Source organism: Hakea prostrata, chromosome 1, assembly GCF_041222555.1.
Source record: "Hakea prostrata isolate BN-2017 chromosome 1, UWA_Hpros_2, whole genome shotgun sequence".
Taxonomy (NCBI): domain Eukaryota; kingdom Viridiplantae; phylum Streptophyta; class Magnoliopsida; order Proteales; family Proteaceae; genus Hakea; species Hakea prostrata.
The window spans coordinates 51027978-51100066 of NC_142600.1; the positions used below are offsets into that span (position 1 = coordinate 51027978).

Below are 72089 nucleotides of genomic sequence, written 5' to 3' on the forward strand. Positions count from 1 at the left end.
TAGTATAACATTATAAGAATCTAATTAAAGAAATAAATTAACAAGATTCAAATATAGAAACTAAGATATGCGATTTATGTTGTTAAAGAAGTAACCATCCTTACCTTTTATAACTTGCAAAGGAATCCTAAGAAATCAAGTAAGATCTTGACAAACTTGAGAAGAAGGTCCTAAACAAGTGTATACAACATATTAGGAAAGATCCCTAACGAGAAAAGATATCAAAACATCCAAAACAGACCAAATCTGGAGTTGCTTTGTACTCATTGGTCGATTGGATTGGTCTATCGCCCCATCGACCAATCGGTCGACCAATGAAGACGATGGCCTATAAAATCAGAGTTTTAAGAAATAAGATCCGAATTTGGTGGTTCAAAAGGGTACTAAACAAGGGGTAAACTACATTAGTAGTATCCTAACATATAGAGGACCTCAAAACACTAATCGAATCAAGTCTTCAAGTTACAAATTAGGAAACAAAAAGTTACCATAATTAGATCAATCATGGTTCTTGAAGAATTCAAGATAGAAATCATAGACAAGAACAATAGGAGAATGAATCATTGATTCAGATAAAGATATCATGGTAGGCATACTTAGATCTTCAAGAAAATAGACCTAAGAGCATAAATCTAAATAAGGAAACAAAACCTACCATAGATGTAACTGTCATGATTCATGAAGAAAGCATGGTATGGTAGAAGAGAAACAACTAGAGATTGATAGATCATGGATCATGTAAAGAAAACACAGCAATTGACTACTAATATGATCAATATAGTAGATCTAAGAAGATCAGAATTTAAATCAAAAGATGAACAAAGACAAGATCATGATTTGATCATGATTCCTTCAAAAGCTTACAATGATCATGGTTAAGATCATTGCATTAGCCATTAATCCTTAGGAAGATCATGAGAGACAAGTCCAGAGATGTTTGTAACAGAGAATGCAGCATCTCCTCTACTATCTCAACTCAAAAAGGAAAGAAAAACAGAGATGGAGGAGAAGAAGAGAGTGTAGACATACCTTTGATGCAAGAGGAAGAGTTTTTGACGAAGATCCGTCAAGATAAACACCAAGGATGCAAGGGAGATGACTTGCAGAGGTCTTTGGTTCGTTCCAAAGAGTTTGGAGGCAGAAAATACGAAGTAGACTCGAGATTGGACTTAAATAGAGCAAGCAAGACCTAATTACCAATGACAGAACCCATTGGTCGAGTGGATTGGTCGACTGGTCCAGTCGACCAATCAGTCGACCAATCAGTTCAGCAACTCCTAAACAGGGAATTGAAGGCCCAAATCAAATCCAATCCTAAAGGGGTTTTGCACACATATCAAGTGACTTACCTAATAGGTAGAAATGCCTTCAAACCATGATAGAGAGCACTCCAAGTCCATCAACTAATCCTATCTTCATCAAGATTCAGTTTCCATAAATAGAACCTCATCATCAACTCTCATGGATTCAAAGCCAGACACCAAGTCCTCCACTGGGATGGCCCAAAGCTGACTTCTTACTTTACTTCGGGTCACTGGACCTACAAATAACAAAGTTTTCGGGTCAAGGTTAGGGCTGGGTTTCACATTCTCCCCCCCTTAAAGAAATTTCGTCCTCGAAATTGAAAGCGTACCTGTGCTTCAAAAGAGGTGAGGAAACTTCTCCTTCATATCTTTTTCCTTCTCCCAAGAAGCTTCTTCAGGGGTATGGTTCTTCCACCGAATCTTCACCAAAGGGATGGTGTGATTCCGCAGCTGCTTGTCCTTCTTATCCAAGATTTCGGCCGGCTCTTCATCGTAGGTCAAATCAGCACTAAGTCCTTCAGGTGCTTGCTGCAAAATGTGTTCCGGATTCTCTATGTATTTCCGGAGCATCGAAATAGGAAACACATTGTGAACACCAGCAAGAGGCGGAGGTAATGCTAATCGATACGCAACAGGCCCAACCTTTTCAAAAATCTCGAAAGGTCCAATGAAACGAGGGCTAAGCTTTCCCTTAACATTGAATCTCATCACACCCTTCATTGGTGAAACCTTCAAGAAAACTTTCTCTCCAACTTGAAATTCCAAATCGGTCCTCCTCTTATCAGCATAAGATTTCTGTCTTGACTGAGCAGACTTAATCCTTTCTCTTATCATATCTACCATAGCACTCGTAGCTTCAATCATCTCAGGACCTAAGACTTTTCTTTCACCTGTCTCAGTCCAGTACAAAGGTGTCCTACAAGTACTTCCATACAAAGCCTTGAATGGAGCCATGCCTATTGTTGCTTGATAACTGTTGTTATAGACAAACTCAACCAAAGCTAGGTGTTCATCCCAATTACCACCCATATCCACCACACAAGATCTCGAGCATGTCTTCCAATGTCCGAATTGTCCGCTCGGATTGTCCATCGATCGTGGATGATGAGCTGTACTCAAGTTCAATTGGGTTCCCAAGGCCTTCTGCAAACTATTCCAAAACCTTGAGGTGAACCTAGGATCACGATCAGAAACAATACTCAATGGCACGCCATGCAGGCGAACCACATTATCCACGTAAAGCCTTGCTAGCTTATCCAGAGTATGAGTGATCTTCATAGGAATGAAGTGGGCTGATTTGGTCAACCTATCAACAATCACCCACACGGTGTCATTGCCTTTACTTGTCCGAGGCAAGCTAGTCACAAAGTCCATAGAGATATCCTCCCACTTCCAACTAGGAATAGGAAGGGGTTGAAGTAATCCAGATGGGGGTTGTCAAACGGCTTTCACACGTTGGCAAGTCTCACACTTGGCAACAAAATTATCGACATCAGCCTTCAAACCAATCCACCAAAAATGTTCCTTCAAGTCCTTGTACATCTTGGTGCTTCCCGGGTGTATAGTAAAGACTGACTGGTGTGCTTCCTTCAATATTTTCTTTTTAATTTCTTCGTTTGCAGGCACGCACAGTCTTCCTCTAAACAATAAAGCACCATCCATGGATATACCAAAGTCGGGATCCGACTCAGGATTCTAAGAAATCTTCTCAACTTTGATCAGAAGTTCTTGATCAAAACTCTGCAGAGCAACAATCTTATCTCTAAGGCCAGATCTTGCCTTCATGGCAGAAAGAATAAAATCAGAATTCTCAGGGACAATTTCCAAATCAAAGCTCCCAATAGAAGACCACAATGGTAGACTCAAAGCATTCAAATCCAAAGTCTTCTTCTGGTTCTTCCTACTAAGAGCATCAGCAACAACGTTTGCCTTCCCAGGGTGATACTGAATATCACAATCATAATCAGAGACTAGTTCCAACCATCTCCTTTGTCTCATGTTCAACTCCTTTTGGGTAAAGAAGTATTTCAAACTCTTATGATCCGTGAAAATGGCAACCTTCTCACCGTAGAGGTAATGTCTCCAAATCTTCAAAGCAAAGACAACAGCGGCAAGTTCTAGATCGTGAGTGGGGTAATTCCGCTCATAATCTTTCAATTGCCGAGAAGCATAGGCTACGACCTTGCCATGTTGCATCAGTACGCAACCCAATCCAATCTTTGACGCATCGGTAAAAACTGTTATACCACCGGAACTATCAGGTATAGTCAAAACCGGGGCACTTGTCAATCTATCTTTCAACTCTTGGAAATTTTTCTCACAGGCGTCAGACCAAACAAACTTCTCTTCTTTCCTGGTCAACTTAGTCATAGGAGCAGCCAACCGAGAAAAGTTCTCAATAAACCTTCTGTAGTAACCCGCCAATCCAAGAAAACTTCTTATTTCATTTACCGACTTCGGTCTTTCCCAATCAGCCACAGCTTGGACTTTTTCAGGATCGACACGAATACCTTCGGCTGAAACCACATGGCCAAGGAATACTACTCTCTTAAGTCAAAAATCACACTTGCTAAACTTGGCGTACAACTTCTTTTCTCGCAATCTTTGCAAAGTGAAACTTAGATGGCTCGCATGCTCTTCTTCGCTCTTCGAATAGATCAAGATGTCGTCGATGAACACAATCACAAACTTATCAAGCACATCGTGAAATACTCGGTTCATGAGGTCCATGAACACCGCAGGAGCATTGGTCAATCCGAAAGGCATGACCCTAAACTCGTAGTGGCCATACCGTGTTCGGAAAGCTGTCTTGAAGATATCACTAGACTTCACTTTCAATTGGTGATATCCGGATCTTAAGTCAATCTTTGAGAACACAACTGCACCTTTTAACTGATCTAAGAGATCATCAATTCTGGGCAGCGGGTATCTATTCTTGATAGTCAACTTATTCAACTCACGGTAGTCGATGCACAAGCGCATACTACCGTCTTTCTTCTTGACAAACAAGACCGGAGCTCCCCAAGGTGATACACTAGGTTGTACGAAACCTCTATCAATGAGCTCATTCAACTGGTTTTGCAACTCTTTCAACTCAGTAGGAGCCATCCTATACGGAGCTTTAGATACCGAGGCGGCACTAGGGACGAGATCAATAGAAAACTCGACATCCCCATCCTGGAGGCACTCCCGATAGATCATCGGGGAAGACATCAACAAAGTCACGGACACAACCCCGACTTCATCGACTCTTTTCTCCACTTTACCCTTGCCTTCAGATGAAGCATCATCCACTAGGGCATAGACTTGCATCAGTGCAGACAGCACCTTCTTACAAACCCTTCTCTTCTCACCAATCAACACAGGACATTTAGATAACCCCTTATCTAGTTTCACAACAGGATCAGTAGGTGTACTAATCAATAAACAACTAGACAACTTCTCAGGGATTAGGTCAGTCTTCTTGATGAATGCAGATGACATGAACGAATGAGATGCACCCGTATCAAATAAGACAAATGCAGAAATAGAAGCAACTAACAATGTACCTGTAATCACTTCATGGCTTGGATCCTGCTTAGCACTGGAAATACTGAACACTCTACCAGAGGGAGAGTAGGAGCACTCTTCACCACTGGAGCAGGCTGCTGGACAGGCCGCTTCGGACAAGCACGAGCGAAATGACCAGCTTGCTTGCAGTAAAAGCAAACAGGATTGCTGGGTCCAACTGGGGTAGCTGCAACAGGGGGCTTCTGAACAAAAGGCCTAGGATTCGCATTCACAGGCCTAGCACTTGCACTCAATGGTGGTCGGTTTCCGCCATACTGTCTAAACTGGCCGGGCTGCTGAAAACCCGAGTTCTGACCTACACTCCTAGGCTGAAAAGTAGGAGTGGGGTAGGGTGTAGGTCTCACAAAACGCTGATCATTACGATCCACCAACCCAGGGTTCCTTGGCTGCCAGGGTCTTTGCATACGTGCACTTTCCTTCTCTATTTCTTCCAACTTCTTCGAGTTCTGCACCACTTGAGCATAGCTCACTATAGGCTGGACTATGAGGTAAGCTTTAATGGCAGGACGCAGTCCTTTGAAGAACTTCTTCGCTTTGGGGAGATTGACCTTCAGAGAATCTGGAGCAAAGAAATGAAGCTCCTCAAACTTCTGTTGGTACTCCAACACAGACAAAGATCCTTGTGTGAGAACCATAAACTCAGCTTCCTTCGCATCTTTCACCGCCTCGGGGTAATAATTCAAGCAAAAAGCTTCTTTGAACAACTCCCAAGTTACAACTCTTGCATGCAAACCTTCCAAAACAGGCCGAGTGGAGGTCCACCATGCATCAGCTTCTTGTTGCAACTTATGTTCAGCAAACAGAATCTTCTGAGCTTCCGAGCATTGCAGATGTCGGAAAGCCTTCTCCAACTCACGAAGCCACTTGTTAGGAAACAAGGGATCCTTGGTAACTCCGGTGAAAGTGGGTACTTGCATCTTCAGTAAAACTCTCCATCAAAGTAGTATGAGGAGTTCCAGCTAAACCTCCCGCATTCGGGATCTGCGGCATGAGGATTCACATTGGCACCAGTTCGAGTCTCATTATGCGAGTCATGAAACCCACCAACATCTCGGTTGAACCGAGCCGCTTGTCTGCTGCATCATATTGCCCATAATATTGGCAATATCACGAAAGCTTCCAACATTCGGGGCACCTGGTATCTCATGGGTACCCTGATCAACATTAGGTATCTCACCACCTCCATGAGGTATTTCACCACCCCCATGAGGTATTTCACCATCTCCCTGAGGTATTTCACCACCTCCCTGACCACTGGATTCACCACGCCCACTTCTCAGAGTAACCATTCTGCAAAAACTGAGAACATCAAAATACCGAATTTTGAAGTTTCAACATAAACCACAAGTCCAAATGATTTGAAAACTTAAATCATGCTTAAATATATCCATATAGTCATCAAACAATAATCCATAAGGCAAAAATCACATTTCCCAAAAATTCAGCAGAAAATGAGGTCTCCGTGTCCATTGGTCGAGTGATTGGTCGATCGACCCGATCGACCAATGAGTCGACCAATCAAGATGTAATGCGAAAATTCGCATTATAAGCCTCATTTCCACATTCCAACTTCATTTTATCCTCTTTCAAAGGTGAGAGAGCTCTAGGGAAAGTCTCCAAAGGTTCTTCCAAGTGCTCTTGAGGTGTTTTGGTGCTTCAACAACAACACTTCAACACACAACCATCACAAACAAGGTAAATCTTTCATTCTTTCTTCCATTTTCATCTTCTCATGCTTGCATTTCAACAAAACCATGTTTTGCTTGTATCCAATGCTAGAAATCATGCTTAGGAATACTTAGAAACCTATTCCTTAGGTTTCAAACACAATGCCATGCATAGACAACAAGTTCTAACATATTGGTGTTCATCTCACAACGTTTTCGTACCGAAATTGTTAACTTTAGAAAATTTTCGTTTTCTCACAAACCACTTGAAATTTCCGCACGAAATCAAATGCTACATGCTCAAGATGATATTGTAGATAGATCCATAAAATTTGATTTAACCAATTTCAACTTTTCAAAAATCCAATTTTGACCTAAATTGCAAAATCCCCAAATTTTCCTTCTTGCTGAATTTTTCGCTTTAATTCAAGTTTTCGATCGATTTTCTTCAAACAAACTTCATAGACATGAAATTCCAAGTATTGCGCACATGCTAGTATGTTCAAATCAAATTTTCCCCAAATTTGAAATTTTTCGAAAAATTACGAAAATACCCTTTTGGCTCAAATCTTAAAGTAGCACTAACTGGAAATGTCTCTTGTCTCTTCCACAGATACACACTATGCAGAGGGGAGGGCGAGGACGAGGTAGAGGTCGTGGTCGTATTGTAGGGGCACTTAGGGGCAAAGGTCAGTTTCCTTCAGAGCCTAGACAGGAGGTTCGGAGACCGGACATGTTCGACACACCTCAAGCTGAGTTTTTGTACGAGGCCTACTTCAGTTACTGCAACATCGAGCTGGGACGTCTACTTCACCTACTCCAGCTCAGAGTCTTTAGGATTCGGCAGAGATTCGACACGTTGCAGTGGACACATCTCTTCACTGAGGATCTGCCGGTATACCCGGAGCTAGTGAGGTTGTTCTTCAGCAACCTTACTTACACAGAGGAGGCTCGAGGTCAAGGACATCCACTTAGACTTGTCCTCAGGAGCAGGGTCTTCCAGACTCAGATTCGCTTTTCCACCCGAGCACTGGCTGAGATCTTGCAGGTTCCCTACTATCCACAGCAGTGTGTGTGGATACCTGCGGGAGCAGATTTGGACAGCTATCTGATGCCATATGAGCTACGCGAGATATGCTCTACACTATGGGATAGTCGTCGATGCTTCACTCCGTGGACCAGCGGACGGATGACAGATTCTGCATGGATTATCGGTCGCATAGTCGGCCGAAACATTATGCCGAAAGCCGGACATCACCATCGGGTCACAGTGATGGAGGCCTTAGTCATTTACCGCATCTACATGGGCTTCGAGATTGATATCTCCTACATCATTCAGCAGGTCATGCTGGACTTGGTTCTGCGGCCTAGCATGCGGAACCTTTGCTATGGGAGGCTACTAACCTTGATCTTTAGGCATTTCGGGGTGAGTTTCGAGGATATACCAGTGGACACTGGTTCACAGGGATATGTCATCGGGACTCGGACCATTTGTCAGATGAGACTGCAGCAGTTCGAGAGATCTCCTGGTCCGGAGGGTGAGGATGATGAGGAGACAGAGGATGAGGATCAGGAGTCAGAGGATGGAGGAGAGGATATCGGTCCTGATAGTGATGATCAGGCCGGAGACGATACAGAGATGCACGAGGCTGGGCCAGTGCATCACGAGTTTCCTTCATCACACTTCGAGGCGGGTGGCCCTTCTCATGCGGTTCCGGAGAGACTTCAGATCCGGGGGCGCACGGATGAGATCGATGACTTCCATGCTAGAGAGGATGGAGGTCGGGACAGGAGCAGATATATGAGAGGATGGAGTCACGACAGGATAGGATAGAGCATCAGGTGACTCAGCTAGCGGAGGAGTTCAGAGCATACAGAGATCAGAGGAGATCACCTAGATAGACTGTACCCTAGGATTTTCATTTATGCATTTCATATGTAATTCTTGTAAAAGCTTTTGAAATTAATGAAGTTCATTTTGTTTCACTTAATTATTGTATATTATGCACCTTTCTTTTATTTGCATTAGTGACATTTGTTTAAGTATAATTATGGTATGTTATTCGGAAATGTTCTGTTATGCTTCATAGGTTAAGTTTCTATTCCAAGTGTTCTATTATTCACTTCTAAGAGTAGAGGAGTCATTTCAGATCTATGACTCAGGAATGTTCGGTTATTGTCTTTTGTGGTTAGGATTTCCTCGAACCTCGGGCTCTGATACCAATCTGTCACATCCTCCCAGCCGGTACCCAATCTAGCATACCAGAGAGTGTGATCCACAGCCCGAAGATCAGGTATCGAGTAATCAACCTCCCACATAAACAATAACATAATCATGAACAATAATAATCGATGTGCGAAAGATAAACCATAGATCCAAATAAGGAAAGAATGAATCATATATAAATCAGAGTACTAAATATAATCAGAGTGTCTAAATCAGATAAGTAAAGTGAGATGAAATCCCACTCTACAACCAGCGGAAAAGTAGTTCTAAAAGAGAAGAAACAGGATAGAATCTAATCCCAATAGCAGGTACAAAAGGTAACTAAATTGTTCTCAATCTTATAGACAATATCCCTATAAGTATGAATCTCATAAATGGCACAAGGGCGCTTCCACTCTATGGTCGGACTAAGCATCGTACGGAGCATAACCACTCGCGGGATCTTCAGTGTAATTGTCGTAACCGCAATCACCTTCCTGGAGATATGCCTCTTCTCCTTGCGCTTCTTCATACGAGCAGTCATGATATTCAGAACCTGTAGAATAGTCTAACAAACATTGTACAAAAAGGAATGAGTTTCAAAGAAACTCAGTAAGGCAGTTAAATCCATAATAACATAAATGGCAGGATTACAAAACAAACATAAATGCAATATGGTATGAGACAAACAATGAATGTATGAATCTGACTCTATATATGCTAGTCTCTATTGGCAGACATGCTTTAAGTCATAGCACCGTACTTCTTTAGGAAAGTCTCATTCACTCATCATCAGTTGGTAATGGGTCCGGCATCCCTCGGGACATTCCATGGCTGGGGGTATAGGTCACCACTCTCTCACATCACCATTGGTCTAAGTACCGGCGCATGTCAGGGTTAAGCCTAGCCAAATGCAAGTCTTCTACTTAGTTACATCAAGTCAGATCCAGATACGTCCATTCCTCGTCCCTGACAATCCTTTCCGGTATCCTTCACACTAGAGTCCTCATAGTCCCTGACAACGGACTCATCAACCCTATTGGTCATCCACATATGGTAAACGGGAAGCTCTCACGTCCTCTCACGGGTTGGTTACCGGTCTTGAGCGCCCGTGAGCCCAAGTCTATCCATATGCAACCCACCAATAAATGGCCCCCACAATGTGATTCTTGTCCTCTCACGGGTTGGTTACCGGTCTTGAGCGCCAATGAATCCCCATTGCTACCACGGGTCGTTCGGTCTCAATACCCCTCCGATTAGGGTCTGACATAACGGGACATCCTAGCCAAACACTACTAGACAGTCCTAAATATGTCATCCAACAGTTTAGGAAGGTGTCCAGAGGGCATCTCCGAAAACATCCCATAATATTCCCGTAGTAGTCCAAGGACAGGAGCGTCAAAAGGACACCTCTCCTTTCCAAACCATACTTAAGCATACACAAGCATCAATTCATAACATCACATATATGGTAACTTCATATATGGAAAGAAATCAATAATTACAATCAACTTGTATATAACTGGTAAGTAAATCATACATGAGTCAATTCAATATAAATAAGTAATGCTACTGATATCAAGACAGTACCACAGTAGTATAACATTATAAGAATCTAATTAAAGAAATAAATTAACAAGATTCAAATATAGAAACTAAGATATGCGATTTATGTTGTTAAAGAAGTAACCATCCTTACCTTTTATAACTTGCAAAGGAATCCTAAGAAATCAAGTAAGATCTTGACAAACTTGAGAAGAAGGTCCTAAACAAGTGTATACAACATATTAGGAAAGATCCCTAACAGAAAAGATATCAAAACATCCAAAACAGACCAAATCTGGAGTTGCTGTACTCATTGGTCGATTGGATTGGTCTACTGCCCCAGTCGACCAATCAGTCGACCAATGAAGACAGTGGCCTATAAAATCAGAGTTTTAAGAAATAAGATCCGAATTTGGTGGTTCAAAAGGGTACTAAACAAGGGGTAAACTACATTAGTAGTATCCTAACATATAGAGGACCTCAAAACACTAATCGAATCAAGTCTTCAAGTTACAAATTAGGAAACAAAAAGTTACCATAATTAGATCAATCATGGTTCTTGAAGAATTCAAGATAGAAATCATAGACAAGAACAATAGGAGAATGAATCATTGATTCAGATAAAGATATCATGGAAGGCATACTTAGATCTTCAAGAAAATAGACCTAAGAGCATAAATCTAAATAAGGAAACAAAACCTACCATAGATGTAACTGTCATGATTCATGAAGAAAGCATGGTATGGTAGAAGAGAAACAACTAGAGATTGATAGATCATGGATCATGTAAAGAAAACACAGCAATTGACTACTAATATGATCAATATAGTAGATCTAAGCAGATCAGAAGTTAAATCAAAAGATGAACAAAGACAAGGAAGAGTTTTGACGAAGATCCGTCAAGATAAACACCAAGGATGCAAGGGAGATGACTTGCAGAGGTCTTTGGTTCGTTCCAAAGAGTTTGGAGGCAGAAAATACGAAGTAGACTCGAGATTGGACTTAAATAGAGCAAGCAAGACCTAATTACCAAAGACAGAACCCATTGGTCGAGTGGATTGGTCGATTGGTCCAGTCGACCAATTAGTCGACCAATCAGTTCAGCAACTCCTAAACAGGGAATTGAAGGCCCAGATCAAATCCAATCCTAAAGGGGTTTTGCACACATATCAAGTGACTTACCTAATAGGTAGAAATGCCTTCAAACCATAATAGAGAGCACTCCAAGTCCATCAACTAATCCGATCTTCATCAAGATTCAGTTTCCATAAATAGAACCTCATCATCAACTCTCATGGATTCAAAGCCAGACACCAAGTCCTCCACTGGGATGGCCCAAAGCTGACTTCTTACTTTACTTCGGGTCACTGGACCTACAAATAACAAAGTTTCCGGGTCAAGGTTAGGGCTGGGTTTCACGCACACTCCTTTAACGCTCTCTTGGGTTTTCAAGCCTGTGGTTGGATTGCAACAGCTCCAGGAAAAAGAGTGTCTGTCTCCATGGGTCCCCAATCGGTCGAAGACAAATCTATTTCCGCTTCCCTCAGCTGCTCCGTCTTTGCTCTCGTTTTTACACCTTGTCTGTTGAGCATGAACCGTATTTGCTTCAACTCCTTGGGCTCTGTCATTAGGATCAACAAGGGAGGGATTCGTTGTTCTGGGCAAGACAATATTTTTGTGAAATCCCACCTAATCCTAATCTTGCTGCTGTGCCAAATGCATACATACCATATGCACTATTCAATTTATTCTCTGTCATATGAGTTGCCTAGTTTTGTTTGGTAGAAGTTTACCCCGAAGTTGATCTTTCCTCTCTACTATTTCTTCTTGTGCCTTCTATTCCCTTTGATAGGAGGGTGATCTTAAGTCATTCCCATAACTGGTCCTTCTATCCCTGCTGTTCTAGAGTGGATCTCCATACACCCTATAACCTTGTGAACTCTCCACATGATGATTTCAAAGAGAAATCAAGTGTGACCTTCATGATTTGTTATTCCTTCTAATTGTTTCAAGACTTCAAGCTTTTCATCTCCTATTCCTCAATTAAAGGTTAGTAATCTCTCTTGTGTTGTATTGATCTACTCTTACTATGTTTTATTCTTTGTGATTGAGATTTTATTCTTTGCGATTGAGATTTAGAAGAAGATGTTGCATCCTTGCAACCATCTCTTCTACAATCTCATGTCATTCTTAAGGTTTTATGATCTTCATATTGATCTTTGCCATGATCCTTGTGAAGTCTTCATGAAGCCATGATCATACTTTCGATTTGATTTCAAATCATGTTAGATTTATTCCTTGTTTTCTTACAAAAGATTTATTGCTAATTGTTTTCCGAAGATTTTGGGAGAAGAAAGGTCAAGATAAAAGCAATGTGCTCCATCTCTTTAGAAGCCTAGTAATCTCCAAATTTCGAGGACGAAATTATTTTAAGGGGGGGAGAATGTAAAATTCGGCCCAAACCTAGCCCGGACACCCTATTTGTTTTGGGTGAAGAAAGACTTGTTTGATGTTAGACCTTAAAGTTGGACCTTGATTTCAGTGTTATTATCTTTGAAAGCCTTAGGAAGTCATGCCAGACCTTTCCCTTAGGGTAGACCTGTAATATCTGGCCTTATCCTAACATTGACCCGACCCGAAATTTGTTATGTTTGTAGGTCCGAAGACCCGAAGTGGGGGAAAAAGAGACTTGTGGACCCTTTTGGTTGATGATTTGGTGTCAAAACCCAAGCCCATGGACATTGACGATGATGCCCCTCACTTGAGAGCATTGTCAGTGTTAGTTTTAAATATGCGCACCAAAGAGGGGTGAATTAGTTGAAATACCTAATGAAATCCTGTCCTCAATCCAAAGGTATTTCCTGAAACTAGACTTCTTGATGGACTTTTAGGAGAAAACCCCACTCAATTTGACCCTATATAGCCCTCCAAATCACTGTCCGAAGTTGCTGTCTGGCAAATCCTGCTTGCGCATCGAAGAACATGAGCTTAGTTGGTGGGTCTAATGAACTCCCATGCTTGATCCGAAGGTATTTCTGGGAACTAGAATTCTTTATTGACTTGTAGAAGAAAATCTCACTCAATTTGACCCCGTATAGCCCTCTGAATCCCTGTTTGAAGTTGCTGAACTATTCCTGGATTTTCTGCTGAAACCTATTTTGGTCGATCCTCTTTGGTCGATGCCATCAACCAAAGAGCATCGACCAAAGTTGCCCAGATTCGAGAAAAATATGCTTTTTGGATATTCCTTCCTCTATTTAAGTGAAACCTCGAACCTAGAACCATATTTTACTCATTTCAACACCTGAGAACGTGGGAAGACTCCTCTTAGGCTCCTCCTTGGCTTGGGTGATGATCTTCTACAAGAATCATTGTCTCTCTTCTCTAATCTCTTCTCCAAGGTATGTAATCTCTCACTCTCTCTCTAATCTACTTCTACCTCATCTTGTTCTTGCTACTGAGTTCGTGAAGAAGGTGTTGCAACCTTGCAACCACCTCTTCTACAAGCTCTTTTGCTTTAATTAAACCTCTCTTCACCCTTTCCATGCTATGATTCTCATACATGATGTTCTTGCTTTCTTATTTTGATTTTTCTCTTCTTTACAACATGAATTCATCTCCTAATCTAATTTTCTCTTTCAATTAGGTCTGATTATATGTTAGTATGTATCTCTAATCTGCTGCCCATCATTCCCTTAATTGAATTCCTAAGTTCTCTTACAATTGCAATTGATTTCATTGAAGAACATGATTCTTCCAAGTTTGAACCTAAGGTTTCAAATTGGGGGTTTTCAATTTGACCATTGGATCATGTTAATTCTTGCTACGTAGTCTCCTGCTACTATTCCTAGCATCCCCTCCAAGTTCCGGATCGATCCGAACCCCGGAAGACCAATTTCGGACCAATATCCCCAAAACCCATTATGCAGCCCCGAAGACAATTTTGGTCGATCCTCTTTGGTCGATGCCATCGACCAAAGACCATCGACCAAACTTGCTACTAATAGCAACCTTGCTCCGTTTTGACCCGTTCGACCTCCGATTTTCCCGATTTCTTTTCTAACCTTTCATTTATGTTTGTCTAGGGTCTTAATACCATCTTTCGATCATTCTTTTGAGATTATTGGATTATCATCATCGCGACTTAAGGTAAGGATGGTTGTTACCATAACTACATAAATTATGTGATTCTTGCTTCTATGTTAAAGACTTAGTAGATTTACCTTCTTTATCATATTTCCTATAGTATATGACTATTATAAGTACTTCAAGTATAGTAGTGCCATGTTTACATATTCTTTTGTTATCATGATTATGTATTCTTAATAAATTCATATGTAATTGATCATGTTATGGTATGTATCTTTCTATATGATGAAATGTCATTTATGTATGATATGATGGAATTGAGAATGTGATTGAATAGGTATGATTTGGGGTTGGGGAATGTCCTATTGACATTTCTGTCCTTGGACATCAGAGGGAATAGTATGGGATGTTCTCCGAAGATGCCCATCGACGCTTTTCCAAATTATTGGATGACATACATAGGACTTGTCTAGATGTATGGCTAGGATGTCCCTGTCGTATCAGACCCGAATCTGAAGGGCATTGAGACCGAACGACCCGTGGTGGTAGTGTGGATTTGTGGGCGCTCAAGACCGGTAACCATCCCGTGAGAGGACATAAATCGCATTGCGGATACCCGAAAGGGGCCATTTATTGGTAGGGTTGCAAATGGCTAGACTTGGGCTCACGGGCGCTCAAGACTGGTGACCAACCCGTGAGAGGACATGAGAGCTTCCCGTTAACTATTTGTGGATGACCAATAGGGTTGATGAGTCCGTAATCCGGGATTACGCTGACTCTAGTGTGAAGGATACCGGAAAGGATCGCCCGGGGCGAGGAATGGACGTATCTGGATCTGAGATGATATGAATGAGTAGAAGACTTGCATTGGGCTAGGCTTTACCTTGACATGCGCCAATACTTAGACCAAATGGTGATGTGAGAGAGTGGTGACCAAATCCCCTACCATGGTTTGAGAGGACTTTACCCAACTACCACGGCAGTCCCAAGGTACGGAATGGGTTGAGGGGGAGTGACTGACGACCCAAAGAAGTATGGTGCTATGACTTAAAGCATGTCTACCAATAGAGACCAGCATACATAGAGTTAGATTCATACATGCATCATCTGTCTCATGTCATATTGCATCGTGCTATGTTCTGTATAATGTAGTTTATGTTAGTATGGAATGGCCCCTTGCTCTGAGTTCTTTTGAACTCACTCCTTTTTTACAATATCTTCGGTTAGACTTTTTGCAGGTACTACCACTGTTGACTATGACAGTCAACACTCTGAAGACCAAGTTGATGACCCGTACCCCACTAGTCACGGTGTACAAGTTGTTAAAGACTAGTAGTTCGAGATTGGGACTTATCTCAGGCAGTTCAGTTTTATACTTATGTGTTAGGGATGGGATATCGCCTCATTCCCTTTTTAACCTTTTTATTTGAATTGTCGAGACCGTAGTTTAGTTTGTTCCCTTGTTATTTTGGGAACCGGTTGTAACCCTTAATTTTATTCGATCTACCTTCCGCTAATGTTGTAGAGGGAAATTCCACCTCATTTCCGCATGTTGATCATTTATTTTATTGGAATCTTTTCCGCACTCTGATGTCATTTGTGATCCTTCTGAGATCCTTTATTGACTTTATTATTAAATTATTTGAATACAAAGAATTGTTCTTGCTTTTGATTATATTATTGTGCTAAGTGGCTATGATTGTTCCTAAACTTGATCGGCAGGACAGTGATTCACTCCCCGGGTAATCCAGATAGGGTACCCCCTTGGTGGATTTAGGGCGGGATGTGACAGATGGTATCAGAGCCCAAGTTTTCAGACAATCATAACCACAGAACACAGTAATGAAGCATCCTCGAGTCATAAATCCAGAAGTGACTCAAATTTTCTTAGAAGTGAATAATAGAGAACTTGGATTAGAAACTCGAATAAATGAAGCATAATACATCTTGGTTGAATAATACACAATAATTAAAAGTTTATGACTTGTACTTGGGTTGTAGTCATGGTTAGAGTTAAGTTGTCAGTTTTAAGTATTGTGTTTGTGTTGTGAGTTGTGAGTCGGGTCTTGAGTTAAAAGTTGTCGTCGTGAGTCATCCTTGGTAGTGAGTCTTTGTTGTAGTCGTGTGCTGTCATGAGTCTGAGTTGTGTCGTCGTCATGTGTTGTCGTATGAGTCTGAGTCGGGAGTCGTCATTGGGAGTAATGGTCGTGAGTGGTCTTCATGAGTTATAAGTCATTACTAAATATTAACAATTTCTAATGCAATAAAAGAAATGCATAATGTACAATAACATAAGTGAAACAAACTGAATTTCATTAATCACATAGGAGATTTTTACAAGTCTGAAAGGAAATACATCATTGAAAGCATAAAAGGAAAATCCTAGCACTATCTATCTAGGTGATCGAATCCGGTGATATGTTTGGTCCCTTCTGGATCTGAACTCCTTCTCCAGTTGTGCAAATCTCTCTCCCAAGGTATACATATAGGACTCTATCCTCTCTTGTCGAGCCTTTATCCTCCTAAGTGTGGAAGAAATCAATGACTAATGAGAAGCCACACCCGGAGCCTCAAAAGTCGTATGTGATGGACCCTCTAACCTAGCTGCGTCGCGAAGCCTCTGTGATGTCTATGCCAACCAGAATCTACCAGTGGAAATCCCATACGTACGAAACATCCAGAATGCGAGCTAGTACCCTGGTAGTGAAGCTAATCGCTCTGCCTCCAACCATAGACTCTATGACAGTCCTAGTGTTATATGTTTAGGAAATATTTCCTGAGAACAGAACTGATCTCTCATAACCTAAGATTACTCTTCTAGTCGTGTCAATCTAATCTTCTATAATGCATATGTGTGTCTCTATCCTCTCTTGTGTGGAAGTTATTGCTGACAGCTGAGAAACCACACCCGGTGCCTCGAAAATTGTATACAATGGACCTCCATCCTCAAATTTTCGAGCTGGAATAGTTTCCTCCTCATCTTCATGAACCTCTTGATCCTGAGTCTCATCCTCATTATCCTCATCCTCATCATCATCTTCATCCTAATCTTGAACTTCATTTGTAGTCTGGATTGTTGTCTCCTTATCATTGTATTATCTCTGCTTGTGGCATAGGAATAGTACTCTAATCCTCATCTCTACCTCTCCTAACCCTTAAGTGTTTTCTTCGTGGTGGTTTGATGAGAATCTAAGGAGCCAAGTTAAAATTTGCATTTCATGAGTAAAAGAAGTTAAGTAATGCAATAGTTTGTGAAGAAGGGTATTTTGGAAAAATTTTGGAAAATTTTTGTTTTCAATGGAAGCTGCGATTTGGACTTGTTAGCACATGTACAAGAGTTGGTTTAACATGCTAAGAAGGTTCGTTTGGAGAAGATCCATCGAAACCCTTGGAATTTGGAAAATTTTAGGAAGGATGAAAGTTGTGGAAGATCCCTCCTGTAGAACTACTAGCCGTAGAACATGTCCCCAACCTCTATCAGCCCTCCTACCTCCTCTAGGCATAGTGAACCTGTCGAGTCAAGAGAAGTTTGCATTTGGATTAGTTCTTGTGCTTGTTTGAATGGAAGAGTGGCATTTTTGTAATTTTTTGAAGAATGTCGATTTTGTCAAAATTGCGGTTCGAACATTCTAGCATGTGCATAAGACTTGGATAAACATGCTGGGATGGTTCATTTGAAGAAAATCTATCAATTTTGCAGTGTGGATGTGAAAATTCAGCAACTTTAGAAGAAGGAATCCTCTTTTGGGCAAGGTTTTGTGATTTTTGGAAAATTGGATTTTGGCCAAATAAAGTGTGTGAGCACCTTCCTCATGTTGAAACAGTCATGTAGGAATTGGTTTGGTGTCAAAATTCCTTTTTGTTTGAAAATGGGACAAGTGATTGTGAAGTTGGGATTTTGGTAAAGTGAATAGTGAAATTGGTGCAAAGTGTGGGAAATCTTTTTGGTTGAAGTTGGGAATTGTGTGGAAATTTGTTGGAGCATGTTTCTAAACACCCCTAAACATGTTTCTAACCAATAACAACAAACGTTTCTCAGTTTTGAAGAAAATCATGTTGTTGGTAATGAAATTTGAAAAGAAAGAGAGGTAAGAATGAAGACTACCTTGTGTTGTTGACCTGAATAGTTGGTGTGAAGTTGTTGAAGCCTCTTGAAGTCTTGGAACCCTAGAGAACCTTTTCCCCTGAACCAAACTCAAAGTTAGAAGCGTTTGAAGTGTGATTGAAATGGAGAAAGTGGTCCCTTTTAGGCTGTTTTTCAGGCATGGCGATTTTGCTGTTTTCAAGCAGTTTTGTGAAAATTTTGATTTTGATGCATTGTTTGGATTTTAATGACCTATGCAGCTGATTTAAGTGTGGTTGACTTGTTGGAAGTGTGATGTTTATGGAAGATCTTTGAAACCCTTGAACCTTTCGAGAAGCCTAGAAAACTTTTCTTCAAGTTTGTTATTCGTAGCCTTTGTTCCTATCTTCGCTCGATTTGTCACCTATGCATCTCTTGCATTCTTAACGTCAGCATTTGTTTTGAGTTCCTATCAGCTATTTAAGAAGTTAGCCAAGAGTCCAGTGTTCTTTACCCATTAAATCTATTTTTCATTGTACCTTCTATCCCCTGGTAAGGATTCTGTGGAAGAATTACACCCCTGAAGAAGTTTCCTCATCTTTTTGAAACCCTAAGTGTGCTTTCAATTTCGAGGATGAAATTATTTTATGGGGGGGAGAATGTGAAATCCCACCTAATCCTAATCTTGCTGCTTTGCCAAATGCATACATACCATATGCACTATTCGATTTATTCTCTGTCGTATGAGTTGCCTAGTTTTGTTTGGTAGAAGTTTACCCCGAAGTTGATCTTTCCTCTCTACTATTTCTTCTTGTGCCTTCTATTCCCTTTGATAGGAGGGTGATGTGAAACCCAGCCCTGACCCTAATCCGGAAACTTTGTTATTTGTAGGTCCAATGACCCGAAGTAAGGCAAGAAGTCATCTTTGGGCCATTTCTGTTGAAGACTTGATGGCTGGATTGGAATCCATGAGTGTTGATGCCAGTGTCCCAATGGTGGAAACTGCACCCGGATGAAGATTGGATTAGTTGATGGTCTTGGAGTGGTCTCTGTATTGATTCAAAGGCATTTCTAACTCCTAGGTATGTCACTCTAGGTGTGTGCAAAACCCCTTGATGTTTGGACTTGATCTGAGCCTTCAATTCCCTGTTTTGAAGTTGCTGTCTTGATTGGTCGACTCATTGGTCGATTGGACCAATCGACCAATTGATTCTGTTTTTGAAATTTGAATCCTGTCTCTTCTATTTAAGTCTAATCTCGGGAATACTCCGCCTCCTCTGCCTCCTAAGCCTCTGGAACGAGTTAGAACCCTAATCTAACCCATTCCCTTGCATTCTTTGGTGATCTCTCGCAAAGACTTGAAGAATTCTTCATCCTCCTACAGCAAAGGTATGATTTCACTCACTCTTTCTTCTATCTCTGATTTTCTTTCTTTAATTCTGTTCTTCGTTGAGATCAGGAAGAAGATGATGCACTCTTGCAACCATCTATTCCATGATCTCATCGTGTTCTTTAAGATCCATGATCATCATCATGATCTTAACCTCTGCCAGTGGAATCTTCAAAACCCTAACCTGTGTGATGGTCTGGAGAGCTTTTGGTAACCTCCCTTGTGAAGAAAAATCCTCTTGGGTGATATTGAGTTAACCTAAACTTCATCATTAAATGACCCTTCTTGTTATTTTTGGCTAACAATTTATCTCCCTTCATCCAGAGCTCTCAATTAATTCCCGAGGGAACCAAAAAGGGTAAAACCCTAATTTCTTGGGTAAGATCAAGAACCTCAAGTTTAATCATGGTAACCCAATCAATGTGTTTTCTTTACTATATTTGTAATCCTCATATCCTAGTTCTTGAATCTTTGATTATAATATTTTTCCCTCATAATCTATGTTTAACCTAGTAGGTTAACCTTTGTGTTCCTAGGTTACAATTTGGGAACTTGATTTGATTTATGACTTGATATCCTCTATACCCTAGAATACTACCATGATAATTCCCCTCTAATTTGTACCCTTTTGAACCATCAAATTCGGTTCTTGATTCTCAAAATTCGGATTCTTGTAGGCCACTGTCTGCATTGGTCGACTCATTGGTCGATCGGTCCAAAGAAACCAATCAATCGACCAATGAGTACAAAGAACCTCATTCTTGGTTTGTTTCGATTGATTTATGATCTTTTCCTTTATGCATTCCTAACATGTTGTGTGCACTTGTTTAGGACTGTCTTCTCAGGTTTAGTCAAGATCATACTTGATTATTTAAGATCCTATCCAAGTTAGAAGGTAAGGACAGTTAATTCCTTAACTACATAGATTGCTTGTTCTCTGGTTTCTACTTTATGAAACTATGAGATTACCTACTATTATTGTATTTTAATTCTGATCTCCTACTGTGGGAACAGTAGCACTTGTTTATATTGTCTTTTTATTATGATATATGAGTTACTGATTATTGCCTAATCTGATTTTTGCTTTTACATTCTCTTGTATATGATGAACTGCTGGTTGTGTATGTCGTGACTGTTCTGAGAATGTGTTTGCTTAAGTTTGGTTTGGGATTGGGGAGTATCCTTTTGATGCTTCTGTCCTTGGACCTCGGAGGGAATAGTATGGGATGTTCTCCGAAGATGCCCATCGACGCTTTTCCGAATCAATGGTTGTCATACCTAGGGATGTCTAGCAGTGTTTGGCTAGGATGTACCCCTGTTATATCATACCCGATTCGGAAGGGTATTGAGACCGAACGACCCGTGGTAGCAATGGGGATTCACGGGCGCTCAAGACAGGTGAGTTATATCCGTGAGAGGACGGGAATCACATTGTGGGGACCATTTATTGGAGGGTTGCATATGGCTAGACTTGGGCTCATGGGCGCTCGAGACCAGTGAGTTATATCCGTGAGAGGACATGAGAGCTTCACGTTTACCATATATGGATAACCAATAGGGTTGATGAGTCTGGTGAGTAATATCCGCGACTTTAGTGTGAAGGATACCGGAAAGGATCCTGAGAGGGGAGGAATGGAAGTATCTGGAACTGACTAGATGACTTGCATTGGGCTAGGCTTTTCCCTGACATGCGCCGGTACTTATGCCAAATGGTTGTGAGAGAGTGTGTTGACTTAACCCCCTACCATGGTTTGTCCGAGAGGGATGCCCAGACCCACTACCAATAGGAGCCGTATGCGTGACCTACCCAAAGAAGTACGGTGCTATGACTTAAAGCATGTCTACTATAGAGACCAGCATACATAGAGTTAGATGCATTCATACTTTATCTGTTTCATACTGCACTGCATCATGCTATGTTTTGCCACATGTTATCTATGATGTTATGGATTAACTACCTTATTGAGTTTCTTCGAAACTCTTTCCTTTTTGTATATTCTTTGTTTAGATTATCCTACAGGTACAGATTATTATGACGAGCAGTACAGTGAAGCGCAAGCCGATGAAGCATATTACACGCAAGGTGCTGGCGACGATCAAGATTACTCTGATGATCCCCCGGCGGATCAAGCTGCGTACTACTTTTGAAAACAGCATAGAGTTAGAACGGATTCATTGGATTGACGAAGTCCATACTTATGAAGACGTTATCTATAAACTAGAAGACGCTTGATCTTAGTTTATTTCTTAGTACATTTGTTTCAATTGTAATTCCTTTTGACTTTCATACTACTTTCTGCTATATTGGTGGAGTGAGTTTCCGCCTCACTTTACTCTTTTTGATATCATTGGATATTTGGTATCTTTTCCGCACTCTGATTATACTGATTATTCATTATTGTTTGAACCTTTGTTTATAATATTAAACCTTGATTATTTCCTGTTTATGATTATGTTATTGTATATGTGGGAGGATGATTTCTTCGATACTTGATCTTCGGGGCTGTGGATCACACTCTCGGGTATGCCAGTTAGGGTACCGGCTGGGAGGATGTGACAGGTGATCTGCACTATTTGATTTACTCTCTGTCGTATGAGTTGCCTAGTTTTGTTTGGTAGAAGTTTAGCCCGAAGTTGATCTTTCCTCTCTACTATTTCTTCTTGTGCCTTCTATTCCCTTTGATAGGAGGGTGATCTTAAGTCATTCCCATGACTGATCCTTCTATCCCTGTTGTAAAGCCTTGGTTGACTGCTTGGTCGACTAACAGCCGACCAGCAGTAATGAATTTCGAAAATTTACAAAATTACTTCCCATTTTGACCCTACCTTTTTGGAACTCGTGAATGAGGACCTAAACTAATCATTGGCACGTCAGAGCACGAGGTTTGACACTCTCTTGGGCTATTCTTGGTGTTTGTGAAGATCCTTGACTCCAATCATTAGTCTTACACCTCAATCATCAACTCAAGGTATGATTCCTCTTGTTCTTCTTCTAATCTATTCATTTTTCTATGAATTTATGATTTTAAGAACATGGTTGAAGTGCTGCAACCTTGCAAACACTTAACCATGAGTTTCCCCCTTTCAAATCCATGATTATCACCCCACTCTTGCTATACTATGCCCCCATTGAGATTGCTTACATTTCATTGCTTTGATTCCTTTAATTTCAACCTATTCTTGATTCAAAACTGATATGTAGATGCTTGTTAGGTCTAGATTATTATAAATTCTTGATTCTAATTTAATTCTTAGCATTCACTTGATTGATTCCCATCATTCTTTACAATTTCAATCAATTCCAATTCGATTCTTGATATTTATCATATAGAACATAGGGCTTCGATTTGGGTATTTATAATTGGACCATTGGATCGTCATGAAATTTAGTGTGTAGTGTCCTCATATTGTTATAATCATGCCCTCCAAATTTCTTGTCGATCGGAGCACCAGAAGGTCAGTTTCGGGCCAAATCTTCAATTATGCCCATTGTTAACAAGTCTTGGTCGACTGACAATAGACCAAGCCAGTCAACCAAGAGATGATAACATCCCTGTACTTAGCCGAATTGCTTCGTTTGACCTCCGATTCGATTGTTTTCTTCTATGATTTTACTTGTATGTTGTCTAGGGTACCAACACTGATTTTTGGGACTATTCTTGGTGATCTTTGATTTTATCTATGACTTGATTAAGGTAAGGACGGTCGTTAACTCAAGTACATTAATTATGCAAACATGCTTATACTTTGAGAACTCAGTAAATATATTTCCTATGTGTACTCCTTAACCATGCATGACTATTATATGCATTTTTATCAGTAATTGTATATTAAATGTCATTCAGAATATCATGCTTAATTATCCTTTATGATTATGTATATGATTAATCATGTTATGACATACATTTAATTATATGATGAATTATTGATTTGATATGATATGATGAGATTGAGCTTGTGAATGACTACGTATGGCTTGGGATTGAGAGGTGTCCTTCCGACACTTCTGTCCTTGGACATCGGAGGGAATAGTATGGGATATTCTCCGAAGGTGTCCATCGACACTTTCCTGGTTTATTGGATGACATACATAGGATTGTCTAGGTGTATGGTTAGGATTATCCTTGTCGTATCAAACCCGAATCGGAAGGGTATTGAGACCGAACGACCCGTGGTAGAGTATGGTTGATGGGCGCTCAAGACCGGTAACCACTCCGTGAGAGGACTTAAACCATATTGCGGATACCCGAAAGGGGCCATTTATTGGTAGGGTTGCAAATGGATAGACCTGGGCTCACGGGCGCTCAAGACCGGTAACCAACCCATGAGAGGACATGAGAGCTTCCCGTTTACTATTTGTGGATGACCAATAGGGTTGATGAGTCCGTAGTTCGAGTTGGTGGGAGCCATAGGATACACTGACTCTAGTGTGAAGGATACGGAACCAAGTTGGTCGGTGCCATAGGGAAAGTATCCGGATCTGACATGATACGAATGAGTAGATGACTTGCATTGGGCTAGGCTTCGCCGTGACATGCGCCAATACTTATACCAATGGTGATGTGAGAGAGTGGTGACTAAATCCCCAGCCATGGTTTTGATGAGGACTTTACCCAATTACCCTAGAAGACCCAAGATATCATGTATGATTGAGGGGGAGTGACAGACGACCTAAAGAAGTATGGTGCTATGGCTTAAAGCATGTCTACCTTAGAGACTAGAATACTTAGGGTTAGAATCATATATCATCATTGTCTCATATCATCTTGCATCATATCGTGACTTGTATCGTATGAATTATGTATTATGAAACGACTTGCCTTGTTGAGTTCTTTTGACTCATTCCTTTCGTGCAATTTGTTAGATTATCCTACAGGTGTAGAAGACTCTGATGGCGCACTTTACGACACGAGCTATAATCCCACATACTACCCTTCGGGTGATGGCTACGATGAGAGTCAGGATTATGGTTCGTACCAGGGTTAGCCCCACCATGGTGAGGGAGCGGCCGCGCTAGGTTCACTTCATCCACACTTATGAAGAAACAATCATTAGGATAGAAGAAACCTTTGCGTAGTGCCCCATTTCCTAGGATTACTGTTAAACACCCGGATATATTGTCTTTAACTCTTATGGATTTATTCTTGATTTTGGCTGTAACTAAAATTGATTAACCACTTTCCGCTATATTTGAAGGAGTGACTCCTGATCACTCTTTCCCTTTTGAGATTACTTTATGTGTAATTAATGCTTGAAAAATTCCGCACTCTGATTGATTATCTTTTCTTATTCACTTGATCTATTTATTACTTACTTTAAACATTGACTATATTGTTCATGATTATGTTATCGTGTATGTGGGAGGCATGGCAGCTCGATCTTGATCTTCGGGTTGTGGATCACATCTCGGGTATGCCAGATAGGATACTGGCTGGGTGGATGTGACAGGCGGGACAGTGATTCACTCCCCGGGTAATCCAAATAGGGTACCTCCTTGGTGGATTTAGAGCGGGATGTGACAAGTTGGAACATAAGGAGGCAAGAATTGACTCTATTGGTTCACCGTTGACTAGAAGGAACCCACCATTTCAAGCATTTTTTGTTGTAGATCTACTCGTGGTTTAGGATCTGGGGTGGAAGTGGGAGTGACTCCCTGAGGAGGGAGCTCAACAGGTAACTCAACAACAGTTTGTTGATGCTCTAGTTCCACTAGGGCTTGTGTATCTTTAGAGGTTCCAGCCCTTCGGCTAGCCCCCTCTTCTTGGCACGAAGGTTTCCCTGAGACTTGGAACCTCTATCTCCTGAGTTTCCTCCAGCTATTTTTTGGTTATCTGGAAGATTCAAATAAGGGAAAAGCTATTAAACTTTTTGTTATCGATTCCCATAGACGGCGCCAAATGTTGTAGTGAAAATATGCTTGGGACTCCTTGGTTTGCTCCTGACCCGGACCTGGTTCCTGAGACCAAAACAAAGGTTAGAGTGGGTTGCCTCTGGGGATGGGAAACCACCTCCAATGATTAAGTCAGTTCAGGTTAGAGGATCAGAGACTCCCCTTAAGGAATAAATGCTCAAGCAGAGGAAGAAGAGAATGTTCTTCAGGAGTAATTGAAGGAGAATAATGGTTGGAGTATTTAAGTCTTTCTTGTCTTACTGATGTTCAGGCATAGTGATGGTTTATATAGCTGGTCCATACCTAAAATGATAATGGATGCTCCATAGCCCTACAATGCTCTTTTGACGAGATGAAGGGTGGAGGTGACTATTTGGAGAAACTTACACATCAAGCTAAACCGTGTGATCTTCACAATAGTTAGAAATTACGTTAGTGAATCAATAGGTCGGCATTAGGTTGATCCTGATGTGATACCAGCCCACAGTTGGGGGGACAAAAGAGGTAGATGCAATACTCAAGGCAAAGGTTGGACGAATGAGAAACTTTCTCACCAGCCATGAGTATTTAATGATTCTCAGTGCATTTAATGCTGAATTAAATGATGTGATTGACGTCTGGTTAAAGATACACCGAATCTCTTATCAGTGCTACTTTTATTGGGAAGTCGCATAATGACAGCTGTGTGTTACTACATGGTCTTCTTAGCAGCTTCTCAGCTAGCACTCTTCCGAGAAGCGCTAAGCCTAAGAAGTACCAAATGGATCCCCTTAGGCCATTTGAACCTTTGGTTCGACCCAAATGATCTACTCTTGTTCATTGGCCTGAACCATAATGGTCATAACAAGAGCCAAAGTTGCTAAACGCATCAATGAGACTTATGAGAGTCAAAAGAGTCTTACCAAAAGAAAGAAAAGAGAAACACGTTGTTTAACGAGAGAAAATGACTACTCTGTCCCCATTGAGGCCCAAAAACCGGCCCCAAAAAGATTCAAACTTTATTTTTGTTAACATTGTCCATTTTATCTATTCATTGATTTCTCTAATTCAAAAAGTAAAGGCAGCGTGGAGTACCCGATAATAACCATAACTGGTTTCTTTCAGTCATAGTTTTCCATCAGGAAACATCTCTCTGGTCTGCAATTTTCAACAATAATAAAACATTTCATTCCTCCAATCGATTCGGATAACGAATTTACCAACAAATCTTTGTCTATCCAATACTACAACGATGCAGCGATTCGTCGACGGTGCCCTTGCAGTCATTAAAGAGTAAGTTCTCAAACCTGTTCTGTCGTACGGTATTCATCGTCTCTTTCTTATCATTGGGGAATTTCTACTCGCTTTCAATTCTTTTCCGTCTCTTCCTTCTTTCTTCCAATCAATTCTAGTAAATTTAATTTTTTTTATACCCCGAAGAAAGATAATTTGGGATTTTGGCAAGTTCCATGTTAATCGAAGAGAGGGATATTTGCCAAGTTATTGTAATTACATATTCTGCATATTCGTCGGAGGTCGAGATGATCTCGGTTGATATCGTACTAAAATGAGTTTTTGTTTCTTCTTCTTTATTTTTTATTTTTTATTAATGATTAAATTTCCCGGTTTTAAACTGTTAGTTTCCGCTCATGGGTTTTGTTAGATTGATATAATATCGTGAACTGTGAGCAGTTACAGGCGTTTAATCATACGAGATACACCTTAGGTTGCTTACTTATCCCATTATCAATAGATGGATCATATGCACCCTAGGGGAACAATTGTTTCGAGGTAACCACAGATTTTGGTATTTTGGTTTGCTCGCATTCAATGTCAGCCTTTTTGTCTCTTTTTGAAGGTGTTCTTCTCTCTGAATTATTTGCTGGTGATACTGGTTACCTTTTATGGATTATTGTGGGTTTGCCTTGTTATCCCTCGTAGGAGCTAAAATTCTTTTCGTTACCTTGATTTGCCTGGGTCTGGTTCTATCAATCAAAAGAACCAACCTTTGTTTAGGAATCCATACTGACATTCATAGAGTTGATCCATGATTATAACGGAAATCCTGTAGGCCAAACAGCATCTCAATTACCAGTTGGCTTCTTACATTTTTGGGTTAAACAAAATTCATAATCCTTTTACACTTAAGGGATTGGGCATTTTTGGGTCAATCTTGGAACTGTCGACATTACTATTATCATAGGTTGGGTAAGCTATATTCTAAATTTTGAAAATAAATCATTGGCTGGTTTCCATCCTTAATTACTTAGAGTCTTGCAAACAAGTTTTTTTCTTTCTAATTCTTCAATACTGTGTGCATCTGAAGTTGTAGTAGAGAAAACAGGCGCTCTTATAATTCCTTTCCCCCAAGTAATTAAATGTATAAGGTTTCCTGTTGAGGTTTGGGGATTGATGGGAAAAAAGAAAAAGAAAAACTGTTTGATCCTGCTAATTGAGTTTTGACATGACCATTTGAAAAATAAATTGTCAAACCAGGTAGAGGCTCTTGTTTGAAGGCATTATGATTGCTGTTTCAACCTAGTCATGGTGGCCATGATTGGTATTACTTGTGAGGTAAGACACTTGCCTCTAGGTAAGGACAAACACAAGAGGGGAAGGAAGGGTGATGATTTAGCCCTAGTTTGGATAAGATCAACTAGAGCCAATTTCCCCAGATCTCAATTTAAAAAGTACGGGTTTTAGGATTTCTGGGCTTGTTGATTGGAGTCCACTAACATATGATGTAGTGGTTTGATGGGGCTATAACTTGGTGGGAATTTAGGTAATGGTATATGGGATGATCCCTAAAGTTAGGGCAGTTATCATAGCTAGTTTAAATTAATGATTGGCTTTATTGTTTGAGGAGAATGAAAATATAGTTGTTTGAGGAAAATGAAAATGAGGAAAATGAAAATATAGAGAAAAAGGTGAAAATATGATTTTGGGAATTTAGAAGATTAGAAGAAGTAGAAGAACTGGGATTGGGGATAATTCAACTTTCTATTGTCAAAGATAATCGAACAGCAGCTTGAATGATGGAAGATATTCTCAGAAGGAAGAAAGGATGGAAGAGAAGCAAATAAATCACATAAGAGGGGCTAAATTGGGGGGTGGGGAGAAGATGATCGAATGATCATGCTATGGCATTATACTCACTGATAGTAGTAATGCAAAACTCAAAATTCAATTTATTATCTGCGTTCTAATGTTAGTCCCTACAACAATTAATGTAGCCTCAATTGGATGAGGCTTATGCAACAAGATTGTACGTTTTCCTTAATGTCAGGCCAAAAAAATAATGGGTTAGTATGATTTCAGTTATGGTGACAATAATTGCTTTATGTTCTTTTATCTTTCTAGACTCTGCTTGTGCGGCAGCAGACCCTTTTTTTTTCTTTCTTTTAGCTCCATTAGTTGGTACTCCATGTAACCATACAATATCTCCTCTGATAGACTGCCTAGCTGGCCTTTGGCTTTGCTCATCCTGCCTTTATGACTCCCCTCCTCATGCCTCTGTGAACTCCCCTTACTTGCCTCTGTGGCTGTTGTCTATTGTGGTCCAACTTTATAACTGTTTCATATATAAAATATTTTCATAAACCTCTGAAGAACATCAATTTAATTTCTTTAACAGGACTAAAACAAGTATTTAGTTATCTAGTATTTTTCTTCACACCCATATATTTTAATTATATATGGAATCATTTTTTAAAATAGTTTTGCTGGTATGCTATTACAATAGCCTGTGCATGAAATGACATGGACAACTCTTCAAAAAATTTAAAACTCCCTTGTATATTTTTCTATAATTTTCTAAACCAAAACTGGTACTTTTCTTTATTCTTAATTTTTATATATAATTATTCTAGTTTTCAAAAATCAAAGTAAAAAATTTGGGGTTGAAAATATTTTGACACTTTGAAGCTGTAGATTGTCCCCCATGGTGTTCAACATATATATATATATATATATATATATATATATATATATATATATATATTATTCTTAGATTTTTATGCAAGATTATAGATTTCTGGAACCAGAAAAATAAGCAAATAGTTAACATTATGGAAAATATTGACACCATGAGTTTGTAGATCAGCTCATGGTGTTCAACATATATTAATTTCAGCACTATTGAACAACTATTGATTATTAAATTTTTTCAAGAAAATAGCTTAGAGAAAGATGGGTGATGGGTACCTCAAATTGAAAGGAAAACAAAAAAAAACTTGAATCTTAGTATTGGGAGCTTGAGTTCAGCGCTATCTCACATTTTCCAGTGTTGTTGTTGACAATAGTCTGTGGAATGAAGATGGAGTAACTGGAAACCCTCCCAGGGTGGTGTTTTGTGGAAACTAGCTAAGAAGTGAAGTCTCACTCAAAATTTCATCTGAGATTTCATTAAATGAGATATATATTTCATATGTTGTTTGTACTTAACAGCTCGGATATGCCGAAATTTCAATATTTTGGTAAATTTCGCAGGAAAATATGTTTAATCTCATTTCATCCCACTCACAATTTGGTGAGGTTGAAATCTTTGAGACTTATGAAAACAAAATCTCGGCAAGATTTCGTACTGTATTCATGACGGCCCAGCATTATGCATCATATGTCATGGCCAGTTTGATTATTATTCTGTAAAATTTTCCCTTAAGCTTGATGGCATACATTTGTTGCATTTCACTTCGTGTACATCTTTCCACTTCATACATCTTACTTTATTTTTTGGGGGAACATCATTTTTATATCACTTTGTTAAATGTAGACCCCAAGTATCACTCACTTTGTGGTAGCTCTTGCTCATCAAACTTTACCACTTCATCACCTATGTGCTTTGACTGAAATTACACCTCATGTGTTCTTGTCTTTAGCTTAACATGAAACTTCTAGATTGCAAAGTTGGTTTCCTTACTTTTGGCTTCACATTAATACCTTCTACTATTTAGTCTGTCAAAACAATATCATCAGTGAATAACATAAACTACCTCATCTTGAGTTTGCCTAGTTAACTAATCCATGACGAGTGCAAACAAATAAAGGCTTAGAGCTAAACTTTGGTGTAACATATAGCTTTTCAGTTTTGACACCTGTCTCCACAGCCTTATAAATATCCTTAATTATGACCATAGTTACTTGAGCTCCTCCTCTTCTGTAGGACATGCCAAATAAGCTCTCTAGGTACTCTCATATGCTTTTTCCAGGTAGATAAAGATCATGTAAAGTACCTTTTTGTAGGCTCTAAAAATTTCCACAAGCCGTCTTAAAAGATAAATGGCTTCTATGATAGATCTCCCTGACCTAAAATCAAATTAGTTCTCTGATATAATAGATCTCTTCTTAAGTGGACTTCAATGATTCTTTTCACATAATTTCATGGTTTGGTTCATTAGTTTTATGCTTCTGTAGTTATTGCAATTCCGGTATCACCTTTATTCTTATAAATAAAAAATAATGTGCTTCTTCTCCATTCCTCAAGCATTCAAGCATTTTATTTGTACTCAAAACATTGTTAAATAGTTTGGTTAGCCAAGCTACCTCTCATACTCCTAAACTCTTCCATATTTCAATTGGTATCTCATTTGGTCTGATGTTTTACCTACCTTTATAGCTTGTGGGGCCTCTTTTTACTTGGTCCCACCAACTTGTTGAAGATGTCCATGATTGTATTGGCTTTAGGATTATTACTCTCTACCTCTACTCCAACCTATTAGTCAAGCTATCTCCATTTAATAGGTTGTAAAATTATTTACCCCACCTCTCCATAAATTTCCTCATTTTGTAATAATAATACCCTACCATCCTTGCACTTAATGCATCTGACATGATCCAAATCTCTACTCTTCCTTTCCCTTATCTTAGCTATCCAATAAAACTCACATTTTCCCTATCCTTTCTAATAAGTTTTGGATGAAGTTTGTAATCTTCCTTTACTCTTCGCTAGTTCTTCTCTTCTTTAGTTCTTAGCAATCGGTTCTTAATCTTCCACTTAAGCTGTCTCTAACTTTTATAGTATGATCTAATTATATGACCTAATTATATGATTAGTCACCTAAAACAATCCTAATACTGATTGTATTAGGCTCTTTTAATCTTCTTTACTTGGTTTAATTACTTATAATTTTACCAACCCAAATGAGCTAATCAAGTCACAGGTTTGTGAATAGATCAAGTTCTTTATGGACTTCCCAGAATGCCAAGGTAAATAGTGGTAGGACTTGACTCCACATCATATCTTCAATCATCGATTTTTAATGCACTCTTGCCTAACTCTTTCACTACCCAAGGTACTCCTTGGTCCAAACCCTATTTGCTTAATAATCCAACCTCTTAGAGTAAACCCATGTTTCTATTCATTAAAACCAACCCAATGGTCCAACCACAACTTAAAATGAATCACGTCTTATAAACTCAAATTACTATACATAAAAGCCCAATAAGCCATATAGAACACTATTCATGTATTATTATACAACTTAACTCATGACCATAATGTATCTTTATCTTAAAACTCCTAAAGTGTTGAAACTAAATAACTAAATGCTATGCATGAAACCTTGCATTTATATATATTAGAGTAAATGACAGTGACATCTCAAAATGGCGTTCATTACTCGTTGACTCCCCATTTTATGTTTCACAAGCACAAACACCTAAGTTGGACTTGCTTTCAACACATCAGTCCACTCCATTAGTAATTTCTATCAAACTAAAGTTGGTTTCAGCGAGTTAAGCTTGTTATTTTGGGGTGTCCCTGCCATTTGAATATTCACATTAAATGTCATTATGAACACTATCATCGAAGTATCTTAGTTTATGCATCTAGATTGTCAATTTTACCATTTTAGCCAAGATACAATTAAAATAGATTAAAGTCATGGAACTACTAATATTAAAGTATTATATCATGAATAGTAAAATGATTAAATAATCAGCGTATGGGGAGTGGATATTACATTCCTCCTCCCTGTGAAGAATTTCGTCCTTGAAATTTTGGAGGAAGTTTGACCCAGATCACCTAATTACTGAATCACACGATCAAGTTGTCAATATAATCTTCAAAACATAACTTCATTTACAGCATTCTAGTTCTCTTCCCCCTTTTTGTGTGTGTGTTTTTTATTTTTCTATTTTCTAGAGAAGTACCTATTCTTTTGAGGGAAAGGACGGAAGATGAGAACCAGTAGGCTTGAGCCCAAGACCTCCTAGTATGGTGAGCTTTTATGCTCCACACTACTACCAATTGTGCTAGGCAATTTTAGTCCCCCTTTTTGTTGCTGCCAGTAACTGATTTATTTTTTGTCTTATTCTCCGGAATTGATTAGTATATATTGGGCTTTTTTTTTCTTTGGTTGTGTCTCCAGGTCTGTGAAGACATTCACCTATGAAGCAGTCAATAATATATTGAGGCTAATAAATGGGGTTTCAGCACTTCTATTGGCCCTATTGCCAGGGAAGTCCACTATTCTTGAAGGCATCCAGGGCTGGGAGCTAAGGCCAACTTTTCGTGGACCTCGACTTCCCCGTTGGATGGAAAAGTAAGTCCTCACGGGTTCTAATATATTTTCCCTCTGTAATTTCATTGTAAATCTGCGAAGGTTTTCTGGCATGGGAAGCTTTAGCCTATAAGCCTATATTCAGGAGGTATTATATCCATGGTATAGTACTGCTTTTGAAACTTTCTCTTACTTTCAGGCTGCAGGCCTTCCATGCTCTACTACAATAGTGTGACTTGTCAAACTGATGTTCCATGAAAATAATAATGGTTTAGTTACCATAACATGTTTAGGAATGTATTAAAAAACTTTGACGACATCCATGAAAAATAAAATTGTGGATTAAGTAAACTGAAAGATAATATATGCTCTACTAAATGTGCTTGTCAAACTGATGTGCCATGAAAATAATAATGGTTTGGTTACCATAACATGTTTAGGTATGTATTAAAAAATAAACAGTGTCCTTCATTGAACATAGAAGGATTAGAAAATCAGAAGGTAAAACTTAAGTTTTTTTTCTGGGTATCCTAATACTCTAGGCAAATTCATAATGATGTTAATAAGAGACAAACTAAATGTGATCTCATGACTTGAAGAAAGTGTAGTGTGTTCAAGTTTTTGCCTTTTTTTCCTTTTTCATCTCTTTGATACTAAGTTGTCTAGAATCTCAAATAAATGCTTTTTGCATAGTACTGCATAAAGAATTGCTGTAATGGAGACTTGTTACCTTGTCAATGTATTTATTTATCAATCTTTCATTTCTGTAAATTGGTATAATTTATAAGATATTCTGTTCCAATCGTGCTTGCTAGAGTTGCATGTTCTACTTGTTTACGTGTCTTCCTTTTCTTGATGGTGATAGTGGTGTATCCTCCTTCAACCAATTCATTCATGAACTTGCTGTTGATTCTGATACTTCCTCAAGTGTGAGTTACTCATCTGGAGAAGATAGTGATGATTTTGATGAAAGCTTATATCCTGATTCTCCTTCGTCACATATTTCACGGGCATCTCGATCAAGCGGTCTCATCAAGTATGATAAACGTCAAACACGGAGGATTAAGTACTTGTTCTCGTGGATCTTCTGGCCTGCAACATTTGTTCTTGGAATGCCATTTCGTCTTTATCGTTGTTCTTGGTTTAAAAGGCTAACGACTCCAAGTACCCCGCGAACCAACCAGCCATTGCCTTCACGGTCGCCTAATAAGTCAAACTCCCTAAGGGAACATGTTCTTCACCGCACTACTGACAGAAGACGTGGAGTTATTGAGGTTTCTGCAATGATTGCTTTTTTGAAATTATATCTTTAATGGTTTTCTATCCTTTCCTCCTGTTACTCCTTCAGTTTTGATTTCTGATATTGGATATAACTATTTTAACCAGGACCTCCAGCTAGGAATGGAGATCTTCATAGAATCCATCTTTGATGTTGTTCACAAGGCAGCCCATTGCCTTCTTTCACCATCAGAATGTTTCAGAATGCTTTATAGATTGTTTTCGTTCCATAGAGGTATCAAGGAAGTTCCTGTGAGCAGTTCAGATGCATCTGTTGCCACAGCTACACTAGGAGAAAATAATCCAACTCCTGCTGAAAGGGAAACCAATTTTCGTCAGGCTATGAATACAGATGCTCGAACATGTCAAGATGTCATAACGGAACTTGGGTATGGGTGAATTGCAATGTTGTTGATTTAGATGAGAGATGTACCTCCTAGTGTATTTTAATTGCTTCTGTTCTAATGAGCTTGATGTTGAAGAACTGCTTTGAAGGATGTAACTGCCACCTCACTTGAAGTGGTATCCTTGTTTCTCAATCACCCTCACAGGATTTTTGCTACCTAGTTTGAAGGTTCTAACTTGAACCTTCTCTTGCAGGTATCCATATGAAGCTATTTGTGTAGTTACTGCTGACGGATATGTTCTTCTTTTGGAAAGAATTCCCAGGTATATACATGTTAGTTTGGTTGGCTTGAGAATTTAGTACTTGGCTGTATAATACTTGCTACGTCTTCTTGCAGGCGTGATGCACGGAAGGCTGTTTATCTGCAACATGGAATAATGGATTCATCCATGGGGTAAGTTACTCCTTCAATACACATTTTCATTTTAAATGCAACACTTTCTTAAGCATTCATGTGAAATGGACTGAATTGTTTTATCCAACAAGGAATATGAACTGCATTTGCTGACATACACCTGACTGACCGCTCAAGGCTATAGATGCAACATTCTTACTAAGATTCTTACTAAGATGTTGGTATCTTTTTCAGTCTATTGACAGGAAGTGGTTTTAACATCTCTTGGATACTTGTAGTTTAGCCTGAGCAATGAAAACAAACTTCGTAGACTTGACGTAGTTCTAGGTTAGGAGACCAACTAGGAGCCAAATTTCAGGAAATGCTATGAATAGGTAGGCTCAGATTGGTCAAAGTTATGGTTAGATGTGTTGGTTATGCTAAGTTAAGGTAGGGAAATCTATCAGTGAAGGTTTCATGAAGTTTTGATGGTGGAAGTGTGGAACGTGACCTGTGTTTGAAGTTTCAGGCTTGCAGCAATTTAGGATTAGGGTTTTGGGTTTGGAAAAGAGAGGAGTGGAAATTCAAGTGTTTGGCTGATTAAAATTAAACCGAACTAAACTTGTTTTGTTAGGTGGGTACGGGAAATAATCAGTGAGATTAGTTGATGTAAGCCTGGGTCTGGCCCAGTCTTCAGGATCTTCTCCAATTAAGGATCAGCAGTATTTAGGATTATTATTATTATTATTATTTTGGGTGGGGGGGGGGGGTTCTTGTTTTAGGTTTTAGATGAATTGGATAGGACTGCAGCTAGTTTGGGTTTTCTAGAGTCTCCGGCAAGGGGAAAATAGGCTTAGAAGCCTGCATTTGGGTTTCCAAGGCTAGGGGAATGAGTTAGGGTTGCTATACAGTCTATTTTGGATCTGCCAAGTCTGTTTATGAAGTACTTTACTTGATGTTTTATTGTTTATCAGCGATTGCAGGTTTCTAGGGTTTACGGATTGACATTGAGGGAGGGTTCTGAAGTTCGGGTTAAGTTTCCTCTTTAAGTCAAGGGTAGAGGGGAAGGGTGCGATAGGGTTCCAAGGGGGATTTGGTTTTTGGTTGAGTGGTTGGAGAGTTGCAGCCTTTTTAGGGGTTTGGGGGTGCTCTAAGTGCTGCAAGGTTTAGGGAAGAAGATGAGAGCTAGGAGATGGGTAGGGCAGGGTATTGAACTTTTACTTGAAGATGGACGTAGATCAGAGCTTGACAAAGAAAACACCTTCCCCTAGGTGCTGCAGGGTTTCAAAGCCCTGAAGCACTAATGCACACTTCCTGGCTGCAACTCCTGATAATTTTATTCATCAAAAACTGATTTGAGTTACAAGCCTAGAGGCAGGACTTAGACTTATAATAAGAAACTGAAACTGAGTGACTTATAATAAGAAACTGAAACTGACTTCTAACTAAGACTCCTATTTGATTAACAATTTGTGAGTCCTCAACTAATTAATTAAAGGAAAATTTTCTGCACTACACCCTAAGTTACCCCATAAAATTCATGCCACCCCTTGAGTTATCCAATTTATCAACCAATACCATTAGGCAATCACAACTAAATGCTGAAGTAAGCAAGTTCAACTTTTCAAAAAGACAAGAATATCCTGGAATGAAAAACCTTACGCTCAACTCATTTCTTTATCTTCCTTTATTATCTATCACTTTTTCCTCTCTCAAAAGTAAATCTTCTACCGTCTTTTCCCTCCAATTGTGAGGCTATATATTACCCGAGTCTGGATCACCTCCCTGTCAAGGGAGAACAATGTGCTACCCTGACGCTTCTCAACCACACAGCAGGGGTGGGACCGGCCTCTAGACATTGACAAAATGGATTAAAGGTGAGACCCCTTAGTGGGTTCCACCCATCGTGTATGGTTGAGAAGCTTCAAGGGAACACATTGTTTCTTCCCGAACGAGGAGGTGATCCGGGCTCATATAACCCACCTTATCTCATTGTAAAGGGAGTTGAATTTAGGAATGAAAATTACTGTTTGGAGGCAAACAATGTTTTGATCTTCTCGGGTGGGCCATGGCAGATTTAGAAGAGTTCTTCAATTTCAGCTATCAATCTTGAAGTTCTAGTAGTTTGCTTCAACTACAGTGCCTCCATAACCTAATCCAAGTGAGTATAGCAACTACAACCCCTCCCCTACCTTGTGACTTCATCAAGAACCCACCTCCATTCTTCCTTCTCCCATTGCAGCCTACAAGATCCCTCCCCAGCCCCCTTTCCACCTTGCGGCAACCATGGAATTCGGTCTAAACATGTGAAATTTAGACCGAAATGGCTGCAAAATCTCAAATGGAAACAAAATTCCCATATTTTGTATCGTTACCAAGCTTTCGACCGAAATTTTGCTGGTTTTTTGACACTCCATCTTGTTTTCCCTTGGTTTTTTTTTGATTTCTATCACATTTTCACCTAATTTTCACAACTCCTTTGCCTTCAAACACCTCTTTTCCTTCTCTTTTGCCTTTGAACACTTCTTTTGCTCGTCTTTTGCCTTCAAACACCTCTTAAGCCACAACAGCTACAAAGGGAACTTGTTTGCAAAAGAATGTGAATCATGAGCCATACCCAACAGTTCCAAACTTCCCCTATTTTAATTTTTGTTTTGTTCATGCCTTAAATGATCTAGTATTGCTTTGAAATTTATGTATGTTTAGTCTCGTACTATGATCTATGATTTTATGTTGTTAATCTTATTTTTTTGATTATTGCTACTATTTTTTTTTTAATTTATTGATTTTAAAAACTATTTTCTAAAATTATTTATTTTGACAAAATATACAATACACATGATATATGGGCTTGAACTTAATGTATATGAGACATCATCACTTGATCTAGTTGGTCATTGTATTTTGTACTTCTTGTTTATTTAACCATTCTATCAAACAATTCATGTATGCTTATGATTCTATGCCTGTATACAATACATTTTGTACTTGTTAGACCCAATTATTTGTTGGTATACTTGAATGATAATTTTTCAGTGTTTTTTTTAGCAAAATACTAATTCCATTGTGTGTATTATGTTTTAAATAGGTAGGAGGCAAGAAATCAGATGAAAGGGAGGTCACATAAGGCTCAAAACCTAGGGTCAAAATTTCAAAAAAAGTTCCAACTGAAATTTTGGTTTTTGCCTGGGTCAAAACTTAGGTTTCAACTGAAATTTTCACCCTGGTGACAACAAGAAAATCCTTCCCCAGCCTTGCGCGGCATCATCCCCTACCCTCCCGTTGTCTTCTCTTCTTGCGGCAGCCCCTCCACCCCTTATTCTCTTTCTTCTTTATTTCTTTCCCTACTTCGAAACCTGCGGCAGATCTGAAAACAGAAAAAAGAAAAGAAAAAGTAAGAAAAGTGAGAAGAAAGAAAAGAAAAGAAAAGAAAGAAGAGAGGAAAGAAATATCAAGAAAAATTGCCCAGTAAATCTCCCAAACTTTTCCCATACTACCCATTTAGTTTTGTCAAACCAAATCTTATCCAAGCCTTTCCAAGTTCCCAATAACTTGTCCAAAACCTTTTCCCTTCATTAGAGATAGTTCCATAAGCCTTCCTCTACTATTTGTTTCAACCCTTGGGTGATTTCGTTATTGCATGATCATCCCTAAACCCTCCCATACCCAACCGCAACTTTCTAGGAGTCTTTAACACATCCTATATTTTGTTGTTGCAACCCAAATTGATTTTGGGTGTCTTAAAATCATCCCAAATCCATCCAAGACGTTCCCATAAGGAATCCATCGATTCCATAATCCACCCAAACATACCCAAACCATCCCATAAACAAGCACAACCTTTTTATTAAGCCCCAATTTGTTCTGGTTCTAGTTGAAGAGAATCTTGGAAGAGTAACTCAGGTTACATCATCCAGCCTTTTGGGTAATTAGTTTCTTTTGACTGGAATTTGGCCCTTGAATTTTTTTGAAAATGATCTTATAACATTACCATACGGGAATCATTTTGCACACATAAATTAAGGATTGACTGATTAAATGCACTTGGCAAAACCACTTGACACCGAAGCTAGGAATGTGGAAGGTTGGCTCGACTGGGAGATAAACTGGTTAGCTGGTACGCTTTCAAGAGATTCTGATCTCAATTAACTAAATAGGAAGTAATTGATCCAAATTTGGGCCTGTTTCAATTGTTGGGCTGGCCTGGGCACTAAAGGGTACGTGGACGAGGCTAAAGAATGGAGGGGAGTCTAGGTTTTGGTTGTTAAGAAGGCGAGAAAAAGAATGGCTAGGGTTCTGTTGCTTCAAAAACTTGGATGATGAACACACCTTAAACAGATTTGAGTGATGTTGAAGATCCTTTAAACCAGAAATTAAATGTAGTACACCAATAGAAGGCTTCAAAAGGACCACCTGGGCTTCCCCCTGCCAGGTGTCAATTGAATCAAATATTGATCCCACCAGTCTTAATCAGACACGAGACAAAATCTTTAATAGAGAATAGAAGAGTACCAAAACCTTTTCTGTTAATCAAAGTTGTATTCAATGCTTGCTTCCTCATTACATTTTATAAAAGGGTGTAAAAATAGACTCCTAAATTAAACAGGACGCCCTAGCCCAATCTTTAATCTATTAGGTAACAAAAATCAAATGACTGAAATCTAAAATAGACTCAAAATAAAGTCCTAAGCCAGCCGCACTAAACTCCTGAAATAAAACTAAAATTAGTCAAATTGGACCATTGGTTGAACTAGTTTAATTTATGAACAACAAGCAGCCTTGTATCAATTAAGTGGGGGTCTGCTACATGGATTCTTGCATTCTAATTGCTCTGTTTGAGGCCATACTAGATATAAGGCCTAAGCTATGCATATCATTTCTCACCATTTCTCTTAAAATTATCTTAGGTTTGCCCCAAGTTCTCCTAATTCCGTAATTCTGAATTACATTGCTTCAACTTAAAGGGACATTTAAAGGCTTCCGTTGAATGTGGCCAAGTCACCTCAATTGACTTTCTTGTCGCTTATAATTTATGGGTGTTACTCACAGATTAGCTCTAATGTGATCATTCCTTATCTTATCCTTCCTAGTTTTGTCACTCATCTATCTTACCTTTCTCATTTTTGCTACAGTGAGTTTATTCATATGATGGTTCTTAACTAGTTCAATTTAGGAACCAAAACATCAAAAACATGGAGAAGTTTAGGGATATCACCAAATTGGGCTTCTTTTCATAGGAACAAGTCTAAGGTTGGGTTCTATGCATTTTGGGCTTTGAACCCAAAGGTTTTAACTTTAATAAGTCGCTTTTAACAGTTCTAAGGGAAAATGAGGTTGTATATGGGATTAGTTGGCTTATTTCTCATACGTAATTTGCTTTTCTGTTTCAAGAAGCAGTTTTTGCTGGTTTGAACCAGTATTCAATTAAAGGTATTTTACAATATTTCCTCTTTGGATTAGGAAGTATTCATTTTTCAAATTTTTTTTATCGAGTATTTGGTGGGGCTGGATTAGAATTTTGTTTTGAGTCTATTTCAGTTTCTTAGTTGGTTTAAGTCACCTAATAAGCTAGGGATTGGGTTAGGCCTTTCATAAAAGGTTGTAAGAGGAGTTTAAGTCATAAGTCTGTTATTAATGAAAAGTTTTTACCTGCTCCTCTCTTCGTCTCCACTGAAGTGATGTCTTTGTTTGGTCAAGACTTGCGTGATCGGTGGTTGATTCAGTCAACAGGTTGCAGTGTGAAGCCCAGCTGGTGTGTTGGCAGGGTTGATGTTGGTCCAGTCAACTCCTTGACAGTGTGAAGCCCAACCAGTTTTAGTTAGAGCTTTCTTTCAGTTTTTGAAGATCTCCTTCAAGAGTTAAAATCAAGAATTACTATTTGTTCAGGAATTGCTACTGAGGAAACCTGGAGGGTTAACCCTTGTTTAAATCAATTACCCAATCAATCCCAAACCTAAACAATCTTCATCTAATCATTAAAACAACCCACCCTACTTTCTGCAAACATCTCCAACTCAGCACTGACTCAACTAACCGACCCAACAAAGGAATCCACTCATCCATGGGAAACATTTCTAAGGCCCAAATTTACCAACTGGGTTTAGATCACACACTAAACTTAGACCTTCAGGTGGAAGAAGGAAACAGCAGCTTAAAAGGTTAATTTGGAAGTTAAAATAGACTCAAAAGGAAAGGATCTATAATTTCCTATTTCAGGCACACTGAAAGACTTATGTGATTTACTTTGTTAAAACAACTAGGAATAAACTAAGAAGCTGCTTTTTTACTCTTCCTAATCACCCATATTCTAGGCCCATAGAGGTGGTCTACCCATAGAGGTTGTCTATCTTATAAAACCATGGATCAAAGGCCTAGAACATTATGACCCAACCCTAGATTTTTTCCCAAGAAAAGAAGCCCAATTTGGTAATGAATCTAAATGACCTAATCTTGCTGCAGAATTTGGTTAGCTGCGCAGGGCTCAACCTAACATCAAGAAACTTTCACTGATAGGTTCTGGATCCTAGCCTCGTATAGCCAACACATCAAACTCAAACTCTAATGCTAAGCCTAATGTAGACCTAAAACCCAATTTCACCTATTCGGACTGCCTGTTCAGAACCTGGTTAATTGGCTTCTATTTGATGTCCTATCAATCCAGGACTACATCACTGAGTATAAAACTAAAACATCGATCCTTTGCGCGACCTATTGCCCATATTTGGACCCATAAAACTGGCATATTACGTAGAAAATCCATTGGGCATAGGACCTGACCCTGGACTTATTCCTATTAAAATAAGCTTATTTTGGTAATGTTACTGGATCCAGTCTAAGTGCACAATTAATTAAGTTATAAATAGCCAAGGCACTGGTGTCCGAACTTATATACGTAGAATTTCGATGTCCGAAGTAAAAGAAGCTTTAAGGAGGATGAAACTCGGCAAGACACAAGGTCCTGATGAAATCCCAATTGAAGTATGGAAGAGCTTAGGAACCCATGGACTAGTTTGGTTGACTAAGTTGTTTAATAAGATTATGAGCACAGGGAAAATGCCAGATGATTGGAGGAGAAGTGTTGTGGTTCCAATTTACAAAAATAAAGGAGATATTCAAAGTTGTAATAACTATAGAGGCATTAAATTGATGAGCCATACGATGAAATTATGGGAGAGAATAATTGAAACCCGGTTGAGACACTTAACTACAGTTTCGGAGAACCAATTTGGGTTTATGCCGGGAAGATCTACAACGAAGGCTATTTACTTAATTAGGAGACTTATGGAAAGGTATAGAGAATGTAGGAAAGACCTTCATATGGTATTTATTGACTTAGAAAAAGCTTATGATAGAGTCCCTAGAGCGTTAATTTGGCAAGTACTAGAGAAAAGAAGTGTTGCAAGTAAATATGTAGATATAGTTAAGGATATGTATGATGGTTCGGTGACTAGTGTTAGAACAGTGGGGGGACAAAGTAATGAATTCCCGATAACAGTTGGGCTACATCAAGGGTCAACTTTAAGCCCATATCTATTTGCACTGGTAATGGATGAATTAACCAAAGACATTCAAGATGAGGTCCCCTGGTGTATGTTTTTGAGGATGATATTGTGTTGATTGATGAGACCCAAGTGGGGATTAATACCAAATTAGAATCATGGAGAGTAGCTTTGGAATCAAAAGGCTTTAAACTTAGTAGATCGAAGACAGAATATCTAGTTTGTAACTTTAGTCATGATCGAGCAGATGATGAAGTGGTGATACTTGACGATAAAGAGATTCCTCAGAGTGATTGTTTTAGGTACCTAGGTTCAATCATAAGTAAAAGAGGTGATTTAGAAGATGAGGTTTCCCAAAGAATTAAAATAGGGTGGATGAAGTGGAGAGGTGCATCCGGGGTCTTATGTGATCGGCGTATTCCATTAAAGCTTAAAGGAAAATTTTATAGGACCGTTGTCCGACAAGCTATGATGTACGGTGCAGAGTGTTGGGCTGTTAAAAAGAATCATATAGATAAACTCAGTGTAGCAGAAATGAGGATGCTAAGATGGATGAGTGGCAAAACTAGGATGGATAAGATAAGAAACGATCATATTAGAGTTGGTCTGGGAGTTGCTCCCATAAGTGATAAGCTTAGAGAAAGTTGTTTGAGGTGGCACGGCCACGTTCAACGGAGACCTATAAATGCTCATGTTCGGAGAAATGATATAATCCATATTGAAGGAACTAGAAGAGCTAGGGGTAGACCTAAGATAACCTTAGGAGAAGTGGTGAGAAAGGATATGTATAGCTTAGGCCTTGTTTCTAGCATGGCCTTGAACAGAACCGATTGGAGGGCAAGAATCCATGTAGCCGACCCCATTTAGTTGGGAAAAGGCTTATTGTTGTTGTTGTATAAATAGCCAACACAAGAATTTAACATTGGACCTGAAGAACATCTTACCGGTGTGATTCATGGCATGTAAACTAGTGAATCCTTTTAAATTTTAATTAACTGATTATATTCACAATTTGACTTTTAAGTTTTGGAGGAAAGTTCGGTTCTAAACTACTGGCTCCTGAACTGATTGTCATTTTGATATAAAGCTGATGATAAAGCTCTAGCTAGAGGCAAGACTTTATTTGCAGTCTAACTTTTAACGAAGAACTTGTTGCACTCCTGGTTCGTAATCATGCAAGCTTCATTTAAGGATCATTTTACACGAAATCAATCATGAAGACAAAGACCTTGAACATATCATCCCTCATTTGGTATTCAATAATGCATAAGTACTGCCCACCAAGGTAATAACTGACTAATTATAGTTAGACATTTGGCTCATGAAATAGGGTGGCGATTAACTGGTCTAAGGTTTAATGAACTATTTCCTTTAATAAGCAGCAGCTATTAATGGGGATAATTACAGATTAAGAAACCTACAGATCAGCTGTAAATGTTTTGTGACCTGATAGATTTTTCTTGTTTACCAAACTGAAATATACATACATGGATCCTTCCATAATTTCATGGAATCTAGTGACAAATCTAAACTTAAAGTATATAGTTTTGTTAAATTAGTTTTCTTGCATTGCACTTCTGTGTATAAAATATTCAAATAATGCTTTTGCATGTGATGCTGTTACACCTTATTATAAGTCTCATTTAAGTCTTCTGTTCCTGTTTTATTGTTTTTTTTTTCCCAGAAAAAAAGAGATTCACCATTAGAGGAAAACTGCTGATAAGTTTAGGGAGATCTTTGGAGATATTAGAGTTTTCGAAAGAGAGACCTCTTTTATAGGGGGTTCTGAGTTTATTTCGGAGTTATTAAAAGTCTCCAGCTTCAACATATCTTCTAATGGAGACCTGAATATTGTTTCACTACTTCAGGCTCAGTCATTAATTTTGCATCTGACTTTGGGGTTCTGTGATTTGAAATTTAGGGAAAGGCTATGCCTAATACAGTTGATCTATCCCCATGGGGAGCACAATCTGCAGAGTCCAGATCCAGATCATGCTTCAATTATAACTTGAGTATAAAACAACTAAAAAAATATATTTTTTTAGGGCTATTAAGGCTACATGATTGATGAAGTAAATTTTTGACAAATGAGGGCGTCCAGACCTTCAGCCTAACAAGTACACCCGAGGCATGAAAACCATAGAAGCTATGAGGCAGGCCTCAGTGGGAAGGCTAAGGGGAGTTGAACATAGGATGCATGTTGGTTTAGTTATGCTTCTTTTTTAAATGAGCTACATCCCCACAGGTTTGATTGATAACACTGCGTGAACATGAAAATAGTAGATGAATGACCCAGATCCTCCCATGTGAAGGGCTACCTGTCAATATAGGTGGTACTGCATGGCAAGGATGCTTGAACGCATGCATGTAATTCTTGCTTTGTGGCTCTAGTTCTTGGTTCTATGTATGATAACTGACCTTCATCCACTGTTTATAATTTCACATCCAGATGGGTGTCCAATGGAGTTGTTGGCTCTCCTGCATTTGCAGCCTTTGATCAAGGTTAGCCTTTCTCCTTTTTTGTATCCCTTCTGTTTTCAGTCACTCATAATTTTCAAGATGCTTTGCCATGAAAATCATTTGTGTAGGTTATGATGTATTTCCCACAAATGCTTTTCAATCACTAATAATTTTCAGGATGCTTTGCCATGAAGATCGGTATGTTTAAGCAGTAGTGAACTGATTGACATCTCATTTTTGTAGGTTATGATGTATTCTTGGGGAACTTTCGCGGTTTGGTTTCTAGGGAACATGTTAACAAGAACATCTCTTCCCGACAGTAAGTTTCTGTAAGCAGTCTGTTTGGTTGCTTTGAATATTGTTCTCAGGGAGATATTCCACTTTTTCCATATTACTATGTAGGACACTAGGATGGAATCTCTTTAAGAAGTTCTTAGTTTTGCCACATGGTAGTTTAAGTTGGATTAAAAAAAGAAAATTGTGGACAAATATGGAGGTAGACCCCAAGTTCCTGTGCTGGCATGTTAAGTTTCAGCCAATGAAAGGTTGGCTGTTGTGATGCAAGCATGTCCCAAATTTTAGTTGAAACATTGAAAAACCGATATTATGGTCGAAATGATTGAAATCTTGTGGAAATTTGGGATTTTTTCCTGCAAGTTTTGACAGCAAGTTTCAACAGATTTTTTGGGGTATTTTGGGTTGGGACTCTGCATATTAGCTAGTTAAAGCATAAAGAACACATTGGCACATATATTTTGCTTTAAAAAAAAAAAATCAATGTAGATGTCTTTCAAAGTCATAGTACCAATAGAGAGGGTTCTGAAAAATATAGTATAAATCATATATATAACTTTCATTATATAACTTAAAATGCAGCTCGCAGAGTTTTGACTGAAAGAAAGGTGGAAACCCACCATTTTGATTGAAATTTTCCCTTGGATTTCGACACTTCTTAGGTGGATTTAGGTGTTTTAAGACATTTCTTAAAGTTGTATATTGAAAGTTATGTTTATAGTTGTTGAAAACATGGACTGAGGTTTTCTAACTAGAATAGGATTATGTTTCCTAATAAGTTTAGAGTTTTATTTCTATTTGTTTTTGTATTTCCTTTTCCTACTTAGTATAGGGCTTAATTAGGTTGTAACTATAAATACCCTATTGGGGTCTTGTGAATAATATACTTTTGAGGAGCAATTCTTCACATCACAACATGGTATCAGAGCCTAATTTTGATTAGGGAAGAAAGGAAGAAAGAGAGAACTAGAGGCTGACCTTGATTTCTCCTTTACTCTCTGCTTTGATTCTTTCTTTTGGCGTTTCTGCTCATCTTGAATCGTCGCCACAGCAGCTTCAAGAAGTTCAAGAATTGACTTCTCTTCTCTCCTGAAACAAACGTGGCTGTTCAATTCGGTCAAAGAGGACAATTTCTGCAAATTTTGCGCTCAATCCTGCGACTTTTGATGATTTAGGGCTTTCGGAATCTGATTTTGATATCCGGAATCGAACTCTCATCTCTCTTTACTTCTCCAGCTACTCTGTTTCAGTCGATCTTGACGAATCTTGGCTACTATCAGCTGGCTGTAGCGATTCCCTCTCTCTTTATTTGGCTTTTATCTCCTTTTTTTCTCTTCTACAGAGGTTTTGAACCTCTGCTGGTCTACTGCTTCTGTTGCTTTCCGAGAGTGGAAGATATTATTTTGGTTTCTCAGATCCAAAACTGCTAGGTTTGTATTTTCCCGGTTTTGATTCCTGGTGTTTTGGATTGTAGGGTCTCTCCTCTGTTCTTCCAAGAGCGTTGCCTTTTTTCTCAGTTTCGTTTTCCTTTATACATTTGCTGAATTATTCCTTCGATTCACAGGGGCAACTTTTGCAAATTTGAATAGTTCAAGGTACTGTTTCGTAATTTTGAAAATATTTCAGGGATTTTTTTTCGTAATTCTGAAAAAGTTTAGGGACTTTTCTGCAATTTCAGGTACTTTTCTGCAATTTTTAACAATTTTAGGGGCTTTTTCGTAATTTTGAAAAAGTTCAGGGGCTATTTGTAAATTTGAATGAATTCTCCTTGCGATGATGCCTGATCCCATATCTCCTTTATCTGGTACATCTGAAGAGTCTCCCATGTCTTGCATTCATAGGGATCGTGAGTTTTCTCCGCTTTAGATAACCACTGTGAAACTTAATGGGACATTATCTTAGATGGTCTTTTTCAGTTTCCCTCGCCGTTGGTGCTCATGGTCTTACTGGCCATCTTGATGGGACTTCTACAAAACCTTACACACATGGTCTGCAACTTTCCAAGTGGTATACAGATGAATGCTTGGTCATGGGTTTTCTCATCAACTCCATTGAATCTAGCATAGCAGAGAGTTATCTCTTCCTTTCTAATGTGACAACTATTTGGAAAGTTACTAAAGATACATACTCTAGAGTTGGCAATGATGCACAGTGCTTTGAAATTAGACGGAAAATCAATCAGTTACAACAGAAGGACCTTACTCTTTCTCAATACTATAACACTCTTCGGGGATATTACTAGACTTTAGATTTCTACGGGAAGTTTACACAGAAGAATGCTGAAGATGCTATTGCCTATCAACAATGGAAAGATAAACAAAGAGTTTATGATTTTTTGGCAGGATTGAATATAGAATTTGATCAAATTCGCGCACAAATCCTTTCTAGAGAGCCTTTGCCTTCTTTGGATCAAGCCTGTGCTATGGTAGATACAAAGGACAATCGAAGGACAGCTATGGTACACACTCAGACATCTGATAGATCTGCATTAGTGGCTGGTTATGGCAATAATATATCTAGTTTTTGTGATTTTCGCCCTTCAGTAAAGTGCAAGTATTGTGGAAAAGAGCGTCATACAAAGGACAAGTGTTGGAAGTTATATGGATGTCCAACAAATTCCCGTGGAGAAGGTAGGAATGGAATCAAGGGCAGCAATCAAGCATTTGCAAATCTAGCCAGTTCTGACACCATGAGTACTCCAACACCTCTTTCCTTATATGAGCTCCAGCACCTTCGCAGGTTGATGTCCAGACTTGACTCATCTTCTCCAGTACCGACTTTTAGTGCGAGGATAGCCTCTGTCATTGTTCCATCTGTTGATCCACAATTCCCCACAAGTATTTTTGATTGTCACAATTTCAATTTGACTTATCCCTCTTGGGTAATCAACTCTGGGGCAACCGACCATATGACAAGCTCATCTACTTTGTTTCATACTTACTCATTTGTCCCTTTTGCTCAGGATGTTCGAATGGCTGATGGGTCTCTCTCCCCTATCTCTAGGAAAGGATCTATTATTTGTTTACCTTCTCTTACCTTATCTAATGTCTTGCATGTCCCTCAGTTTTCGGCTAATCTTTTATCTATTAGTAGCTTTACTCGTGATATGAACTGCAAAATAACTTTCTTTCCTTCTCATTGTGTGTTTCAAGACCTGGAAATGGGGCTTACAATTGGCAGTGGTAGACAGAAAGGGGGGCTCTACTTAATGGATGGGTCCCCATCAGCTCTTTCTACGGTCTCTAGTTCCACATCTTCTGCACTTTTTATCTTATTGCAGTGGCATAGTCGTCTTGGCCACGTTCCTTTACCTATTTTGTCCAAGTTATTTCCTGATCTTATTAAAAGGTGTAATTTGAATGATTTTTATTGTGAAACATGTATTTTGGCTAAACAGACCAGGCATGTTTACTCTATTTCAGATAATCGTAGTAAAATCCCTTTTTTCAGTCATTCAGTCTAATGTGTGGGGTCCTTCTCGGACTGTGTCTGTATCTGGTCATAGATGGTTTGTTACCTTTATTGACTGTTGTACTAGGACCACATAGGTTTACTTCACAAAAAAATGATGTTTTCTCGTGCTTTCAAAATTTTCATAATATGATTAGGACTCAGTTTGGGGCGACAGTCAAAATCCTTCGTACGGATAACGGAACTGAGTACTTGGGTGGCACATTCCCTTCCTACTTAGCAAACCATGGCATCATACACCAAACTCGTTGTATCAACACTCCACCTCAAAATGGGGTTTCTAAATGCAAGAATAGACATCTACTTGAGGTAGCACGTTCCCTCATGTTTACTATGCATTTGCCTCTTCGGTTTTGGGGTGACGCCGTTCTTACTGTGGCATATCTAATTAACCGAATGCCTTTTCGAGTCTTAGACCAACGCTGTCCCTTTGAGGTTCTTTTAGGGACAGCAGCCTTTACAGTCTCACCTGAGGTTTTTGGATGTGTTGCCTTTGTCTAGAACCACCATGTTCATGGAAAGTTAGATCCTCGTGAGTGAAAATGCATTTTCTTGGGTTATCCTCCTACACAGAAGGGGTATAAGTGTTATCATCATAGTTCTCGTCGTTTTTTCGTCTCTATCGATGTTATGTTCCAGGAACAAGTTCCTTATTTTCCCCCTACACCTCTTCAGGGGGAGAATTTTAGTGAAGAGGTTCCAGTGTTGATTCCTCCTTTTGATATTTCTCCTGAGATTCTTGCCGATGATCCTCCTTTGGAAGATGGAATGACCGGACAGGAACAACTGGTAGATGATATACAGGGGGAGACTAGACCTCCGAAGACCTATCAAAGAAAGCTACGAGTGACCCCTTCTGAACCAATCTAATTAAAAGCTTTAGTTCGTGGCCCTGAACAATCCGTTCCTCCAGGTGAGTCTGTCTTTGACCCTTCTTCTAATCCTAAATTGGAATTACCAATTGCATTAAGAAAGCAGCCTCGAACTTGTACCAAACATCCTATTTCCAATTATGTTTCATATCAGTCACTATCTCCAGAATTTCAAAGTTTTATTTCTTCTTTGTCCTCTACTTCTATTCCTAACACTTGGCAGGAGGCATTATCTCACTCAAACTGGAAAGAAGCTATGGATGAAGAAATGCAAGCTCTGGAAAAAAAAAAAAAAAAAAAAAAAAAAAAAAAAGTGGGACCTGGTGACTTTGCCCATAGGAAAGCAGACTGTTGGGTGCAAATGGGTATTTGTGATCAAGCACAAGGTAGATGGAACTGTTGAAAGGTACAATGCAAGATTGGTGGCCAAAAGGTCTCACTCAGACTTATGGTGTTGACTACCAGGAAACATATGCCCCTGTTGCCAAGATGAACACAGTTCGTACTATTATTTCATGTGCAATTAATAAAGGGTGGAGTTTACAACAATTAGATGTGAAGAATGTTTTTTTGCATGGAGAACTCAAAGAAGAGGTATATATGGATATACCACCTAGGTATTCTACTACAGAGACTTATAGGAAAGTGTGCAAGTTAAAGATGGCTTTATATAGGTTGAAGCAATCTCCAAGAGCGTGGTTTGGAAGGTTCCATAAGGCAATGATATCTAAATGGCTATAAGCGAGCAATGCCAGACCACACTTTGTTCATTAAAAGAGATGGTTCCCACACTACTATACTTTTAGTATATGTGGATGATATTGTGATCACAGGCAGTAGTGAGGATGAGATTTCAACATTGAAGACTTTTTTGGGAACTGAATTTGAGATCAAAGACATGGGAAACTCAGATATTTCCTAGGTTTAGAGTTGGCATATTCTACTAGTGGTGTATCTCTATCCCAAAGGAAGTATACATTTGATCTTCTTGAGGAAACTGGGATGCTAGGATGTAAGCCTGCTGAAACTCCTATTGAGCCAAACCTACACTTGAAGGCAAAGGAAGGAGAACCAGTTGACAAAATAAGGTATAAAAAATTAGTGGGAAAGTTGATTTATTTATCTCACACTAGACCTGACATCACATTTGCAGTTAGTCTTATTAGCCAGTATATGCATGATCCCTATTCCTCACACTTGGATGTAGTATATCGGATCTTGAGATACTTAAAGACTACTCCAGCAAAAGGAATCTTAATTTTAGCTCATGGACATTTGAAGATTGAGACATATACAGATGCAGACTGGGCAGGATGTCTAGATGATAAGAGGTCTACCTCTGGGTATTGTGTGTATGTGGGAGGTAACCTTGTGACTTGGAGAAGCAAGAAACAGGCTGTGGTTGCGCAGTCTAGTGCCGAGGCCGAGTTTAGGGCGATTGCTCAAGGAATTTGTGAGGTACTATGGCTTAAAGGGCTGCTTCAAGAGATTGGTACAGATTTGGAGATTCCTATACAGTTATATTCAGACAGTAAGTCAGCAATCAGTATAGCTCATAACCCAGTACAACATGATAGGACTAAGCATGTGGAGATTGATAAACATTTCATCAAAGAGAAGGTTGAGGCTAGGTTGATCCATATCACCTTTGTTACTTCAAACGAGTAATGGGCTGATGTGCTCACAAAGAGTTTGAGCGCGAAAATATTCAATTACATTATGAGCAAGTTAGGCATGATAAATATCTATGCTCAAACTTGAGGGGGAGTGTTGAAAACATGGATTGAGGTTTTTTAACTAGAATAGGATTATGTTTCCTAATAAGTCTAGAGTTTTATTTCTATTTGTTTTATATATCCTCTTCCTACTTAGTATAGGGCTTAACTAGGTTGTAACTATAAATACCCTATTGGGGTCTTTTGAATATTATACTTTTGAGGAGCAATTCTTCACATTACAACAATAGTTTATACTGTATTTGTCGAAAGCCTCTCTATGTATACTATGACTTTGAATGACATATCTACATTGATTTTTTAGCAAAATGCATGTGCCAATGTGTTCTTTATGCTTTAATTAGCTTTTATGTAGAGTTTCACTCCAAAATACCCCCCCCAAAGCCTCCGAAACTTGCAGGAGAAAGTCCCAAGTTTTAATGAAATTTCGACCATTTTGACCCGGTTCACCCAAGTTTCAACCCTTTTCGGTTGGAACCTGGTTTTCGATCAGTTTCGACTAAAATTTCGACCATTTCGGTTGAAACTGTGGATTTCATATCAGTCCCCCTACATTTCATTTTTGTTTCTTCCAAAATCAAAATTTCGGAATTTTACACATGCACATTTCATCCAAATTTTGAACTATAGATGCAAGGACTCACATGGGAGGGTACGCCATTGCTTTAGGTTATATGGTTGAAGGAGTCTGAAACTTGACCCAAAGCCTATTCCAGCTGTTGGTACTGTATGCCATTGAAGCGAGGCTGCATTTGATTGTCCATCCAGTAGTTTCTTCTTCTCTCCTAGTCCATTCACTAGCCAATGGTGATAACTGCTGCCTCATCCTTTTGGTTTCAATCCTATCTGGATGGCAAATATTGGCGGCCCTATTGGCAATAGCTCAGAAAAGTATCTAAGAGGGTGAAATTTAGATATTTGCATCTTTTCAAGTCAACGAACCGTGGCAAGCATGTTTTGAAACAGTTGATGAGTCCTTATGGAGATTCCATCCTAGATAGCCAACTGGTTATGCCCTTTTCTTGGCATTTGGCAGATTGTGTTATGGAGGGAGAGGTTATTTGGTGATTCATGTAAACTGTTCCGTTTTCCTGTTTTTTCCTTTTCCCAACACACTTATGATATGAAATGTCTACTAATGAGTTGTTCATCTTTCAGGTACTGGAAGTATTCTATCAATGAGCATGGTACACAGGATATACCTGCTATGATAGAGAAAATCCATCAAGTTAAAACCTCCGAATTGAAGAGCAGCCATCCTGATGTTGAAGAGGAAATCAATGATGATCAGCCTTACAAACTTGCTGCAGTCTGCCACAGCTTGGGTGGAGCAGCAATATTGATGTATGTCATAACACGTCAGATTGAGAAGAAGCCTCACAGACTGTCGAGGTTGATCCTACTATCACCTGCTGGGTTCCATGATGATTCTAACCTTGTATTTACTATAGCAGAATATCTCTTTCTTATGTTGGCCCCAATCCTTGCTCCGCTCTTGCCTGGGATGTACATACCAACCAGATTTTTCCGGATGCTGCTAAACAAGTTGGCAAGGGACTTCCACAACTACCCTGCCTTGGGAGGGTTAGTTCAGACCCTTATGAGTTACGGTGTGGGTGGCGATAGCTCAAACTGGGTTGGGGTACTAGGTTTACCACACTACAACATGAATGATATGCCTGGAGTTTCTTTTTGTGTTGCTCTACACCTTGCACAGATGAAGCGTAGAGGAAAGTTTATAATGTATGATTATGGGAATGCAGCTGCCAACATGGAAGCTTATGGATCACCTGAGCCCTTGGACTTGGGTGAATACTACGGGCTAATTGACATTCCTGTCGATCTGGTTGCTGGGAGAAGGGATAAGGTGATACGTCCATCCATGGTCCGGAAACATTACAAGTTGATGAAGGATTCAGGTGTTGATGTGTTCTTCAATGAATTTGAATATGCTCACCTGGATTTCACATTTTCCCACCATGAAGAACTTTTGGCTTATGTTATGTCTCGCTTGTTGCTTGTTGTACCTCCACCGAAGCAACAGTTTGGTCAGAAGGCAATGAGATTGAAGAGGAAAGATGGTTCTGGGTCAACTAGCAATAATACCTTACGATCCTCTTCCTCCTCATCCTCCACATCAACATCATGATAGGAGAGAATGTGTAAATGTGGAAGCTTTTGGAATTGAGCTGCGGGTGTGTCTTCTTTGGTTTTTTTAAGAAGTGACATGCTTGCATATTATTTTCGTATTTACTGCTGTTGTATATGATTGGATAGATGTATCTAATTCCACTGTAGTCGGTCTGAGGTTTGCTGTATGTGACCATCAAATCATCAAATTCCTTAACTGTAGAAAGAATCATACCATTGGACAGTAAGGTATATCCTACGGATCAGTAAATTTGTATCTTGTAAGAGAAGTAGGTTCAGTGTTGAATGTTAGCTGTATTTGAACTTGGTTTATACTGTGAATGAATATTAGTCTTTGTGAAACCCATGTTGAGACTTCCTGGTGCATCATCTTTCATCGCTTCATTATTACTCTCTTCATTAAGTTATGATCATCAGCCTCTTTGTTCCAAAATATGAAGACCAGTTGATTTACTTTACAGCAGATCAATGACAAAGGCAGGAAACCTCTTGTGAAACATTTTCTTTTCTAATGGGAAGGACTAGAAACAGATTGATAAGTAGACATCACTGCTCTCCACAAAGAAGAGGGGCTTTAATAGACCGAGCTGGAGCAAAAGCATGAGACAGTCATGGTAACTCTCCTGACCACCTTACCATTTACCTAAGACTAGGTGACCGGAAATTTTAACCACTCTAACTTCAGTCCAAAGAGACCAGGGCGTGCCGGTTATGGACACTTAACTCTTGCTGCTCATAATGAACCCAACTATGCAAATCATGGATCAGAATATATTGTTACCCATCTTGAACTCCTCAAAGAGTCACACCTTAGCTTAAAGGATTAATTCCCATGCAACTTGAAAAAGAAGCTGAAATATCCTCACAGATAGTAAAAAATCCAAATGTGCTCCTCTGCTGCCAATTTGTAGCCATCAACCATAGATGTCATGACGAAAATTTGTGCAAGCAAGAGAACCCCATAAGGATTTGATTCAAAGGAAACTGTATCGAACTCCATTGCTTGCAGATTTGGAGGAAACTGAATCCCTAAATCCGTCAGTTTCTATCTCGAAAGGGAAAGAGAATATGGATGAAATCAACAGCGGTGAAAGTGATGGTGCTGGCATGGATTTCGAAGAGTAAACTTGCAGTATTTGCTTATTCAAGGAAGGCAAGGCCATGAAAGCTCATCGCTGCGAGATCGTTATTGTTGGGCTTGTTAAGGAGGTGGCTTTGTTGTTTCAGCCACGGAGATAAATGGAATACATTGATGTGCTGTATCGGATCCGTTGAAATTGACTATTTGCTTGAAGAATCTCTTCAAGAGAAGCCATGTTCAAAGCTGTGCCCGTGTAATCGCTGTAACAATAGAGTGCACGAGAAAGCCGAATAAAGATAATTGCCAATTAGCTGTAATTGGAGCCAGGAAAAGATCAAGAGCACTCTGATCCCTACATAAAATTTCAGTTGAAAAATAGAATTCTCTGTGATTTGACAATTGATGAGACGATGAGCATGACCTAACCCTGTGGACATGCTAATGATATCAGATCGACGAGTTTGGACCCTCTTCTTGGAGTAGCCCTCCTATGAGTGCTCAATGAGTTATAGGATGCACCCACGTCTAATATCTTCCTCTTCTTCTTCTTCTTTTTCTTTTTCTTTTTCTTTTTCTTTTTCATTTTTCTTTTTTAGGGTTTGGGGGGGGGGGATATAAGGATGCTTTTTATATATAAGGGATGAGGATATTACATATGCCATCAGCAAGAGTTGAATCCACGACCTCTTCACTAATAGTAGCTGGTCTTACTGTGAAATCCAGCCCAAACCTAGCCCGGGGCACCCTATTTATTTTGGGTGAAGAAAGACTTGTTTAATAATAGACCTTGATGTTAGACCGTGATTTCTGTGTTTTTATCTTTGAAAGCCCTAGGAGGCCATGTCTGGCCTTATCCTTACCCTAACCCGGCCCGAAAATTTAATTGTCTGTAGATCCAAAGACCCAAAGTGGGGGGAAAAGACACATGTGGACCCTTTTGGTTGATGACTTGGTGTCGGAGCCCAAGCCCATGGACATTGACGATGATGCCCCTCACTTGAGAGCATTGTCATTGTTAGTTCTGAATCTGCGCACCGAAGAGGGGTGAATTAGTTGAAATACCTAATGAATTCCTGTGCTCAATCTGATTATATTTCCCGAAACTAGACTTCTTGATGGACTTATAGGAGAAAACAACACTCAATTTGACCCCATACAACCCTCCAAATCTCTGTCCGAAGTTGCTGAACTATGTCTAGCCAACCCTGCCTGCACATCGATGAAAATCGAATTATTTGAAGTACCTAACGAGTTCCAATTCTTAATCCAAAGATATTTCTGGAAACTAGACTTCTTGATTGACTTGTAGGAGAAAACCTCGCTCGATTTGACCTTGTATAGCCTCCCGAATCCACTCCTGAAGTTGCTGTCATGTCTTGGTCGACTGACAGTCAACCAGCCAGTCGACCAAGAGTAATGGAATTCTAATATTCACTAAATCACTTCCCATTTTGCCCCTACCTTTTTGGAACTCGTGAATGAGGACCTAAACTAAGCTTTGGCACTCCAGAGAATGAGGTTGGACACTCTCTTGGGCTTTTCTTGGTGTTTTTGAAGATCTTTGACTCCAATCATTTGTGTTGCACCTCAATCATCAACTCAAGGTATGGATTCTCTTCTTCTTCTTCTTCTAATCTACTCAATCTTCTATTAATTTATACTCTTGGGACCATGGCTGAAGTGCTACAACATTGTAATCACTCGGCCATGACCTTCCCCTTTCAATCCCATGATTATTACTTCATTCTTGCCATGATATACTCCCATCATGATTGCTTACATTACATTTCTATGATTTCTTTCAATTCAACCTATCCTTGATTCAAAACTGATATGTAGATGCATGTTAAGCCTAGATTACTATGGATTCATGATTCTAATTTAGTTCTTATCATTCCCTTAATTGATTCCCATCATTCTTTACAATTTCAATCAATTCCAATCCGATTCTTGATATTTAGCATATAGAACATAGGGTTTCAAATTGAGGGTTTTTAATTGGACCGTTGGATCATCATGAAAATTAGTGTGTAGTATCCTCTTACTGTTATAAACATGTCCTCCAAATTTCATGTCAATCGGAGCAGCAGAAGGGCAGTTTCGGATCAAGTTTCTATTGCTGCCCAGAAGTTAACAAGTCTTGGTCGACTGCTTGGTCAACTGACAGTTGACCAAGCCAATCAACCAAGAGCTGTCAACACCCCGTACTCAGCCGATTTGATCCGTTTGAACCCCGATTCAAATGTTTTCTTCTCTGATGTTACTTGTATGTTATCTAGGGGATAAACATTGATTTTGGGACCATTCTTGGTGATCATTGAACTTAATTACAACTTGATTAAGGTAAGGATGGTTATCTCAATAATATATAGGTCATCAACTTATGATTTGTGTTATTATTTAAAGAATGGAAGTTCTTGATTTCTTTTATTCTTTATAAGACTGTTATATAGGTGTTAGAACAGTAGTATTGCAATCTTTATACTCTTGTCATGTTACATTACTATTCTTGATTCTTATGTCTATGATGATTCATTTCAATATCATGATTTAACTTTTATTATGAAGATGTATTGGATGCATGAAAGATGATGAACTTGATTATGTGATTGCCTACGTATGACTTGGGATTTGGGAGTGTCCTATTGACACTTCTGTCCTTGGGCATCGGAGGGAATAGTATGGGATGTTCTCCGATGGTGCCTATCGACACTCTCCCAGGTTATTGGATGACATACATAGGATTGTCTAGTTGGATGGCTAGGTTTATTCTTGTTGTGTCAGACCCGAATCGGAAGGGCATTGAGACCGAACGACCCGTGGTAGTGTATGGTTGGATGGGAGCTCTAGGCCGGTAACCAATCCGGTAGGGGACATAAACCATGCTACGGATACCCGAAAGGGGCCATTTATTGGTAGGGTTGCATATGAATAGACTTGGGCTCACGGGCGCTCAAAACCGGTAACCAACCCGTGAGAGGACGTGAGAGCTTCCCGTTTACTATATGTGGATGACCAATAGGGTTGATGAGTCCGTAATCTGGGATTACGCTGACTCTAGTGTGAAGGATACCGGAAAGGATCGTCGGGGGCGAGGAATGGACGTATCTAGATCTGACTTGATCGACTGAGTAGATGACTTGCATTGGGCTAGGCTTTACTGTGACATGCGCCAATACTTATACCAAACGGTGATGTGAGAGAGCGGTGACCGATTCCCTTACCATGGTTTTTGAGATGACTTTACCGAAATTCCCCTGGCAGACCCAAGATATCTTATGATTGAGAGGGAGTGACAGACGACCCAAAGAAGTATGGTGCTATGACTTAAAGCATGTCTACCTTAGAGACCAACATTCATAGAGTTAGAACCATACTTGCATCATGTGTTTCATATCATATTTGTCACATCCCGCCCCAAATCCACCCGGGGGTACCCTATCTTGGGTTACTCGGGAGTGATCCACAGCCCAACAGATCCAGTTTAGGAACGATCATATCCACTTATCACAATAATATAATCAAAAGCAAGAACAAAATATAGTATTCAAGTAATCTAACAATAAAAGAAATGATCACAGAAGGATCACAAGGAACATCAGAGTGCGAAATAACAAGTACCAAATCAAAAGACAACTATAGAGTATAGGGGAAATATACTCTACAAACGTGCGCGGAAGGTAGATCGAAATAAGGTAAAGATTACAACCAGATCTCCCAAGAAGGGAAATAAGAAGGTAAACAACTAAGTTACCATTTCTTCTAACTTATACAATGTCTCCTCAATAACATAATCATGAAAACTAAACCAGGCCGGATATAATCCTGACAAATATGAGTCTTGAACTGATAGCCTTCCCCGATGTAGTCACCGTAGCCAAAGTGGTATGAGTCACCAAGTTAGTCCTCAAAGTGTTGACCGTCACAGTCAACAGTAGTAGTACCTGCAGAAAAGTCTAACAAATATGTTGCAAAAAGGAGTGAGTTCAAAAGAACTCAGCAAGGAAAGTTATTCCATAATAACATAAGTCATATGATGCACAACATAGCATGACGCAATATGATATGAGAAAATGATGATATATGATTCTAACCCTAAGTATGCTGGTCATCTAGGGTAGACATGCTTTAAGTCATAGCACCATACTTCTTTAGGTAGTCTCAGTCACTCATCACCGGGGGGAATTGGGTCCTGCATCCCTCTCAGACAAATCCATGGTTAGGGGTTTCGGTCACCACTCTCTCACATCACCATTTGGTCTAAGTATTGGCGCATGTCAAGGTATAGCCTAGCCCAATGCAAGTCATCTACTTAATCATATCATGTCAGTTCCAGATACGTCCATTCCTCCCCTCTCGGGATCCTTTCCGGTATCCTTCACACTAGAGTCATGGATATTACTCACCGGACTCATCAACCCTATTGGTCATCCACAAATGGTAAACGAGAAGCTCTCACGTCCCCTCATGGATCATTTCACCGGTCTTGAGTGCTCGTGAGCCCAAGTCTATCCATTTGCAACCCTACCAATAAATGGCCCCTTCCGGGTATCCGCAATGCAATTTATGTCCTCTCACGGAGTGGTTACCGGTCTTGAGCGCCCACAAATCCACACTACTACCACGGGTCGTTCGGTCTCAATGCCCTTCCAAATCGGGTCTGATATGATAGGGACATCCTAGCCATACATCTAGACAAGTCCTATGTATGTCATCCAATGATCCAGGAAAGTGTCGATGGGCATCTTCGGAGAACATCCCATACTATTCCCTCCAATGTCCAAGGACAGAAGTACCAGTAGGGCACTCCCCAAATCCCAAATCATACCTAAGCAATCATATGCTTATTTCCATCCATTATATATCAACAATACATTATCATATTGAAAACATGTCATAACATCTCATAATACAATGTATAAATAAATGACAAGAATAAGTAAACATGATAAACCAAGTAATTAAGCATGGTGCTACTGTCATAAGGTAACTACAGTAGTCATATGATGTCTAAAATCAACTAATAAGTTAAGTCTACTAAGTTACCAACAACAGTGTAAAAGTCATACAGTCTATGTTATATAGCAATAACCGTCCTTACCTCAAATTGTGAAGAAGATGATCCGAAGTCACAAGAGAATGGTCCAATTATAGTCTTAAAGCCCTAAACAAACATACATGAAGGATTAGAGAAGAAATCAAAACAATCGGAGATCGAATGGATCAAAACTGGGCAAAAGTTTCTGACAGCAACCTTGTTGGTCGATACATTGGGTCGATAGTATCGACCAACAAGCATCGACCAATAGATTCTCGGACAGCAAGCTGGCTTTTTGGGTTTTGGTTCAAAATTGGTCTTTCGGGTCTCGGATCGATACGAAACTTGGAGGGGATGCTAGGGACAGTAGCAAGAGGCTATGTAGCAAGAATTAACATGATCCAATGGTCAAATTGAAAACCCCCAATTTGAACCCTAGGTTCAACTTGCAAGACCCATGTTCTTCAATGAAATCCATTACAATTGCAAGAGAACTTAGGAATTGAATTAGGGAAATGATGGGCAGTAAATTAGAGTACATACTAACATATAATCAGCCCTATTTAAAGAAATCAGATTAGGCAAAGGATTCATGTTTTTATGAAGAAAATCATAATAAGAAGGCAAGAACATTATGCATAATAATCATAGCATGAATATGATATGAAAGGGTTTATTCAAAACAAAAGAGGTTGTAGAAGGGGTGGTTGCAACATTGTAGCACCTTCTTCCTAACCTCAGCAGCAAAAGTAAGAGTAATTAGGAGTAGGTTAGAGAAGGGAGAATAGATTACCAATGACTGGAAGAGGAGCCGGGCCTGGTGGGAGTTTCTGCCAGAGTTTCCCCTGCATCAACACCAAATTCTGCCCACCAGTTTCTTCCTTATCAGGATGAGGCACATAACATGATTCTGAAAGCATCTTTAAGGTTTTGTCACCTAGAACATTCAGATCAAGTGAAATTGCAGAGGTTGGTTGCTGTTCTTGGGGAGTTGAGTCATCAATAAGCAGCCTCAAAAGAGAATACACAGAAGGTGAACTATAGGATTTCTTTAGGCCCTAGACCCACCAATGAACTGGAGCTGCAACTCCTCCTTGGAGGTCTAAAGATTTCAAAACAGAGGAATAAATAGAAACGTTGGACTTCCTGCCTCTTCCATAAATCCCCAAACCATGGCTTTCATCTCCTATGCGATCTTGGAGCCTGGACAAGCCATGTCAACAGAGAAAACAATGTTGGACAGCAAGTTCAGGGTTGTGGCAAAGGCAGCTTGACCAACAACAATAGCTTGCCTCAGTTGGGCGATTTCAAGAACATGATCAAGGAGTTGCTGAATCTTAAGGTGCTGCAGAGATTCACCAGCATCGAGTTTCTGGGTTGAGAAGAAGATCTGATGATCACAGAGCTGTAAAGGTTTCTCCAACAGTTTTTGTGTTGAGAAGAAAATGATGATTACAAAGTTGTAAAGGTTTCTCCAGCATGAAGAAATAGGAAAGCTATATCCTAAACGATTGATGGTGATTTAGTGCTGGAACAGCATCCACAACAGCTCGATCAGAAAATGCTTGGTCGTGGGTTGGAGAAATCCCTGGGCTATAGCTGTTGAAGAATCAATATGGTGGTCGAGCTTCATAGTCATCAGAGGGCCATAGATCTTTGCTAAATCAGCGAGTGATCTGCTGGGTTTGTGCTATGATTCAAGATGGGGATTGAAGAAGAAGACGAGGTAGAAGGTGAGAAGTAGAGGAGGCCGAGACAAAGAAGAAGGTTATAAGGGAAATAAAGATAGGTTTTCTGATATCTCTTTGCTTAACATGTGTAGTCCTTTTTTGTAAATATACATACTAAAATGAAATGCTTAATAAATAACAACCTAACACCACAATGAAATGTTTAATAACATAACAGCCACTAACTCTCTCTCCCTCTCTCTCAACTCAAAGAAAATCATGGATATCGATTCCTCACTTCTTCTCTTCAACTAAAAATGAAACCAATCAATTATTTCTTCTCTCCCATTAATTCTTTTCCACTCACTTCAATTTCTTAAAATTAAACCTCCCACTTACTCCCTTTTTCTTTATAAAAAACTTCTCCACTCACCTCTCTCTTTATTTATTTATTTATTATATATATATATATATATATATATATATATATATATATTTTTTTTTTTTAAAACATCTCCACTAGTAAATGGGTCCACATCTAAAACTTCGATCGGATGGCCCACAGATGCCGCCGATTCAAGGCTCGGGTCTTCGAACTTTAGTAAATCAGGGTTTCTGGGTCAAGGTCAGGGTTAGGCTAGGGCTGGATGTCACAATATTGCATCATGTTATGGCTTGTATCATATGGCTTATGTTTTATGGAATGACTACCTTGCTGAGTTCTTTTGAACTCACTCCTTTTTGCAACATATTTTGTTAGACTTTTCTGTAGGTACTACTACTGTTGACTATGACGGTCAACTATCTGAAGACCAAGTTGGTGACTCGTACCACACTGGTGGCGGTGAACACGTTGACAAAGACTAGCAGTCCGAGACTGATATTTGTTAGGAGCAGATTCGGCCTGGCTTAGTTTCTTATGATTTTGTTATTTAGGAAACATTGTATAAGCTAGAAGAAACTGTAATTTAGTTGCTTACCTTTTCTTGCACTTCTTTTGAGAACTGGTTGTAACCTGCACCTTATCTCGATCTACCTTCCGTTGTTATTATAGAATGGGTTTCCACCTCATTTCACATTTCGATTAATTATTTTATTAGTATCTTTCCGCACTCTGATGCTCTTTATGATTCTTCTGAGATTCTTCCTGGACTTTTATTATTAAGTTATTTGAAAATTTTGATTTGTTCTTGCTTTTGATTAAATTATTGTGCTAAATGGATACGATTGTTCATAAATTTGATCTTTTGGGCTGTGGATCACTACACCGGGTAATCCAGATAGGGTACCCTTAGGGTGGATGTGACACTTACCAATCAAGCAACCCTGCGTTGGCTGCATGTCTAATAACTTAATTCACCTACACTAGTGGGATTTGCCTTAACCTTTAGATAAGAATATTACCCATGATTGTATCGTATAACCTTTTTTCTTTTTTTGGCAAAGACTGTGACTATGGAGCATGTGAAATTCCCCGGATTTATAACCCGTTAGCCCATGGTTTCAGGACCGTGAAACCGGGCCTCGAGTAGACAACAACTAAGGGCCATTTGAGTTGTGCCTGAAGTGGACCTAATGATTTTGGATGAACCTAGTGATGATTTGATAACTCTGATGGAGTTTAAAGAAGAGAGAAGAGTAATCACAACGGTATTAAAAGACAATTTTGGCACGTCTGTAGACTGGCGATGGAGAATCCGATTGACATGAATAAAGTATCAAATCGAAGATCGTTGAAAGACCTTTCCAACAAGCCAAAAATCACTTGAATCGAAATCCTTTTGGGGGTCCAACCATGGACCGGTCGGTTGGGCCGGTTGGGTGAACCAACCGCCCCCACCCCATTTTATGTTTTGGGGCAAAAACAGGATTCCGGGTTTTTAAACCCTATTTTATGTTTTAATTCACCTCGAAACACATTTTTTTATGCTAGAACGAGGTTGAGGCTGCAGGAAGAGGAGAAACCAGGAGAAGAGAGGTTTCCATCCTTTCGAAGGTGCTTTATGACTTGGATCTTCGCGGAAACATTAGGAAATGTTAGATTTCTTTAATCCTTCTCTTGGACACAATTTTGTAAGTATTTTCTCTTCTCTTCTTTTGAGGGATCTTGAAAGAGAAGCATATTAGATTCTTTGGATGCTTTTGTTTTCTTGTATTAATGTTCCTTCCTAGTATAAGAAATAATGGTGCGATCCCTTGCGAAGATTTTCGCATTTTGACTCTCCGAGTCGCCCATGAGTGATTTAGGAGAGCCAATTTGGGGCTTTTTGATCTATATTGAATTGGATCGAATTGAGGAAACCTTTATGATCTTTTTACTGCCAATTAGACTTTCCCAAGGTTTCGTTTTGTTTCGACTCTGAATCGATGGCGAATTTATAACTTTTAGCCGATTTAGGTCCTTTTTAACCTAGTTTTTAGTTTGGGTTTTTATGGGAAGATTTTGAGATATTTTTCTAAACCCAAATTAACTTCTACTTTATTTTTGTTAATCCTCTTGCATGATTAGGTTTATTATCTTTTGTTACCTTCTTGTGAGAGGGAATTTTTGACCATTGGAGAAAGGAATCCAGTTGGAAGGTGAGGAATAACTAACCATGTTATATTTAATTAATTGTTGTTATTTTAATTTCTTTTGTTAAATATAAATTGTTGTAATTTTCATTTATCATATTATGCTTGTGTGTGACTTTGCACGAAAGGAAGGTAAATCTATTGTTTATCATGTTGCTCTTTGCCTTTAAATCTATTACTATTGTTATGAGTATGGAATTGAAATGTATGTGAAGGGAGAGGAGGAATATTATTATTCTCTCTACCTTGTATTTTCTACTAGGGTTGTGGGTTCGCCCATTACCCTAGTAACCATATGTGGTGCCATTAAACCCAATTGCATGATTTATAGGTGTCTAGAAGTGTTGGTGTGAAATCCAACCCTATCCTAACCCTGACCTTGATCCGGAAACCATGTTGTTTGTAAGTCTGAAGACCCAGAGTAAAGGAAGAAGCCAACTATGGGCTATCTTAGTGGAAGGCATGTTGTTTGACCTAGAACCCATGGAAGTTGATGATGGTGTTCCATACTTGGAAGCTTGTTCAGAACTGGAAAGGAAACTGCACCTTGTTGAAGATGAGTCTAGTTGATGGACTTGAAGTATAGTTAGACATGATTCGAAGGCAAATCTGTCACAACAAGCCAGCTGGTACCCTATCTGGAATACCCGGAGGAGTGATCCACAGTCTCGAAGATCAAGTTTAGGAACGATCATATCCACTTAGCACAATAATATAATCAAAAGCAAGAATAAATCGAATGTTTAACTTTATTAATCAAAATATCAAATAACAAGATACCAATCAAAGGAATTGTAGAGTATAGCAGAATTATACCCCACAAACAAAGCGGAAGGTAGATCAAAAGCAGAAGAAGATTACGAATGGTTCCCAAAAGAAAAAGGGGAATGGACAACTAAAGTCTCAGCGAAGCTAATAAACGTCAAAAGAAGGATGGAACGATATCCCATCGCTAGCACTCAAGCGCTAAAGCTGAACTACTCCTGATAAGTATTAGTCTCGTACTGATAGTCTTCACCAACGTAATCACCATAGCCATCATAGTATGAGTCCTCAACTTGGTCTTCATGATATTGACCATCATAGTCAACGGTAGTAGTATTACCTGCAGAGAAGTCTAACAAGAGATATTGCAAAAAGGAGTGAGTTCAAAATAACTCAGCAAGGCAGTTCAATCCATAATAACATAATAATACATGGAAGCAAACCATATAAAATGCAACATGATATGAAATAGACAATGTAGATATGCTTCTAACTCTATGTATGTTGATCTCTATTGGCAGACATGCTTTAAGTCATAGCACCATACTACCATGGGTAGGGTCCAAATTCACTCTCCCTCAACCATCTCGGTATCTTGGGTTCTCCTGTTGGCAATGGGTAAGGCATCCCTCACAGACATTCCATGGCTGGGGTTTAGGTCAACACTCTCTAACGCCTCCATTTGGTCTTAGTATTGGCGCATGACAGGGTTAAGCCTAGCCAAATGCAAGTCTTCTACTTAGTTATATCAACATAGATCTGGATACCTCCATTCTTCCTGTCACATCCACCCAGCCGGTACCCTACCTGGCATACCCGAGTGTGTGATCCACAGCCCCGAAGATCAAGTATCGAGGTAATCAACCTCCCACATAGACTATAACATAATCATGAACATAAATAATCAATGTGCAAAAGATAAACAAAAGATCCAAATAAGGAAAGAATAAATCATATATAATCAGAGTACGAAAGACAATCAAAATGTCTAGATCAATACGTAAAAAGGTGGAATCCCACTCTACAACCAGCGGAAAAGTAGTACTAAAAGAAAAGGAAAAGGAATGAAACCTAATCCCAATAGCAGGTACAATATGTAACTAAATTGTTCTCAATCTCATAGACAACATCTCTATAAGTAAAAATCTCAAAAATGGCGCAAGGGCGTTTCCACTCTATGGTCGGACTAAGCATCGTACGCAGCATAACCACCCGCAGAATCTTCAATGTAATTGTTGTAACCGCAATCACCTTCCTGGAGATATGCCTCTTCTCCTTGCGCTTCGTCATACGAGCAGTCATGATACTCAGAACCAGTAGAGTAATCTAACAATACATTGTACAAAAGGAATGAGTTTCAAAGAAACCCAGTAAGGCAGTTAATCCATAACAACATAAATGGCAGGATTTCAAAGTAGAGTAAAATGCTGTATGATATGAAACACATGATGCAATATGATTCTAACTCTATGTATGCTGGTCTCTATTGGCAGACATACTTTAAGTCATAGCACTGTACTTCTTTAGGAAGGTCTCATCACACAACGCCTTTTGGTAGTGGTTCCGGCATCCCTCAGGACATTCTATGGTTGGGGGTTAAGTCACCGCTCTCTCACATCACCATTGGTCTAAGTACTGGCGCATGTCAGGGTCAAAGCCTAGCCAAATGCAAGTCTCCTACTTAGTTACACCAAGTCAGATCCAGATACGTCCATTCCTCGCCCCTGGCGATCCTTTCCGGTATCTTTCACACTAGAGTCCTCATAGTCCCTGACTACGGACTCATCAACCCTATAGGTCATCCACATATGGTAAACGGGAAGCTCTCATGTCCCCTCATGGGTTGGTTACCGGTCTTGAGCACCCGTGAGCCCAAGTCTATCCATATGCAACCCTACCGATAAATGGCCCCCACAATGTGATTCCTGTCCTCTCACGGGTTGGTTACTGGTCTTGAGCGCCCATGAATCCCCATTGCTACCACGGGTTGTTTGGTCTCGATACCCCTCCGATTAGGGTCTGACATAACAGGACATCCTAGCCAAACACTACTAGATAACCCTATGTATGTCATCCAACAGTTTAGGAAGGTGTCCAAAGGGCATCTCCGGAAACATCCCATAATATTCCCGTAGTTGTCCAAGGACAGAAGTGTCAAAAGGACACCTCCCCTTTCCAAACCATACTTAATCATTCACAAACATAATTCCATAACATCACATATATGGAAACTTCTTATATGGAAAGAAATCAATAATAACATCCAACTTGCATATATTTGATTAGTAAATCATACATGAATCAATTTAGTATAAACAAGTAATACTACTGTAATCAAGGTAAGTAATCAAGGTAACTGCATCAGTAGTATATCATTGTAAGAATCTAATTAAGGAAATAAACCAAAGATTCAAATATAAAAACTAGATTCATGCAATCTATGTAATTAAGGAAATAACCATCCTTACCTTATATAACTCGCAAAGGATCTTGGGGAATCAAGTAAGACTTTGACTAAACTTGGGAAGAAAGTCCTTAACAAGTATATATAACATATTAGGAAAGATATCAAAACATCCAAAACAGACCAAATATGAGGTTGCTGTACTCATTGGTCGATTGGATTGGTCTACTGCCTCAGTCGACCAATGAGTCGACCAACAGAGACAGTGGCCTTCAAAAATCAGAGTTTTTAGAATATGAAACCGAATTTGGTGGTTCAAAAGGGTACTAAACAAGGGGGAAACTACAATAGCAGTATACTAGTATATAGAGGACTCCAAAACACTAATCAAGTCAAGTCTTCAAGTTACAAATTAGGAAACAAAAAGTTACCATAATTAGATCAATCATGGTTCTTGAAGAATTCATAGTACAAATCATGGACAAGAACAATAAGATGATGGATCACTGTTTGGGATAAAGGAATCATGAAAAACATACATAGATCTTCAAGAAAATTAGATCTAAGACTGAAGAACATGAATCTAAATAAGGAAAGTGAATGAATACAAGCTTTCCTTCAAAAGCGAGTGATGATCTTGATGAAGATCATCCACCAAGCTTTAGTTCCTTAGGAAAAGAGAGGGAAAAGAGTATAGTGATGGTTGCAACAGAGATACAACATCACTACTACTATCCTCAATCAGAAAAGAAAAGAAAAATAATGAAGAATCAAAGATGAAACATAGAAGAGGATGATCACATACCTTTTTGTGTAAAAGCACGAGTTTTGACGAAGATCCGTCAAGATAATCACCAAGGACGCAAGGGAGATGACTTGCAGAGGGCTCTGGTACGTTCCAAAGAGTTTGGAGGCTGAAAATACGAAGTAGACTCGAGATTGGACTTAAATAGAGCAAGCAAAGACCTAATTAGAAAAATCAGATCCCATTGGTCGATTGGATTGGTCGACTGGTCCAGTCGACCAATGAGTCGACAAATCGGACAGGCAAGTCCAAAACAGGGAAATGAAGGCTTAGATCAAATCCAAACATAAAGGGGTTTTGCACACACATTAAATGACTTACCTAGTAGGTAGAAATGCCTTCGAACCATGACAGAGAGCACTCCAAGTCTATCAACTAATTCCATCTTCATCAGGGTGCAGTTCCCATAAATGAAACACTGTCATCAACACTCATGGATTCTAAGCTAGCCACCAAGTCTTCCACTGGAATGACCCATAGCTGACTTCTTGCCTTACTTCGGCTTGTCGGACCTACAAACAACAGGGTTTCCGGGTCAAGGTTAGGGCTGGGTTTCACACTTCCCATCCTAGGATTGTAAAATCTGGCCTTATCCTAACCCTAACCCGGCCCGATTTTTATACTATTGCAGGTCTGAAGACCCGAAGTGGTGGTAGAAGAGACCTGTGGGCCCTCATAATTGAATATTCAATGCTTGATCCAAAGCCTATGGACATTGACAATGATGCCCCTTACCTGAGCACATTGTCAGTGTTGAGTGAAAATCTGCGCATCGATGAAGATTGAATTAGTTGAAGAACTTATTGGACCCCCGTGATCAATCCGAAGGTATTTCTTGAAACTAGACTTGTCGATTGACTCGTAGGAGAAAACCCAACTCAATCCGGATCTGTTTGGCCTTCCAAATCCACTCCTGAAGTTGCTGTCATGCCTTGGTCGACTGACAGTCGACCAGCCAGTCGACCAGCAGTAATGGAATTCGAATTTTTACAAAATCACTTCCCATTTTGCCCCTACTTTTTTGGAACTCGTGAATGAGGACCTAAGCTAATCATTTGCACTCCAGAGCACGAAGTTGGACACTCTCTTGGGCTTTTCTTGGTGTTTAGGAAGATCTTTGACTCCAATCATTAGTATTGCATATCAATCATCAACTTAAGGTATGATTCCTTCTATTCTTCTTCTAATCTATTCATTTTCCTACCAAATTATGATCTTAAGACCATGGTTGAAGTGCTGCAACCTTGCAAACACTTAACCATGAGTTTTCCCCATTCAATCCCATGATTATCACCCCATTCTTGCTATGTTATGATTCAATTAGGATTGCTTAAATTTCATTACTTTGATTCCTCCCATTTCAACCTTGTCTTGATTCAAAAGTGATATGTAAATGCATGTTAGGTCTAGATTACTATGAGTTCATGATTCTAAATTAATTCTTACCATTCACTTAATTGATTTCCATCATTCTTTGCAATTTCAATCAATCCCAATTCGATTCTTGATATTTAGCATATAGAACATAAGGCTTCGATTTGGGTATTTTTAATTGGACCGTTGGATCGTCATGAAATTTAGTGTGTAGTATTCTCATATTGTTATAATCATGCCCTCCAAATTTTGTGTCGATCGGAGCACCGGAAGGTCAGTTTTGGATCAAGTTTTCAATTCTGCCCATGGTTACCAAGTCATGGTCGACTGACAGTCGACCAAGCCAGTCAACCAAGATATGAGAACACCCCTGTACTTGGCCGAATTGATTCGTTTGACCTCCAATTCGACTGTTTTCTTCTCTAATGTTACTTGTATGTTGTCTAGGATACCAGCATTGATTTTTGGGACTATTATTGGTGGTCATTGATTTTATTTACGACTTGATTAAGGTAAGGACGGTCATTAACACAAGTACATTAATTATGTAATCATGCTTATGCTTTGAGAATTCAGTAAATATATTTTCTATGTGTACTTCTTTACCATGCATGACTTTTACATACATTCTTATCAGTAATAGTATGTTACATGTCATTCGGAATATCATGCTTAATTATATTTCATGATTTCGTATATGATCAATCATGTTATGATATGTCTGTGTTTATATGATGAATTATTGATTGTGAACGATATGATGAGATTGAGCTTGTGATTGACTACGTATGACTTGGGTTTGGGAAGTGTCCTTCCGACACTTCTGTCCTTGGACAGCGGAGGGAATAGTATCGGATATTCTCCGAAGGTGTCCATCGACGCTTCCCCGGGTTATTGGATGACATACATAGGATTGTCTAGGTGTATGGTTAGGATTTGCCTTGTCGTATCAGACCCGATTCGGAAGGGTATTGAGACCGAATGACCTGTGGTAGGGTATGGTTGATGGGCGCTCAAGACCGGTATCCACTCCGTGAGAGAACTTGAACCATACTGCGGATACCCGAAAGGGGCCATTTATTGGTAGGGTTGCAAATGGATAGACCTGGGCTCACGGGCGCTCAAGACCAGTAACCAATCCGTGAGAGGACGTGAGAGCTTCCCATTTAACATTTGTGGATGACCAATAGGGTTGATGAGTCCGTAGTCCGAGTTGGTTGGTGCCATAGGATACGCTGACTCTATTGTGAAGGATACCAAACCAAGTTGGTCGGTGCTATAGGGGAAGTATTCGGATCTGACATGATACGACTGAGTAGATGACTTGCATTGGGCTAGGCTATGCCGTGACATGCGCCAGTACTTATACCAATGGTGATGTGAGAGAGTGGTGACTTAACCCCCAGCCATGGTTGATGAGGACTTTACCCAATTACCCCGGCAGACCTAAGATATCTTGTATGATTGAGGGGGAGTGACAGACGACCTAAAGAAGTATGGTGCTATGGCTTAAAGCATGTCTACCTTAGAGACTAGCATACTTAGGGTTAGAATCATATATCATCATTGTCTCATATCATATTGCATCATATCATGAATTGTATCGGATGAACTGTGTATTATGAAACGACTTGCCTTGCTGAGTTCTTTTGAACTCATTCCTTTCGTGCAATTTGTTAGATTATCCTGCAGGTATAGAAGACTCTGATGGCGCACACTACGACTTGAGCTATGATCTCGCATACTACCCTTCGGGTGATGGCTACGATGAGAGTTAGGATTATTGTGCCGAGGAGGATTATGGTTCGTACCAGGGTTAGCCCCACCATGGTGAGGGAGCGGCCACGCTGGGTTCACTTCATCCACACTTACGAAGAAACATTCATTAGGATAGAAGAAACCTTTGCATAGTGCCCCATTTCCCTGGATGACTGTAAAACTTATGGATATATTGTCTTTAACTCTGATGGAATTACTCTTTGTAACAACCCCCGTATTTCTAACCCGAGATCCGTATTTCAGGTCCGAGAACCTGAAGGTCTAGTCGGGTAAGTTTGTGGAGTGTCCAGATAGAAGTCCATGATCCATACCCTGAACCCATGGTTCTGGATCCTTTGTCTGAAGAGCCTGCCTTGCGTGGTGGTTGGTCTTCTGGAAGTCAAGTGTTGTTCGGAGATGTCCGGAATGAAGGTAAGATCTCCCCCATCTCTTCTTTAGGGCTAGGTTGTACTTGGGTATCAACCCCCTAGCAAAAGCACCCTTGTATGGCAAATTACATGGGGGCGGTTGCTAGTGGCGGTCGATCAAACCAAGCGACCGCCTGGAGCAACCGCCCGGTCTGTTTTCGGAGTTTTTGCCCTATTTTGCCCCTTGACTTCTATAAAAGGTAACCCTCGTCTAAGTAACGAATATTTTATTCGTGGTTGCTAAATTTGGAGGTTAGACGGTTGCGGGGAAGTTCCGAAAGTGAATCTGAAGTGCTGGCAGTGACTTGGAGATCAGTCCTTCCCTTTTTCTGGGTTTCTGACGTAAGGTAATGAATTCACCCTTTATTCTTTAGCCTCTTTGCCTGTTATTTTAGTGTTAACCCATCCCCTCCTCATGGTGGTTACCCTCTTTGATCTTTGTGACTCTCTTTCTAATCTACTTAAGATGTATTATCCGTAAACGAAACC

General features: G+C 39.5%; 1 protein-coding gene across 1 annotated transcript; it reads left to right on the forward strand.

The window, feature by feature from the left end:
* The first annotated feature begins 26761 nt into the window (after positions 1–26761).
* On the forward strand, positions 26762–54557 carry LOC149029107 (uncharacterized). The gene is made up of 9 exons (XM_089140404.1): positions 26762–26996; positions 33071–33244; positions 34068–34476; positions 34589–34869; positions 35081–35149; positions 35224–35280; positions 45169–45221; positions 45423–45498; positions 52711–54557. The coding sequence occupies exons 1-9, from the start codon at positions 26956–26958 to the stop codon at positions 53699–53701; spliced, it is 2151 nt and encodes a 716-aa protein (XP_088996530.1). The 5' UTR covers positions 26762–26955; the 3' UTR covers positions 53702–54557.
* Positions 54558–72089: the final 17532 nt, after the last annotated feature.

What these genes read in the sequence shown, in the direction of transcription:
- LOC149029107 (XM_089140404.1), top strand. Translation starts at nt 26,956, where the DNA reads ATGCAGCGATTCGTCGACGGTGCCCTTGCAGTCATTAAAGA. An exon ending in GCCCTTGCAGTCATTAAAGA is followed by an intron (nt 26,997 to 33,070) that starts GTAAGTTCTCAA and finishes TTGTGTCTCCAG; the next exon opens with GTCTGTGAAGACATTCACCT. An exon ending in ATTTGCAGCCTTTGATCAAG is followed by an intron (nt 45,222 to 45,422) that starts GTTAGCCTTTCT and finishes TCATTTTTGTAG; the next exon opens with GTTATGATGTATTCTTGGGG.